General features: G+C 45.2%; 1 protein-coding gene and 1 long non-coding RNA gene across 7 annotated transcripts; both read right to left on the reverse strand.

Annotated features, from left to right (window-relative positions):
• Positions 1-2,645: 2,645 nt before the first annotated feature.
• Positions 2,646-46,226, reverse strand: ONECUT1 (one cut homeobox 1). Of its 6 annotated transcripts, XM_059372858.1 has the most exons (3): positions 44,656-46,226; positions 31,492-31,575; positions 23,618-25,364 (listed from the first exon to the last, which is right to left on the reverse strand). In XM_059372858.1, exons 1-2 carry the CDS (start codon positions 45,758-45,760, stop codon positions 31,508-31,510), a joined length of 1,173 nt encoding a protein of 390 aa, XP_059228841.1. In that variant the 5' UTR covers positions 45,761-46,226; the 3' UTR covers positions 23,618-25,364; positions 31,492-31,507. The 6 variants fall into 6 exon arrangements, with proteins under 6 accessions (XP_059228839.1, XP_059228841.1, XP_059228844.1 ...); XM_059372856.1 differs by lacking the exons at positions 23,618-25,364; positions 31,492-31,575 and adding an exon at positions 2,646-9,380; XM_059372861.1 differs by lacking the exon at positions 31,492-31,575 and having other exon boundaries at positions 23,619-25,364.
• A 9,618-nt stretch (positions 46,227-55,844) lies between these two features.
• On the reverse strand, positions 55,845-60,645 carry LOC131998740 (uncharacterized). Its single transcript, XR_009398845.1, has 3 exons — positions 60,208-60,645; positions 59,936-60,024; positions 55,845-58,307 (listed from the first exon to the last, which is right to left on the reverse strand). It is a non-coding gene; the product is annotated as an uncharacterized LOC131998740 (long non-coding RNA).
• Between the last annotated feature and the right edge of the window lie 10,726 nt (positions 60,646-71,371).

Here is a 71,371-nt window from a genome sequence, read left to right on the forward strand (position 1 = left end):
AATGAAAAATCTTAAAGAAGAAGCCAAAGACAAAAATACTCCTGCTTAATGTTTTCTAAGGAATTGGCTGATGTCATAAACACTATGTGGTCCCGACCATGGCAGCTTAACTAAAATTCAAGGAGGGGGAAGTCAATGACCTCGGTGTGGAGACTTCTAGTGGTAATATATTTAGGGGGTTGGTGGTGGGAGTAAAGTTTTAAACACCCGAAAGGAGAATAAGATGAATCCTTTCCCATCACCTCCTTCATGTTCATGAACATACAGAATGCATCATGTTTCCATGAATGGAGTCCCTGAAAGTAAGGGCCCTGCCTAGTAGGGTGGAAATACAGAAAACTTTGGAAATAACTGAAACTGATTATATTTTATAGATATTTATTTGCCACCTGCACTCAGTATGTACACTATTTTCAGCATTTTAATGAAATAGAAGAAAAACACTGACCCCATCTGGAAGACTTCCAATTTCCTTCTGGCTTCCCTTCCCCTGGGCTTCATTTACAAGATCTTCCACAGGTGCTCCTAGTCCCTCTAGGTCCTCCCTGTGAAGCTTTCCAAATCTACCCAAACTAGCTCCACTCTGCCAAAGACTCTTAATAGTTGAATTTCAGGAGATACTGTTTGGGATGCCTCTTAAGGAGTCTCTTCCTCTTTGTCAGGGTCAGCGCCCATTTGCCATTCAAAAATTTCTTCTAGACCGGTGCACTCTAAACAGTAGTTGTTTTTCTTTCCTTTCTGGTGTCCTGGTACTTAGGTGTTAAACTGGATATCTTTTCAGGGTCAACCCACTGGACCACTTGGCAAAGCCCATTTTACATTTTATTCTACATCTTTGTTGCATAGCCCCTAATTTTAGAGAACATAAAGTAATTGCTAAAACATGCCAAGAAAACAGTCCTACTCTTATACTGAAAAAACCGGAAAACCTAACTTAGAAGTTCAGTTTATTTAACTAGAAAAAAATCTGCATTTTAAGATATTTAGCAATAATAAAAATAACTTAGATATATTAAGGATTTGACATATGCCAGACACTATACTAAGCTTTATTTACTTTTAATTTCCTATCCTCACAGCAACCCTGTAATATAGATACTTATCTCCATTTGTTAGATGAGGAAACTGAAATTTAGGAAAGTTAAATCCTTAAAGAATGTGCCCAAGGTCACAGATCTAGTGATCAGCACAGCAGGAATTCCAGAACTAGTTTCCTTTTTCCCTGAACCGGTCCTCTTGATCAATCACTACACTCTATTAAAGAAAAAAGATCCTAATTTCTCAGTCTTCCCCTAGCTCCTGAGCGACACACACACACACACACACACACACACACACACACACAGTATTTTACTGGTGAGGACTTTTAAAGGCCATTCTCTCTAATAACAATTTTTATTTCTTCTGAAAGTCAATCAGGTTAATATAAATGGCTAACATCTACAAATAGAATGTCCCACTTCCATTTAAAAACAGCCTCCTGCGGCACCTGGCCGGCTTAGTCAGTGGGGCATGGGACTCTTGATCTCGGCGTTATAAGTTTGGGCTCCACAGTGGGTGTAGAGATTACTTAGAAATGAAATATTAAAATAAATAAATAAATAAATAAATAAATAAATAAGCAGCTTCCTGTTCCACTGAGGAACATCATTTTCTTTTTTCTCTTGTGATGAATCCTTTAAACCAGGACACTGGCTTGAGTTCTCAAACACGCCCCACTCTCAGCTTCATCCTTCCTCCAGAGAAAATCCATCAGCTACTTGCTGATAATTGCGGAGAATAAAAACAAAAGAAGGCAAGAATTGTCTAAATTTAAAGTGCTGGAAAATCCAACATTTTATTTTACTACATTTTGGTGACTACATAAATGCTGAAACATTTTAACACTGAAAAGCATGATGGCGTCATCACTTGCTTTTTTTTCTTTTTTTCTTTTTTGCTTAGCAAACACAGCAGATGATATTGCACGGCATAAAGTGAGAACAGTAGCGAAGCTTAAAAAAAAAAATGAAAGAAACCTTAATGCAGTACAGGAGATACTCATAAACCAGAATAATGCCTAATGCATTACACTTTTTTGTTGCTACACACAAAAATACAGAAGAAGCATTGGACAGAGAGAAGGAGAGAGAGAGAGAGACAAAATATTAGCGAACAACCATAACTGGGTACAATAATCATTTAGTCTGAAATGTAGATGCAACGTAGAAACTACCACTGCTTTCTAATTGACAAAGAAAATGACAGCAACATTTGTCTTTTATCAAAAATCTTCTAAGCCCCTCATGGTTAGGTTTTAAAATTAATTATTTAATTATGTATTTACTTTTTTTTTTTTTTTTTTTTTTTATTGTTAATGAAGAACTACCTCTGCTCTTGGAAGATTTTCTACTCTACTGATCTTTTTAAAATTTAATTTTTAATTTTTTTTTTTACCTGATGATTGTCTTAGGCACCCTCCTTACATAATAAACCATCAAGCTAACTTGAACAGGGAAACTGAGTCACACTCAAAGGATAGCTAAGGTCAAAAATGTACTAAAAATAGAAGGGGAGGAAGGGACAGGTCTAAGTGAGTGACAGATGGGCTACGTTCTGAAGGGACAAGAAACACAGGAAGATATGAAGACAACTACCCAAGCAAGTGGAAGACAATGTTTGAAAGTTTATTTTGTTAAAAAATACTTGTCACTTGGTTCAGATGGCAAATCTAAAATGAGCCCACAATGATTATGTAATAAATGCAGAACATACCACAAAAAAAAAAAACCAAAAACCAAAACTAACACAGAAACAGAAAATATGACCTTGTGAATCCAACTCTGTTCAGCGTTTCATTGCTGATGGTAAAAGTCTACTTCCTCAACCATTTTCCTGGGCTTTCCGTAACTCGCTGCTCAGCATTTGTATTAAAAACAATAACTAGTCAATGCTCGCCAATCATCCTGCAGCTCAGAGCAGATTTATTGCCCTACTAACATACGTAACAAGTATAAAAATGGAACATTTGACCCAAAGTCTAAGCCCTCCCTTTCTTTCCCCACCCCTAAGACCCCTGCAAAAGAAAATAAGATAAAATCCTTGTATTGAGAGGAAAAGTATTTACATCTGTGGATTTATGCCATGGAGTTGAAGCAACTTATTTCAGCAATGTAAAACAAAGCAGTGGTCACCGGCATTTCTGAGGATGCCCCTAGCTGGCTGAGAATTATGTCTGTGTGCTGACCTAAAGCAGGACCGAGTATCTGAACAGGCTCGATTCTGGGAGCCTGGGGTAGGGCCCATCTCTGGTGTGGACAAGAGAAGTAGTGGGAAGACGAAGAGTGATAAGAGACCAACTCTAACAGGGCTAGGGGACATTCACTTGGGACTCTTGCCCTTTTGGTTGGGGCGGGGGTGGGGGGAGGCGGTGTTGGGGGAAATTTTAGGTAGCACATTACAAGAAACATATGTGGAGAGGAACATGTAACTGTGAAGCATTTTCCTTGATAACTGGGGCCCAGCAATCAAATGTTGCTTCTTCTATGGGTTGCCAGCCAGGTGGGGAGATGGGCCAGCTGCCTCTCAGCCTTGACTTTCTCTTAGGGCACGAAGCCATTATACTTTCCTTGGCTCTGCAGGAGGAACTGCCCCTCTGACCTGCCTTGAAGCAGTTCAGAAACCTGGTGAAACTTCAGAGGATTTCCAAATTCAAGTTAGCTTGCCTCTTTTGAGTTTTTTTTTCACACCCTTTACTTCTCATACCCGTGTGAATGATTAAAGAAAAAAAAAAAAAGTAGCAAAGTATCTCACAAATGCCGGTGCTTTGAAACATGAAACAACTCTTAAATTCTTTGGAATTTCAGGTCTAACCTGCAAAATAATCTTTTCTTAAAAAAATTAATAAATTAAAAGAACACAAATAAATGCCTTTCTCCTTTCTAAGGGACAAAAAGGTCTACCTTGAAACACTCATTTTGGCATGTACAAGTTTTGTAAGGGGGGATCCTGGCAGTGTTCACAACACACACTGAAGTGCGTGCTAAGAAAAAGCTAAAGATACACCCTGCAGTTAAGAGAAGCTCTTGCCTTCAGCTTATCTTAGCATCAAGAACAAAAAGATTGTAACGTAAAGCTTTGGCCATTTCAATTCTACTATATACACCATAAAAACTACACAGTCATAAATTAAAGCAGTGATTAAATAAGCTCATATAAAGTGTAATTAAATTAAAAAAATCACAGCACATTATAGAGAAAAATAGGAACCAGTTTCACAAAAAGGAGATTATATATATATATTTTTTTTACCCTGTGGAAACAAATTTACTACGAAACACAAAAACTTCATAAGTAACCATCAAAATGAGAATCATTTCTTATTCCATTCTTGCATTTTTACACAACCCTTAACCCACCTGGGGGAACATTTATGGAAATTAAGTCTTCCTTGAGCAACAGAGCAGTTCTGCCAAGAAAATAAACCCCAAACCGAAGGGGGGGGGGCGGGGGACATCCCAAACATACAAACTACAAAATAAATAAGAATTATAAAGTTTTTTTAAAAGTAACCTTAACAATTATCAAACTAGTAAGTTCTGCCTTATCACATAGACTCTCTATACAACATAACCCTAAAACTTTATTACTATGAGGTATTTGGAGGAATTGGTAAAAGTGATGCACGGCCTGCCTGGTGAAGGGACTCGGTGAAGTTGGGGAACCTCGAGAGGGAACGAGGAGGAGGAGCTTTGGTTTATCAGCAAGAAATTGGGGGGGGTAAAGTCATCCTTTGGTATCAAAGAAAGTTTCATTGCATGGTTGCACGGAAAAAGCACCACGGTGAATAATTATTCCTTTTTTTTTTTTTTTCATTAGTGGCCTTTCTAAGAGGCTGAGGTATTCCAAGAGTATAAGGTGAGAGGTCAACAGCGGTTTAACACTTTGGTTCAAGCAAGGCACTCGTCCTAGGAGTTTACAAAGTTTGCAACATGTTTGCCTAGAGATTTACAAGTAGAACTAGCAGTAGTAAGAGTAGTATTTCCTAATATTGTTGTTATCATTTCGTATCATTATTATTAAGAATGAAGACAAGTTTACACACTGAGTGAAGACTGAGAAAGGGAGGGGAGGTGGGGAGGGGGAAAAGGTGGAGTTCCCTCTGCAGACCAAGGCCGTGCATGAACATATCTTTGGTATTCTTTGGTATCATCAATGTGATTAAAATCACCAATGGAAATCGAGTGAGGTAGCGTCTTTGGTTCACACTATAAATAGTAGATTTTTACACTTTTTTTTCTTTTTTTTTCCTTTTTTTCCTTTTTTTTTCCTTTTTTTTTAACACGTGGAAGTAGCTATTTCTTACCTTCTGCTTTTTTGTCCTTACTATTTAGGAAATAGTTACCAAATGTACTGTAAAGCTAACCACACCACAAGAATAATCCAGAAGGCCAATCGCATCTCAAAATGGCCTCTGGTGTTTGAATGCACCCTAAACAACTAGATAGGAAAGGGAGAAGTGCTTTCTCTTTGTTTGCTAAATGCATAGTTTTCATCCTTTATGTACAAAGAAGGGAGGACCTTTCTTAGGGAAAATGCCTTTAGAGTTCATGTGAAAATGTCCTAGGACTCTTTGGTATAGCGAAGTTTGCATTTAACCTGCAAAGACGGATCATTCACCTGGGGTAGCAATGGGAGTGGCAGGAGTCCAAAAGTAGCGCAGTACTTTCATTTTTGTCCTGGAAAAGTAATTATGCTTTTTTGGGGGGGCAGAGTGAGTGACATGTTCAGTTGGAATGTCTGAATTCCTCCACATGCTCTCTGTGTTTGGGGATCTATGCCAGCTGCTTCCATTAGTTCCTGACATCCAGACCTCATTTACCTGAAGACTTACTGAAATCTGGGCTCTTGGGAGTGTCCAGACTTCACATCTCCCACTCTCTCTCTCTCTCATGCTTCTGGTCATGAGAGGACCTGAATGATGGATGGTCAAAAATAGTCTAACTTCCTCTACCAAAAAACCCCCAAAACATGTGAGTGTAGCACTGGAATCAACAAACATACAAATGAAAGACTGAGGTACCTTTTTGGGTGAATTTTGCGAAAGGACTGAGAAATAATGGGTGAGCAAATGGCACGTGATCTGCTCCACTGAATGTGGTAGGTTACGAAACCTGAGCCGTAAATCAATGCTACATGCCAAGTTAGAAGCAATCATCGGTTATGTACGACGTAACTAGTGTATTGCTCATGAGAAGCGGAGTTTGTCTATTATGATTTTGAAAAGCAAAGTTTGTGAGTATGCTTGAACAGTCTAGTAAAAAAATTGCTTTTCAGGCTCTGATTTGTGCATCTGCTTATGAGAAAATATATCTCTAGGCCCTGAAATTGTGTAATGGGTGCAAATTCAATGCTGGTATGAAAATTATCTTTGGTGTTAGCAAATAGGATCACTGGATTATTTTTCAAAAAACCATAATGATGGGAATATTATAAATGTAGCAATATTCTTTGAGGCTGTGTCTACACAGTACCAACATAATTGGTCAGAAATGTAAAATGCAATTAGATTAATCAGAAGGGGCAATATAGCAAAAACAAAACAAAAAAACATGGTGTTATAATTCAACTTTTGTTTTTTCTGGGGTGCTGAATTTGGTAAGATTGTGTGTAGACACAGCTTGAGTTTCCCTGAATTTAAAATTCTCGTGTTTTAAATAAATAAGGCTTTCCTCCCTCCTAAATTATAAATATATAGCTGTACTCCTGGCCCCCTCCATTCCGGAGTGAGGCAAAAAGTTAATCATTTTTCTCCTTTTGGTTTATGTCATTGACAAGATTATATGTTAAGCAAATCTCTAGGGAAGGCCATTGAAATGGTCTCTTTTAATAGCTGAAGTGTAATTGTGCCATGTTTGGAAGGGAAAATTTTAAGCTGGAATTTGGTGTGAGATTAAAACAAATACTAAGACAAAATGTGTCAAGGCAAATGCGCTGTTTCATTAAAAGAGAAGCATGTGTTGGCTTGCTTTTCTCATTCTATAGCAGATATGAAGGACAGCCAGATGGCTTGTAGGTATAGCTTTATCTTTCCAGGTGTCTGTCTCTTCTAGACCTAGACAAGATGCTCAGATTTGACCTTAGGGGGTTAGGTTTTTGTGTCAAGATGGTTCAAATTCTTTTTAACATTTTAATGACTCTCAATCAACAACTTGTTGTGGAGATTACATTTCATTTTATATTTCTAATTAGGTGTGGTAATTAACCAAGAGCACCCAATTCTTTACCTAATAGTACAAAGGGATCCTCTGCTATGAAAAGTTATAATTCATTGGCATTCAGAGAGAATTTTTCTGGGAAGCAAGTGATTCACTTGGGTACTACTACTACAACTGTGTCAGCTTTTTTTCTTCCCCCTTGATTTCTCCAGCTGCGGTTAAGTGATTTGGAATAATAGAAATTGAAAATTTTGTATTTAGAAGCTCAGGTCTAGGGTTCTATCTGTCTCCGTTAGAGAGTGAACTCCATGTCATAAAATTTCCAGCTTAATGCAGTAGCAAGAAAGAATGTAGTACACTTTGGAGGCTATGCTTAGTGAAATAAATAGCTTTGTGCCTAGACAACCTAAAATCTTCCACTAGAACTCTGGTGTTTTCTATGCTGTTCCACCATTTCTCAGTTGGATCTGCTATTTCTAGTGATGTCCAAGTCACACGTTATCTGTGATTGGCAATGAAATCAATTTGGCTACAAATACTGGATAGTTCGTTTTAATAATAATGTTGGTCTGCTCACTTTGTGTGTTTGCAGAGTATTTTAAAAAGGTATTTGGTGTCAAATGCAAAAAGCAACTTTAAGTCAAATTAATCTAAATGTGATATCCTTTATTCAGTGGTCTCTTACTAAAAAAGCATTACTTAGAACAAATTTTCTAATTTAATTACTTGCTCTGCTAAACTTAGTTTTCTAATTTACAAATGGGGTCCTACTATGGAAGAATCCCCAGGTTTTCTCAGCTATAAACAGATTATGGCATCATGTCTACGTGTCTACTTAAGTGTCATTTACGGATCCCGCAAGGGAGTGTGCCATCTGGCTGTACCTGTCCACTACACTGACCTCTCTCTTATGATATTAATTGCTTCCCTGAAGCTACATTCTTTCTTGCCAGTTCTGAAAACTAATATTTCAAATGCGTCAAGAGTCATAAATAATAGTCATGATCCTATGTGGCATGTGTATTACAGCTAGATCAGTTCATACGTATAACTTTACATAGTATCTTGTGTAAAAATAGCTTTGGTTATTAAAATCATTGCAATAAAATACCTGCACTATAATATTAAGTGTGTTCTTTGGTACCTAGGTGATTTTTTTTTTTAATGGATGGACTCTTGTTTCATTTCTTAAAAAATATCTGAACATTCCTTAACAAACAAAGAGAATGCACTGGTTTAGGTGTCATTCAAATTTTCTTTGCTGGGTTTGAATCTGCATTTAGGTTGTGGGCCTGGCAGGTTCAAACGCTAGGCTAGATGAGCGAAATCACACTCCTATCCAATTAACTCAGACAACCCCACACTATGTTGGTTGCACCCCTATAGCACAACCCTTCCTGAAGACCAGCCCTGCCTAAGTCCCTAACCACTGGTGGTGTGTGCATGTGTGTATGTGTGTGTGTGTGTGTGTGTATGTATGCACTCACGTACCCACACACAGTACTGAGACACCATACACCTTCGAGGCATGGTGGAACAGATGAGAAAGTCTGGTCTTAAGAGAGGTCCACTCAATGGCTCAAAATCACTATGCTCCAAACCACGAAACAGCCAAGCACAGCGAGAATGATCATGGATTGAAGATGTGAGATCCAGTGGTGCTTTCCTGCTCATGGTTTTTCTTGCCAAGTCGTTGCCCCGCTGAAGTGTGTGTCTCCGAACAAAGTCAGAATGCAGGTGAGCTAAGTCTTTGGTTTCTTTGGACTATAAATAACACTTTTTTTTTCTTCAAATATTTCTAAGTATAAACCTGCTATCTTGAGGTCCTGGTCTTTTAAAAATTTTTTTTATTTAAAGCTTTTCCACCGAGGTTTAGTTTGTGGTTATTCCTTCATGCTTTGGTACAAGTGCTTGATGAAGAAGATGAGTTGCCTGAATTGGAGCTGCCCTCGTCCTGCCACTTGTCCAGACTCCTCCTCCTTGCGTTCATGAAGAAATTGCTGACGGTGCTCAGCTCCAACCCCAGCTGCTGGGAAATAGTGATTTGCAATTCTTTGGATGGGCGCTTATTTTCCTTGAATATTGCATGTAGAGTTCGACGCTGGACATCTGTGAAGACCAACCTGGGCTTTTTGGGTGTGTTGCCTCTATCCTTCCCATGTTCTTGTTCTTTCCTTTTGCATGCTGTAAAAAAAATCACAGTGGATGTTAGAACAAATTGCCCAGGAGATTCAAGAGTAGAAAGGCAGAGCCAGTAACATTTGTTTGCCATTACTCACGGACCACTTTGTGGTTGCTGAGCTCTAATATTAGTACCATGGTAGGATGAGAGGCAAGCGTGATATAAAGATGGAGAGTCCGGAGGAGAGGGGGTTCTGTGAGTCTTGGGTGTGGGTCCTGGCTTTGTAAGCATCTGCTGTTTGTCCGTCATGAGTGATAAACCAATGAACTCCACCTTGGCCTCAGATACTTCGTCTGCAGAAGATAGAGTTCTGGCAAAACAAACTTGCTGCTTGAATTTTTATATCACCTTCTGCAAAATGGTTATAAGAATAATGGGCCACCTGGGTGGCTTAGTTGGTTAAGTTTCTGCTTTCAGCTCAGGTCATGGTCCTAGCATCAGGGTCCTTGTTCAGCAGGAAGCCTGCTTCTCCCTCTGCCTGCCACTCCCCCTGCTATGCTCTCTCTGTCTCTGACAAAAAAAATAAAAACAAATAAAAAATTTAAAAAACAACCCTTCCTTGCTGGGTTGTGGTAAGGATGTATGAAATAGTGCACGCAAAATTTATGTTAACTGAAATGCTTTACACATGCAAAATCTTTTTTTTTTTAAAGATTTTATTTATTTATTTGATAGAGAGAGATCACAAGTAGATGGAGAGGCAGGCAGAGAGAGAGAGAGAGGGAAGCAGGCTCCCCGCTGAGCAGAGAGCCCAATGCGGGACTCGATCCCAGGACCCTGAGATCATGACCCGAGCCGAAGGCAGCGGCTTAACCCACTTGAGCCACCCAGGCGCCCCTACATGCAAAATCTAATTAGCCAGAAGTGGCTGTATGCTTCAAAGGGTTTATAGTCTGCTCCTGGTAGAATACTAAGAGCCTAAGAGTCTGAAAACAATATAAAAAGGAATCGCATTTGTTCTCCTTCTGATCTTTTTTGTTTCGCAGGCAACTCCGTATGTAAGGAAACTGTAGATAGCATGCTGTCATACCGGTACATCAAACAGTCTCCAATGTTAGGGAGTGTACACTTGGGGCTTGGAGACCAGAGACCACTCCCAATTCCCCCATCAATCAATCTCTATGGCCATCCTGAAATAACCATATAATCTAAGTAAAAATGATGCTCTGGTTATGCTAATGCAACTTAAGACAAAGCGCCTGTGTCCTGACTCCAATCAGATTGCTGCCTTTCATCATCCTACACAGGCACTGTGGAGCAGCCAGTACTATCTTCATTTCTGGCCGGCTATACTCTGATGTGAGCTCCAGTCCCAGTGAGAGGCAGATGGGGCATCTTCTTGGTTGAGGTAGAGACTGTTACTCTTCCTTCCATCCATCTTCCACCTCCCTCTCTCTTCCTCCCACTCTTTCTTCCTTCTTTCCTCTCTCCCTCTTTCTCCCCCCCCTTCCCTTCTTCCTCTCTCTCGCCCTTCCCCGCCTCCCCCTTCCTTCCTTCTTTCCCTTCCTTCCTTCTCTTCCTTTCTTGGCCTGAGTGATAAAACAGCCTTTACTGTAGTAGTAACACTGATACAGATGTTCTATTCTGGATCAGGACTACCCCCACCTTGCCCCACCCTACCCCTTGGTCCTCATCAATGTGAAACTTTGGAGAGGAGGGGCAGAATCCCTAAACAGAGCTGGAGAGGGGCAAGTGGGAATGGTGAATGCAGGGGTCACCTGGAACCAAAGGTTCAGCAGGGTCAAGATGCTTGAATCCTCTGTCCTGATGGAGGCTGGGAATATTTGCGTCCTGGGTTCAAGATTTGACAATGCCCTGACCTGCGTTCAAAGCTGGGGTGGGGTGTGGAAAAGCCTTAGTCCAGGGTTCAAGAGAATGCCTTGGTCCCAGATTCCAGCTTTGGGGCTGAGCATGGGAGATGGATCGGTCCCAGGTTAGGGGTGGGGGAATATCCCTGGGTCCAGAGTTTGAGGTTGACCCTGGATGCTCTGGTCTCCAAACCCCAAGTTCAGGACTGGGCTAGAGTTTGGTCCCTTATGTAATGGGGGTCAGGTAGGAGGGATATCCTCTGCTCCACCTCCAGCCTCTTTGTATTCCAGGCTTTCAGTGTCTTACTAGACGGTGGTTCATTGGCTCTGCGTAGATGCAGTCTCTGTGCTCTCCTCACCTAGCCGTGCTCTCCTGTAGGCCCCTATCTTTCATTCTTAATTGTTCCTGGATTTTAGAGTTTCCCTAGGGCCTTGGCTCAGTAGTCAGATCAGCTGAAAAGCTAATGAAAGAAGGCTGAAGAAGACTCCAGGCTTTGGAGTCCAATCTAGGGGTCTCCAATTTTTTTTTTTTTAACCATGTGCTACTTAGTAAAAAAATGTTTTTAGTGTACACTTCCTAACATTATTTATTTATAAATTAAATATATGTGCTACCCTACAACTATATGATGTACATTACAAAATATAAAAATTTTGGAAAGGAGAAAAATAAAAATAGACACAGAAATTCTCTTCTACAGATGAATTCCTTTGCCTAGGCCCTAGCATGCATTTACCCCAACCAAAGTATCACTGGTCCAATTCCAATCACAGGGAACTATGAGGGCAAGAATTTCAGAATGGAAACGAAGGGAAAGCTCAGTCGTAAAAGAGAGATCTTGAGGCCAGTCATACCATATGGTACCTTTTATAACAAATCCTGTAGGTCACTGGCTATCTCCCTTTTCAACATGAGACACAGCATCAACATAATGGGAAGTATTGTATTAAATGCTCAATCCCTCAGAGCATTGAGCTACCTGTATGGAACCAGCTGAATTTCCCCAAACAGAATCCCTGCCCGTGGGGACTGAGAGTCCTCAATGGGCAACTAGATTAAGTCTCCGAAAGAACAGCTGAGTAGATGAAAGGCACCTCTAGTTAGTCTGAATTGGCCCATGTAGACCAGCTTTATACAATACTGATGTACATGGCTGATGGATTCATTCCTTTGTCTTCACAAGTGAATATGACATAGGCTTTGCTCTAAAGGAAGTCAGTCTAATGATCAGAGAATTAAATGACTGTATCTATATAAAGAATATACAGGATTATTACTCCTGCATGAGGATATTAAAGAAGGTATCATAGAGGAGGGGGTGCTTACAGGGGGCCTGAAAGGGTGAGTAGGAGTTTGCTAACGAGAGACATGGGACAAACTCATGCCCAGCATGGGGAGCAGTGCTCATGAAGGACTGATAAATGTTAGTAGACAAAGATCACAACTAAATTATCTTGTTGGTAAGGAGCATTACTGAAAGATTTTGAGAAAGGGTAGAGTGTGATTAAATTTGGGTCTAGAAAGACCCCTCTGGTGGTGGTGTGGAGATAAAATGGAAAGCAGTAAGATTAGGGACAAGGATGCTGTTACCATCCCAATTCCCTCAGGAGTGAGGCACTCATTCCTCCACTTGCTGCAAGAGTTGGTGGCTGGTGGCCCTCAGCTGAGGGCCATTCTGGGAATTGCCCTGGAGGTGGGGTGGGAGGCTGCCTATATCCAGTGGGGGGTGAGGGGAGTAGGGGAATGCACCCCTCCCCAACCCCTTGCATCATGTTGGGACAATTCTGAGGGATCACCCAGTTCTATAGCACCCCACAGAATTAGTTGAGCTTATTATGGCCACTATCAAAGTTCCACTTCTTCAGCCTGGTCTTTCATCCTCTACTCCCTCAAAAGGGACTATTGTCCATAGCTCCCTCGGATACTCTGGCTACATGCAAGTCTCAGAAACCCAGAGTCTGTTTCCCAGAAAATCTGACCTAAGAAAACCAGCATAGTGAGGACCTCAAATTAGACAATGACAGTTGGGGGTGGAATATGGGATCAAATTCAAGAGCTCCTTAGAAGACAGAATCAGGAGGACTTAATGACAACTTGGCTGAGAGGGTAGAATTCTGAACGAGTCCCAGGTTTCTGATTGGAAGGTGGTAATGAGGCCATCAGCGAATGCAGATGGAGAAAAGAATTTTATGAGGACAGTAATCACTTCTATGTGGGACAAATTGCATTTGAAGTGCTTGTTGGACATTCTGTTAAAGATCTTCAATAGGTGGTTGTCTAGCAGACAGCACAATATATGGGCCCTAGAGCTCTTGGGTTAGGGGGAAGGGAGGTCTGGGCTAGGACTATAGACTGGGAAGTCATTAGAGCTCTAGATGGTAAATTACACAATATACTTATGGAAATGTAAGTAATTGAGCAATAGATGCAGACTGAACTTATTTGTTATTCAAAAGACAGAGCTAAGGGAAATCACCAAGAGATGTCCGTTTTCCACCTAACCAGGCTGTATATTGGAATCACTTCAGTCTGGTCCTTGGCATTTGGCAGGACTGAGTGGGCTATAGCTACTTCCAAACCAGCATTTCCTCTGACACCAGCATGGTGTCAGAGGAATGATACTGTCTCCAATGGGTTCCTGGAAAAGATGGTTTCCTTTGGCAAAACCCACTATATATAATAGCTTCTTCTTCAAAATTCACAATATGTGTTAGCACATATAATTATGTTTCCCAAATATTATTTAGCCCTAGAACTGTGTTTAGCAGGAGCTTTAGGAGCTTTTTTTTTTTTTTTTTTTTTTAAGATTTTATTTATTTATCGGAGAGAGCGAGCACAGGCACACAGAATGGCAGGCAGAGGCAGAGGGAGAAGCAGGCTCCCTGCTGAGCAAGGAGCCCAATGTGGGACTCAATCCCAGGACGCTGGGATCATGACCTGAGCCGAAGGCAGCTGCTTAACCAACTGAGCCACCCAGGCGTCCCTAGCAGGAGCTTTCTATTAATGTCTCATGCAATACTAATATTGGGGAAATGCAGTTTGGAAGTTTTTGCCCCGAGATCTCAACAGTTGTTCTTACACATGTCATGATGTCAGAGCCTGGGAATTGAGATTCTCCAGCAGCAGGAAGCCTGGGTGACTCACTTCATATCTCCAGGGCATCCTAGCATAGTGCCTGGCTATAAGGGGAGCTCACTACCTGGTGGTGACTATAGAGAGGTGGGTGTGACTCAGTATCTGGGGTCTATCTGGATGCAGCTCTATGCAGACGTTGGAGTTGCTGAGGAAGAATGCAGAGCTATCAGTAGGATGAAGAGTAGATTAGAGCTTGTTGAAGGTCACTGGGTGACCGTAACAAAGAGGTTAGGAGGAACAACCCACAGCTTACACAGAATGACAGTGGTTAGAACTGTCAAGAGAATATGAACGAGAGCAATGCTTTGGAAATTCCATGGGATACATTTCAGGGTTGAGATTACCCATTAGAAGGTAGGAGACCACCCACCGGAGGTCATGAGAGCCCACGAAGTGTGCAAGGTCGCAGGCGAGAATTCTACCGCTGAACCACCCATGCCGTAGTGTGCAAGGTAGAAAGCAGGAGTAGGGCAGTGGAGTGAGGCATCACATGAGGTACCACTGCTCACAGGAACAACACTGCTTGTGTTTTATGTCAAAGTTATACATTCTGTTTAGGTGTACAGTTACCATTACAAATAGAGGAATATTTATCATACAATGAGAATATAAGGAGGAGGATTTTTTTTTTTTAAAGATTTATTTATTTATTTATTTGACAGAGAGAAATCACAAGTAGATGGAGAGGCAGGCAGCGAGAGAGAGAGAGGGAAGCAGGCTCCCTGCTGAGCAGAGAGCCCGATGCGGGACTCGATCCCAGGACCCTGAGATCATGACCTGAGCCGAAGGCAGCGGCTTAACCCACTGAGCCACCCAGGCGCCCCAAGGAGGAGGATTTTTATTGTTTGTGGAAGGTAGGGCTGAAAAGGATGGCGGCCTGTCATGAGTCACCTTTATGAAGATAGGCCAGAGATACATTTGCAATATGCAGTGGCAGAGTGTAGTGGGTGATCTCGGACACAAGACTTTGATCTTCTCTGTGGACAAGGTCACCCACAGTGAGTGAGTGCTAAGCAAGAGGTAGAAATAGGCATGGGAGACAGTAAAAGGCAGCTAGGACTTTGTGTATCAAAAGAATAAAGATTGTAAAGAATTATTATTTATTTTTAAAAGGAAGCACATGAGGAGATGGGTAAAAGACAAAAGGCTTTCCTTTTAGGCATGCCTGGGACCCATGCTTTGCGCATAGCTGGCAAGACTGAGCCAACTGTATTTCCAGAAATACGAATTCTGCAGGATATTGAAAGGTATTGCATGAACAATGAGTTTTGAGGTCAGTTTGGGAAATGCTGAGTTAATTAATGATGAAACTGCAGGACTTCTCAAGCCTTTAATATGTTAAGGTGCTCTGATACTAACACGGTCTCCCAAATTTAATATACTAATGTGCACTGATACTTATGGGGTCTCCCAAACTTCTTTGATTAAGGAGCTCTCTTCAGGGAATTTCTCAAAGGAATGGCGTTGCTTAGAATAGTGTTTCTCAAAATGTGGTTGGCCGACCCATGCTGGTCTGTGAACTGTTAACTGACCTGCAGTAAGATCAGTACAGAAAACTGCGAATAAGCAATTAGAAATGTTTATGGCAGTGAGATACTTCTGTAATAATCAAGTGTGTGATTATTGTTCTAATAATACATTTTTTACTGCATTATCAAAACTATTGTTCTAGGGGTGCCTGGTGGCTCAGTCGGTTGAGCCTCTGACTCTTGGTTTTGGCCCTGGTCATGATCTTGGGGTCATGAGTTCCCGTTGAGATCAAGCCCCCATTGGGCTCCGCACTCAGCGTGGAATCTGCTTGTCCCTCTCCTTCTGTTCCTTCCCCCACTTGTGTTCTTTCTCTAAAATAAGTAAATAAATAAAATCTTTTTTTTTCTAAATTTTAAAAAAAGATTTTATTTATTTATTTGACAGAGAGTGGGAGATCACAAGTAGGCAGAGAGAGAGTGGGAAGCAGGCTCCCTGCTGAGCAGAGAGCCTGATGTGAGGCTCGATCCCAGGACCCTGAGATCATGACCTGAGCTGAAGGCAGAGGCTTACCCCACTGAGCCACCCAGGTGCCCCTTTTTTTCTAAATTTTTGAAAAAGATTTTATTTATTTATTTGACATAGAGAGAGAGAGGGAACACAAGCAGGGGGAGTAGGAGTGGGAGAAGCAGTCTCCCTACTAAGCAGAGAGCCTGATACAGGACTCAATTCCAGGACCCTGGGATCATGACTTGAGCTGAAGGCAGACGCTTAAGGACTGAGCCACCCAGGTGCCTAATAAATAAAATCTTTAAAAAAAAACCCTACTCTTCCAGGACAGATGAAAATTAGAAACAAACAGCTAGTCCTTTTGTACCTAGGGTTTAAGAAAATCCTAGAACATACTTTATAAAACATAGCATACAGTAACATCCAAGAATCAGCTGTCAGCCAAAGATTCCTTCATCAGCTTGTATCCATTTTCCTGATTTCATGACACAAAGGACTTTATAACATCTAAAATACTGATTGATTTAGGCAAAAGTCTGCCAAGACTTGGTCTAGGAACATGTGGGTACAGACATATTGGCTTGGGGGACATTTATAAAGCCAGATAGATTGATAAGACAACTTTATAGATGAACCTGGGCTAAGAGTTCAAGTCCCAGCTCTGTGGCCCCTAATAGATGTGTGATCTTGAGCAAGTCCCCCACTTTATTTGAGCCTTAGTTCATCCAGCCGCAAAATAGAGGACAATGGTCTTCTTTCATCACAGGATTATAATAAGCATTAAGAAGATAATATCTGGGGGCTCCTGGATGGCTCAGTTGGTTAAGTGTCTGCCTTCAGCTCAGGTCATGATCCCAGAGTCCTGGGATGGAACCCCATGTCGGTCTCCCTGCTCACTGGGGAGTCTACTTCTCCCTCTACCCACTGTGTTCTCTCTCTCATATCTCTGTCTCTCTCTCACAAATAAATAAAAATTTTTAAAAAAGAAAAATAAAAAGAAGATCATATATATTGAAGTGATTATTAAAACTACAAGGGATTATTAAAAAGGCTTTATATTAAAATTATAAATGATTATAAAAACTACAGAGTAATGGCTCTGCAGGAATATTTTATTATTAAAACTATTGAAGTGATCATATATATTGAAGTGATTAATATTCCCTTAAGGGAATATTCCAGATGTTGGCAAATTAATTTTTTTACTCCTCCCCCCCCTTCTTTGATCACAATGCAAGTATAGACACTGGATTCGCAGAGTAGGCTGGAATAATCTTTGCTCTGACTCTAGCCTGTGGCATGAACTTGGACACACCGTTTGACATTCCTTTCTGCCTTCTTTAAATGAGCAGACTATGTTTCAAGGCCCCTATGGATGCAAAGTCCTGTGAGTCAATGAATAACACACAGTTGCAGTGTCCCTCCTGGTTTCCAAAGTCTATGATCACCTCAAAAAACTTCCAACATAACCTTACTCTCATTTAGGGTATATAGCCTTGATGTTGACTTTCCTTCTTTTTTTAAACATTTTTTAAAGGATCTTATTTATTTATTTGAGACAGAGAGATACAGAGAGAGAGAGAGAGGCAGAGGGAGAAGCAGGCTCCCTGCCAAGCCAGGAGCCTGATATGGGACTCGATCCCAGGACACCAGGATCATGACCTGAGCTGAAGGCAGACCCTCAACCAGTTGAGCTACCCAAATGCCCCCATGTTGGCTTCCCTTTTCTCCCACTTTATGGCATCTCAAAACAGGTGAGTAATGGCTCTGCAGGAATATCAGCCAGCGCCGCCAATAATCTTGATCCCGATCAGGATACACATAAAATTACATTCCTCATAGTTGTTTCAACTTCTAAAGTTCAGGAGCTCTGGAGATTAAAGCGTTTACAACAACCAGTACTGCAGACGCTGAGAACAGTTAAGCATTTGCCACCTAGGATTCTGAGCCATTAAACAATTGTAGTTTATATTTTTACTGAGTTGCTACCTTTTCATTAAAATTGTAGGGTGATTTATTTAACTTGCTTCCTGACTTTCTGGATCATTTGTCCTAGAGTTGGCTGCTTCACATAAAATGGAAATGTGGAGGAGAGTAAGGCTGTCTTCTTGGGGGCAGTGAAGCTGGGTATGTTTCACTGTGTGCTTGCTGAGAGTACACCGAGGATCCGGGAGACTCAGAGTGTACTCGATATTCCCAGTCTATCAGTGAAGAAGGCATTGTAAAAAGCACTGCACTGGTCGTCAGAAGTTTTGGGTTATGTTTCCTACTCTGTCATTGATTAGTTGAAGGACTGGGTTAAATTCCTTAACTAAGCCATACCCAGGTTCCTTTAGTGTATATGTATAATGAAGGAACTGGACTAAATAGCTTATAGTCCCTTCAAGGTGTAGCCGTATGACTTGATATGCGTAAACAGATATCTACATCACTCCAGGAAGAAGTGGCAGGCAGTACAGACCCTGTTCAGGACTACTGGTTTCTACGTCATTCATGGGCACCTGGACAAGTGTGAGGGTTGGACTGTTTACTTTAGGGAACAGCTGGGCAATCCTTCCAGGACACATCCCATCTTTAAAAATTTTTATTTATTTATTTAAAGATTTTATTTATTTATTTGACAGACAGAGATCACAAGTAGGCAGGCAGAGAGAGGGGGGAAGCAGGCTCCCTGTTGAGCAGAGAGCCCGATTCAGGGCTCAATCCCAGGACCTGGGATCATGAACTGAGCCGAAGGCAGAGGCTTTAACCCACTGAGCCACACAGGGGCTCCAGAACATACCCATCTTTTGTCAGATTGTCCAAGGACCACTACTACCTCCATCTCACTCCTAGGAGATGGTTGGGGGGGGGATTAGAGAGAGAAGATCTTTGGGGCAGGGCACCTTTCAATGAAGTAGGAAGGGGAAAAACACCTGTGTGTACAGTAGACAGTATTATTAGGTAGGAACAGAAAGCTGGACTCCATAAATTGTGTTATTCTTAGTCATAATTTATAAAGATCTTTTAGAAAATTCTAGCTTAACTTCCTTGCCCTAAGAAGGACTATGGAGACTATATGATTTTTGGGGGTGGGGGTGAAGGGGACTAGTGGATGCATATGTAGACAAGTGAAAATCAGGGAAACGGGCTCACTTCTAGGCAGTCATACTATCTGATAGAATAAGACAGTTTGGGGGCCAAATGAAGGGTAAAACTTGTGTCTGTCACTCGAGAGGCATTACTGAATCCAGCAACTGCTCTGTGAGGACCACATTTAATGGGCTGAAGGAAATTTAGGGACATATCCTGTGGGGTGGGCAAGTTTGGGCCTTGATGTCTGGAGGGAGAACCCCAGAGAGGCAGGGTAAAATGACTGAGGGATGCAGGGAAGAACCAGACCTAGGTGATTCAAATCAGATTCATCTGGTGGTTTGAACGTAATGGATTGAGAGAGGACTGTACAAACCTATACCTTCCCCCTTCATAGGTGGCTTGTGCCCTGTGAGTCCCCATGCTATGGCCAAGTATTTTCTTCCTCCAAACAACTGCCTAAGTGTCTGCTGCCTCAACATGATTCCAGGGGAGGTGGTTCAGAAAGAAGTAAAGGGGAAAGCTGAGATTTCCAGAGGGCCATGAAACTATGGCATTTTAAATAGGGCCAGCTAGAGACCCAGTGTCTTCGCCCTACAGGCCAGTCCTGGTGGGACGCCTGGGTGGCTCAGTCAGTTAAATGTCTGCCTTTGGCTCAGGTCATGATCTCAGGGTTGTGGGATCAAGCCCTACCTCGGGATCCCTGCTCAGTGAGGAGCCTGCTTCTCTGTCCCTCTGCCCCTCCCCCTGCTCGTTCTCTTTTCAAATAAATAAAATCTTGGGGAGGGGGGAAGGCCAATGCTGGTGCTGAAATCTTCTTGAGTTGGTAAGCCGGTGATGTCCCATGTCATTCAGGGAAGGTCCAGCCTGGAGTGGGAGAAAGAGAGTCCAGGCAGCTGCTGAGGCTCTCAGGTCCTCTACTGTTCCAATGCCTTCAAGGTCAGGTGGGGTGCACTGGTAACATAAAGGCACACCCTAAAATCCTACCCAGATTCCTGATGGGCTTGCCAGAGAGATCCCTGCACACTCTGCTCAGGGTAGTTCGCTTCAGGAGTAGGGAAGAAAGGATAAAAAGGCAGCTGGGCCAGAATAGGTAAATCCACAGGGACAGAGAACAGGTTGGTGGTTACCTATGACTGAGTGGGCAGTGGGAGGAAATGCCAGTGACTCCTTGTGGCTACATGGTTTCTTTTGGGATGAGGTGATGAAACGGTTCTAAAATTGGTTGTGGTGCAGGTTGCACAGCCCTGTGAGTCTACTAAAACCAGTGAATGATACACTTTAAATGGGAGAATTGTATAAGAGGTAAATTATATCTTAATAAAATTGTTTACTGAAGAAGTTGCTGGGCATGCACACAGGGTGAGTCCCCAGTGATCGCTCAGTCTGTCACTGAGAAGAAACCTCTTCTAAACTGTGCCAAGGAAAAGCAAGGGTCGGCTGGTCATGTCTACTGAGCCCCCAAAGACCCCCTCTTGACAGCTGAAGCTTCTTTTCTTTTCTTCTTAAAAAAAGATTTTATTTATTTGAGAGAGCATAGGAGGGAAGAGCAGAGGGAGAGGGAGAAGCAGACTCCCCACTGAACAGGGAGTTCCATCACAAGACCCTAGATCATGACCTTAGCCAAAGGCAGGTACTTAACTGACAGAGCCACCCAGGGGCCCCAAAGCTGTCTTTCAAAACAAACTCTTTGTGGAGGAGCAAGAATGCAAATAAAACACATTTCAGTAAAAAAGATAGTAGTTGAGAGAGACGTAAAAAGCAAGACCCTGGAAGTGACCATGGCAGGCTCCTGAGCCCATTCTACAGGCCAACCCCTGCACCATGGGGATCAGACAGCTACTGAGTGTGTTGCAACAGTTTCTGGATTCTAGCTGTGACTCTGGGAGTGCTGGGTCCATGTCACCTGCTTGGCCTTGCGTTCTTTTGCTACACTGTGGTTTATCTGCCAGGCCCCCGGTTGCTTCTGGAATGAGGCAGTTGCTGAGTGGCAGCTTTAGAGGGCACAGTAGAACACACAATGTACCATTTGAACAGCAACTCCAGTGAGTTTCCCGTGATACGGTCAAGGGCAGCCTCTGCATTGGGAGTGCACCCCTGCACAGATTGTCTGGAAACCTCGAAGCCCAGCAGAGGGAGGTGGAGCGAGTACAACCTGCTGGCCACAAGCTAGCGTCGTGCACATCTGTGAGTTTGTGGATAGCCAGAGCCCCCGTGGAGACTCTCCTGGGCATGCATGGGGCAGGCCTGCTAGAAACCTCCCAACAAACATTCCCAGCCAGAAATGATCCCTACAACTCACCCCTGTATCTTGCTCTACAGTGCTTAAAGCATCCCCCTTGAACCTTCCTATGGGGTCTCCACAAAACTCAGGTGAGGTAGAAATGGGTATTCCTTCTTTCTCTGTAGATGAGGAAACAATGTCAGGGAGGTTAGGTGACTTGCCTATGGGTATACAGCTGATTGGGTGGGGACCTCCAACCCGCTGTGCCTGGAGGCAGGTGTCAGCAAAGTGGACACACGTTCATGACACACATCCTCAAAATGGTTAAATGGGCAGGAGCAGTGGAGGGAAGGGAGCCCAGGGGACCTGCAGCCCCAGTGAGCAGGGCAGGAACAAGGGCCAGTGGGCAGCAGGCTTGTTGTCAGCCGTGATTCTCTGTGGCTGAAAGGGTTACAAGAGACTGTCTAGCAGAGTGGGCACATGGAAATTGAACCGGAGAGAGTTTGGGCAGTGGGGGGACAGCACACACCCCAACTGACCTGGGAGAGGGAAGCTAGTTCCATAGGGATGCCAAGGAGCAGGAGACAGATATCTCATGGGGATGTGTGCTGAGGAGAGGAAGCTACACAAAACTGAGCTGATCAAGTGGAAAAAGAAAGACAGGAGCAGCTAAAGCTGGGAGAGTGTGCTCCATCAAATTCTGGTGGGAAAAGTCACCCGAACCCCTCACCACCCTGCCTTGTGGGTTTGTTCAACAGAGCCGTCCAGAGAGACCTGCCTTCCCATGCATCTGCTGCCCGGACTCCTTCTGGAGTCAGCATATAAAATATTGCCATCAACCTCTCTTCTCTAATGCCTGTTTGAGAAGGAGCTCAACAGTCTGTAGCCCAAGAGGTAAGGCTGTCGGACTTTATGATCCAGAGGGCGGAGGCTGCCTGTGCTTGGGAGGACGGGAACAGGAGCGGTTGAAACGTGTAGCTGCTCCCCCTGTGCTATGCTCCATATGCCTATCACCTTTCAGAGCCTCTCAACAAGTATGGGAGCTAGATATGACTGTTACCTCTAGTTTGCAGATGGGCAGGCTGGGGTTCCAAGGTCTAGGGCCTGGCCCAATGTCACCCTGACAGTAAATGGTGGACCTGGGATGATACCCTGGATGATACCCTGGGATGATACCTGCTGATGGTTCTGGAGAAGATGACAAGGGTGGCGCAGGTATTCCTTGGGCACAAACCAGAGGGACACCAGAGAATCCTATGTTATTCTCTGTGACCCTAGACTGTCTTAGTTCTTCTCCCCACAAACTTTGTCTTCTCTCATTTGTTCTGCGTTCCTTCTCATATAGGCTGAACTTGGGCTAGAATGGTGAGCTGAGAATCCTCGTTGAATGAATACATTTTCCTATCCCTAGGATACTTGCATTGTCCTCTTGCTGGCCATTCGCACTCACAGACACACATTTTCCTGAGCACAAGCTCAAGCTTTTTGAGGCTCATGGGAAGAAACACCCACTACCAGAACCACCCTTCCATGAAGCTCTTTCCCTGCACTGCAGCTTCAGAGGAACCAGTGGGAAGAGATGCCACTGCCTTGCACCTGCTTGTTTAGTTAGTAACAAAAGGTAATGTGGCTGTCCTCGAAAGCCTGGCACAGAAAATCTGATTTTTAAAATCCTACATTTCTCTTAATGCCTGATCCTTTGGAGTTTTATCATATCAGTATCCCTCATCTTAAAGAGCCTTTCAATAGTTTAGACCCCAGTAATTGGAAGTGTGATATTGATTTTGATGTTGATTCATCAAAAAATCAAAACAAATGGTAGACCTGATGAATTACATGCTTTTGATGTGTTATTACCTCATTTGGGCCTACTGTGTATTGCAAGTCTTAGTTTGTTGATCCTATTTCTTGAATTATAACGCCATGTATAATAGCCATGTATAATACTTTATAATATTTGTAGCAATTGAAAATTATAAAATATAATTCCTTTATTTTATTTTTTTAAAGATTTTATTTATTTATTTGACAGAGAGAGAGAGAACACAAGGAGGCAGAGAGGCAGGCAGAGAGAGTGGGGGGGAAGCAGGCTCCCTGCTGAGCAGAGAGCCTGCTGCGGGCTTCAACCACAGGACCCTGAGCAGAGGCTTAACCCACTGAGCCGTGCAGGTGCCCAGAATAGAATTCCTTTAAAAATAACCTACAATTTTGACTTTTCACAAAATTACCAGAAATTTTCCATAATTAATTACAAATTTCAAATTAGTGGTTTTCCTTATTTGCACTTCTGGAAGGTTGTCCATAGAGTCGAATTGTAAATGTTATTCTCCCAATGGCATGTATAATCAGTCTCACAAGGGCCTCTCAAGAGCCTGAAAGGAAAGCAGCTGGTGGCTATTCTAGGACCCTGACTCTGACTGCAACTGCCTTTCCCATCTTACCACCTACTACTGCCTGTCCACCACCCCTGCTGAGCCACACTGCTCAGAAGTCAGTCCTAGATCCACCATGAATTTTCACACCTCTATTTCCTTCGCTCAAGTTGTTTCCTCACCCAGAATGTCCTTCCTTGTCTTTCTTTTCTTAAAAAATATTTATTTATTTATTTATTTGACAGAGAGAGAGAGAGAGAGAGAGAGCACACAAGTAAGCAGAGTGGCAGGCAGAGAAAGAGGGAGAAGCAGGCTCCCCACCGAGCAAGCAGGGACCCCGCTGCAGAACTCGATCCCAGGACCCTGGGATCATGACCTAAGCCAAAGGCAGCTGCTTGACCAACTGAGCCACCCAGGTGCCTCTGTCTTTCTTTTCTATACAAAACTTTCCCCGTGTGTTCAAAGCCCAGCTCAAATATCTCATTTTCTGGTAAGGCTTCTCTACCCCCTCTCCCATCCAAACAGAACTGTTTTCTCCTTTGATCAGGTCACCTCCCCACCATTTCCCCAGACAATTATTTACCTGCTCATCTCTCTCACTAGACCCAGAGTTCCGTAACAGTAGGCTGTGGACTATTTCTTTGGCATATTCAGCATCCTTGCTGGAAAAATAATTTGGATGTGGCCCAGAAAATAATTTGGATGTGGCCCATTTTCTGTATCACAGAAAATGGATACACCCAAGACAGAAGACTAAACTTTGAGTGGGTACAGAGAATGAAATTCCATGAGATTTCTTTAATCCTTTCCACGGGATAACTGTTTTGAAGCAGTTTAATGGTACTGTAGGGGGTGTTTCTGAATTGTAACTGTGAAGTCGGTGAAAGGGGGGTGCTGAGCCCCTGGTAAAGGAAACTGGTGCAGCCACCGCTCCTCTGGTTGAGATGGAAGGGGGTTCGGGGAGGAGGCTGAAGTAACAGAGTGGAAAAGAAGATGCCGAGGGGCTGAATTTGGGCGGGGACACTGAAACAAGCTGGAGGCAGGGCAGTCAGCCTCACCCAGATGAAGTACGTAGGTGGGGTCGCTGGGTTTCAGAGGACAGAAAGATGCTGTGTTTGTCCTTGCTAAGTCTGGGTGGTGACTGGTCCATACATGCTCAGTCAAATACAGGGATGCTATCAAATCAAGGGACACAAATCAAGGCTGGGTGAGAACAGAAAGGAACAGATTCAGGGCTGTGAGTTTTTCAGCACAGATGACACCTCCTCCATCTTGAGGGTACTGGTAACCGTCCAATGCAGAGGGGGGCAGGGGAGGGGCAGATGTGGAGCTGCAGGCCGCCCCCTCTGGCAAGTGATGGTCCTTCACGCTCGCCCACTCTGCTCCTGATTATCCTCCTGGCACCAGGAAGAGAAAATAGAACTGGGGTGTTTATTTGCTTTTACTTTACACCTCCATACCCATGCTGTGACAGAAAAATCCCTATTAGTTTGCACTGGACCAGCTTCATGGCTGTTAGGGTTAGAATACGTTTAAAGCGCCACTTTACCTGGGAATAGCCTGTTCTGTGTACACACACATACACATATCATAAACCCATGTTGCAAATTTCCGGCTATGCTTCTCAAACTTCAGCTTTAGAATCACTTCCAGAGCTTGTAAAAATACAGATTCCTGGGCTCCACCTCAGAGTTTCTGAATCAGTAGGACTTCTAACAGGTTCCCAAGTGATATTGGGCATAGGTATGGGGGGAAGAATTGCAAATGAACCTTACCTAAAAATTTTTATAACAGGTTTGTTTATTTTTTGGGTATGGGTGAAGCAATTTTGAAATTATTTTAGATATAAGATTGAGTAAAAGTAAGTATGGGTGGTGGAGAAAGAAAGAAAGAGAGAGATGTTACGGATGCCAGGGTTCTTACTGTAGAGCAAAGGGGATACAAATACTGCAATAAAGTTAGACAAATGAACGAGTAGTAGGAGCAGCAGAGGGAAAAGCAGGCTCCCTGCTGAGCAAGGACCCCCCCCCACCCCAATGCGGGACTGGATTCCAGGACCCTGGGATCATGACCAGAGCCAAAGGCAGACGCTTAACCAACTGAGCCACACAGGCGCCTAGCAATAAAGTATTTTTAATTAAGGTATGCACCTTTCATAGACATAATGGTATTCCACACTTAATAGTGTAGTATAAACATAACTTTTATATGCACTGAAACCAAATAATTCATTTGACTCACTTTATTGCTATATTTGTCTTATTGCAGTGGTCTGGGTCTGAACTCACAATAACTCCAAGGTATGCCTGTGCAAATATGGAATAGGAGAAGGCAAGAAAAAATTCAGTGGGTATAGTTTGCAATTGGATAGAGGTATTCGTGTGAACTCATGATTTTAAAAATATGTACACAAGCATGTTTATGTATATATTATATATATATATGTGAATATATATGTATATTTGTATGTATGTGTATAAATAAGCACACATATATTTCCTGGATTTTTCTGGGGGATCCCAAAACAAAGTCACCCTGGCAGCTACCCCTAGTGCCCAGGACTTCTTGGTCTCTAACAACATTCCCCACCATAATACATCAGGGCTCATTAAAGTGGTAGATTGAAGAGTTGGACAGAGCAGGTAACAGATGAGCTTGGTACATCTTATTATAACACCAGAAAGTAAAAAAAAAAAAAATGTCCCAAGAACACAGGAGCCAGATTAAAGGGGCCCCCACTGGTCAAATCCCCACTGGGATCATTTGAGCACTGAAGAAGGTGAGTACAGTAATGAATTATAAAGCATTGGGGGGAAAAAGTAATGTCTGAGTTTATACTGATAATAAGTGGAAGAATCAATGAAAGGGAAGGGAGGTCTTGCCAATGAAGAAAGCTGAGAGCTATCTGCTAAACCTGGCAGGACTGCTTGAGATGGAGACTCATTTTGAAACCATGGTGATAAAGACTAGATCAGGTAAGAATCAGTAGATTCTTAATCTAAATCTAAATCCATGGGGAATTTTGAAAAGAAATAGGGTTTTGCAGCACCTTAAAGTATCTCCCCACAAATTGCTTATTAGTTGTAAGAAAGGGAAAAAAAATACCAACTCACAAGTGATTATACAGCGGAGAAACTTAGCAACAGCTTGACTGGGTGATCGAAATGAACTCACCAGTCAAGGGAGGGACAGACAGACATTGGGCCTCTAGATGTGATCCTTGAGAAGGACACACCTCACCCATGCAGCTTTCTGGGTAAGAAAGCATCACCTCAATCCTTTCATGTGGAAACATCCATCAAACACAAAATGAGAGGGGCGCCTGGGTGGCCAGTGGGTCAAAGCCTCTGCCTTTGTCTTGGATCATGATCCCAGGGTCCTGGGATCAAGCCCTGGATCGAGCCTTGCATCGGACTCTCTGCTCAGCAGGGAGCCTACTTCTTCCTCTCTCTCTGCCTGCCTCTCTGCCTACTTGAGATCTCTCTCTGTCAAATAAATAAATAAAATATAACAAAACAAAACAAAAACACAAAATGAGAAATATCTTTTCTTCAAAAAGTGGGGATTGGGGACATGTGGGTGGTTTTTGGTTAAGCATCTGCCTTCGGGTCAAGTCATATCTCAGGGTCCTTGGGATGGAGGCCCCAGTCGGGCTTCCTGCTCAGCGGGAAGCCTGCTTCTCTCCCTTTGCCTGCTGATCCCCCTACTGGTGTGCTCTCTTTCTCTCTCTCTCTGGTAAATAAATAAAAATTTTAAAAAGTAGGGATCTGATTCACAGACCTGTACCCCTGGGGCTAATAATACAATATATGTTAATAAAAAAATAAAAATAAACAGTGGGGATCATATGCTGCCAACATGTTGGTATTATAAAAGGTAAAGAAAGACTGTGGAATTGTTTCAGATCAAAGAAGAAAGGAGATATGACAGCTCACCTCAGGACAGGATCCTGTCTTGGAGGAGAATAATGCTATATAGGACATTACTGGGTAAACTAATGAAAGTGAACTTTAGTTGCATAAGGGAATAGCCTTACTCCTGGAAATACACAAAGGGACCAGATGGATGTAGCTTACCCTCAAATGGTCCATGACAAAAATTTCTCTGTGTGTATGTGTATGTACATGAGAAAGAGACAGAGAGCAAGCATGAACAGATGACCATGTGTGCGCGTATGATAAAGCAAATGGGGTAAAATGCTAACAGCTGGTCAACCAGTCCTGTTAACAGTTGGGAAAATGGTATACGGATGTTCTTTGGATTATTTTTTTTAAAAAACTTGAAATAATTTCCAAAAAAAAATTTTTTTTAAATCAAGCTTTTGGATAATAATTAATGACACTGTCAGGCACCTGGGTGGCTCACTCGGTTAAGCCTCTGCCTTTGGCTCAGGTCATGATCTCAGGGTCCTGGGATCAAGCCCCGAATCGGGCTCTCTGCTCAGCAGGGAGCACCTTCCCTTCCTCTCTCTCTGCCTGCCTCTCTGCCTACTTGTGATCTCTCTCTCTCTGTCAAAGAAGTAAATAATAAAATTTTAAAAAATATTTAATGACACCGTCAATTATAAATTCTCTATGAGCTCAATTTTGTGAAAAATAAAAATTTCATGTATCTCTATCTTTGTACTTTTATGTATTTATTTAAAAGATTTTATTTATTTGGTGTGTCCACGAGAGAGAGAACACACAAGCAGGAGGAGGGGCAGAAAGAGAGGGGGAAGCAGACTCCCCGCTGTGCAGGGAGCCCAACACAGGGCTCTATCCCAGGACCCTGGGATCATGACCCCAGTGGAAGGCAGATGCCTAACTGACTGAACCACCCAGACACTCCCCTATTTTTTTTTTCTTTAAACATCTTTATTTTAGAGAGGGATAGTGTGTGTGTGTGTGTGTGTGTGTGCGCACGCGTATGCGTGTGTGTGAGCAGCTGGGGCAGGGAGTGGGGCATGTGGCAAAGGTAAAGGGTGAGAGAAACTCAAGCAGGCTCCACCCTGAGTGCACAGTCCCCCCTGGGACTTGATCTGAAGATCCTGAGATCAGGACCTGAGCTGAAACCAAGAGCCAGGTGCTTAACCAACTGTACCACCAGGTGCCCCTATCTTTGTACTTTTAAAAAGCTAGAAGGAAACAAGCCAGAAAATCACAGGTACCATCTCTGGTTTATGGAGTGGATAATTTGAGTTTGTTGTATGGTTTATAATGTTTCAGATTTTCCAAAGCTTCTACATCTAGCATGTATTACTTTAATAACTAGAGAAAAATTATTTTTAAAGTAGTAAAACAAATAATCAGTAATGTTTTTTGTATGATGCTTCTGACTGCTGTGTCATTCATTAGAGCAGAGGGAACTGTCTTTGTCCTTCTTTGTCCATCTCTTCTGTCCTGCAAATCACCAACATCTTGTCTATTCGTATCTGCTAAATGAATGCATGCTGGTCCTGAGCTGTTTGGGAGGGAGAGGGATGACAGAATTATCAGGGATTTTTATTGTCTCCATTATTCTTTTATGCATTTTCAAATGTTCTACCATAAATTTAATAATATGGGATTTTTAATTTAAAAGTTATAAATTAGTATGTATGTATCATCCCATTGAGGAAAGATTAGAAGGATATTCACGAAAAGGGGGGGTTATCTCTGAGTGGGGGTTTTATGGGTGATTCTTGTCATCCTTTTCCTTGATTAACATTAATACTTTATTTTTTAAAAGATTTTATTTATTTACTTGACAAAAAGGGGGAGAGAGAGCACAAACAGGGGGAGTGGCAGGCAGAGGGAGAAGCAGGCTTCCCACTGAGCTGAGAGCCCAACTCAGGGCTCAATCCCAGGACCCTGGGATCACAACTTGAGCTGAAGGCAGATGCTTAACTGACTCAGCCACCCAGGTGCTCAAACATTAATACTTTACAAAGGAGTTTTGTTTTATTTTGTTTTTTTGAGATAATTGGAATTAAAAAGCATAAGATACAGAGCGCCTGGGTGGCTCAGTCGTGTCTGTCTTTAGCTCAAGTCATGATCCCAGGATCCTGGGATTGAGCTGCATCAGGCTTCTGCTTACCAGGGAGTCTGCTCCTCCCTCTGACCCTCTTCCTGCTTGTGTTTGTTGTCTCTCTCAAATAAATAAATAACATAAAATCTTTTAAATAAAATAAGACACAGAGTGATTGGACACAGTAGGAAGGCACCACATCGTAAAAAACATATTTACTGGGGTACCTGAGTGGCTCAGTGGGTTAAAGCGTCTGCCTTCAGCTCGGGTCATGATCTCAGGGTCCTGGGATCAAGCCCCACATCCAGCTCTCTGCTCAGCAGGGAGCCTGCTTCCTTTTCCTCCTCTCTCTTTCTCTCTCTCTGCCTGCCTCTCTGCCTACTTGTGATCTCTATCTGTCAAATAAATAAATAAAATCTTTAAAAAAACATATTTACTAAAGCTATGTCAGGACAAATGCAGGATCTAAGAATATATATATATATATATTCTTATATATATATGTGTGTGTGTGTGTGTGTGTGTATACACACATATATAGTACAATAACTAACTCACTGAAAAAAAATTTATTGTGTTGAAGGTAGTGTTTTAAAATGATACAATAGTTGTATTGGGGTATTGTATTTTTTTTTTTAAGATCTTTTATATATTTGAGAGAGAGAGAGAGAGAAGTCAGCGGGAGAAGCAGACTCCCTGCCAAGCAGGGAGCCCCATGTAGGACTCGATCCTAGGACTCCAGGATCATGACCCAAGCCGAAGGCAGACATTTAACCAACTGAGCCACCCAGGCGCCCAGGTATTGTATTATTTTAAAGTAGGGAGGCAAGGTGGTAGATAAGCTTAAATTTTGAACAACTTTCCTACATTAAGTTGTCTTTCATGAAAGAGCTAGATTAAAGGAACCTCCACTGAAGCACTTGAGACCACGTTCAACATACCCGGAAGGGTAGTCACCCTGTGCTACTCCTTAATTGCAATATTCAGATAATTTCACTGGGCAGCACCTTGCCGAGTATGTAAATACGTTTCTAGGAAAGCAACTGTCGGTAAACAGAGCAGAATAAAGGAAACAAGAAGCATTCACTCTTCTTCCTAGAAGTTCTTATTTGGAAAAAAAAAATACCTAAGAAACTGGTAAGAAGGGTTGCCTCTAGAAAGGGGGGCTGGGTACTGAGGAATAGATGATGAGAACTTCATTTTCTCTATCTACCATTCTATGTTGTTTAACTTTCAAAACATGATGTGCACATAGCACATACTCAAAAATAAACATTAATTTAAAATAATTCTTTGAAAAATTGGGGTTCATGGGGCAACAACTATGTAAACTAGATTAGAGAAAAACAAAATTTGACATTGGAGGGGTTCCTTCTTATCCCAAACTAATGTGAAGTGACAAAATCCAAGACTTGGCAACACCTGCCCGCCCTCCAACATATTTGTGCTTCCATCCCCTGCGTATTGGCTTTGCTGCCCTCCTGTTACAGGGGACTGCTTTTGTTTTTCTGCTAGCAGGAACAGATTTGGGCTAACCTTGGACACTGGTTCTTCAAGGCTCATGTGGGCCCAATGCAGGCAGCTGGCTGGAATGAAAGCACTCATCTCTATCCACCGGCACTGGGAATTAAAAACAAGACCCAATGGACTGAACCCACAATCGTCACCTCATTAGCATGATGCTGACATCATGTCTCCCCCACATATACCTTTATGGCTAAAGGTATATCCAAGCACCCAGCTTTCTAAATCAAAACCACAGGAGTCTGTTCCTCTCTCATTTTTGTTCTCCACAATGTCTTCCCAATTTTACTTTAGATAGATCTCTCAAATTTTGCCCACCCATTTTCTCCACCTTTTCTGATAATGACACGCAATCAGACTCTCATAATCTATTTCCACCCCATCCTAGCTAGTTTCTTGTTATTGCTCTTCTATTATCTCACTCAAGTTTTCTTTCAAAAGCATACATCATCTGACAACTTCATTCCACTATATATTATATCAGGATCTATCTATATGTATCTATTTTTCTACCTATAAAGTTATGGAACTATAGATTACTCCAGAAAAATGGTAAAATAACTAAAATAAAATAAAGGTCACCTGCCCTTAAATTCTCAATATCAATGTCCTAATTCTCAACTTGGAGTAATATTAGAATCACCTGGGAATTTGTTTATGTGAGAGAAAGAGCAAGAGCTTGCAGGTGCTTATGCTTATTGGGGGTGGGATAGGGGAAGGGCGGGAGAGAATCCTCAGCAGACTCCCCCAGGAACAAGAAGCCAGGAGCTGAAGGTGGGGTTCCATGTGGGGGGATGGTTGGGGGTACTGGGGGGCTTGATGCTGGGCTTTACTTGGGGCTTGTCAATCTCATGCTCCGTGAGAGCATGGCTTGGGTTGAAACCAAGAATTGGACACTCAATTGACTGAGCCATGCAGGCACCCCTCATCTGGCAAGCTTTTTAACCAACACATAATCTTCTTCCCACCCTTCCTCCACCAATCTGATTTGCACTCTTAGAGGAATAGAAAACCCTCTTCCCTCTCCTCCCCAGCACTGAAACCCTGGAGAACACTTTTGCTGTTGTTGTTTTTAAGATTTTATTTATTTTCGAGAGAAAGAGAGCATGCTCATGAGCCAGGGGAAGGGGCAGAGGGAGAAGCAGACTCTCCACTGAGCAGGGAGCCTAATGAGGGACTTGATCCCAGGACCCTGGGATCAGGGACAGAGCCGAAGGCAGACACTTAACCCACTGAGCCACCCAGGTGCCTGAGAACACCTTTGTTATTGACGGAAAAGTATTATGTCACTTAGCTATGCTAGGGAAGAAACAAGCTTTCAGCTATATAGTAATTCAGATTCTAGAAATCTTCAGCAGAACATATTTCAACCAGGGCCTCCACACATACTGCTGTTCCTTCTGTCTGTGGACCTCTTCTTCCATTTCTGACTCAAGTCCTATTCATTTTCCAGATCTTCAAAACTGTCCTTTCGTCACACCCCATTCTCTTTATTGGCACACACACACATACACACACAAAACAATCAAGAAGGAAACGAACAGCTATTTGTCTCTCTTCCCCACTAGACAGTGAATCTTAAGGGACAAGTCGGCTGTATATACCTTCTCCAGTACTGAGCACATCAGTGTTGTAGCTGGAACTCGAATGAAAAACAAACCTCTCTTTCCATATCTAATGAAATTTCTTCTCTCACTTCTTTTTCAAAGTTTTTATTTAAATTCCAATTAGTTACATACAGTGTAATACTAGTTTCAGGTATACAATAGAGTGATTGAACACTTGCATACATCACCCTGTGCTCATCACGGCAAGTGCACTCCTCCATCCCCATCGCCTACTTCATCCTTTCCTGGCTCGCTCCCCTCCGATAACCAGCAGTTCGTTCTCTATAGTTAAGGGTCTGTTTCTTGATTTGTCCCTCTTTTTTCCCCGTTGCTCATTTGTTTTGTTTCTTAAATTCCACATAGGAGTGAAATCATATGGTATTTGTGTTTCTCTGACTGACTTATCTCACTTAGCATAATATGCTCTGGCTCCAACCAGGTCATTGCAAATGGCAAGATTTCATTCTTTTTTATGGCTGAGTAATATTCCATTGTATGTGCGTACCACATCTTCCTTTAAAAAATATTTTATTATTTATTTTTAGAAAGAGATAAAGAGTGTGCAAGTGGGTGGGGGATAGGTAGAGGGAGAGAGAGTATGCTAAGCAGGTTCCATGCCCAGTGTGGAGCCTGATGCAGGGCTCAATCTCGTGATCCTGAGATCATGGACCTGAGATGAAATCAAGAGTCAGATGCTTAACTAACTGAGCCACCCAGGCGCCCTCATGTCGCTTCTTTGTTGTCCATTCATCAGTTGATGGACACTTGGGTTGTTTCCATAATTTGGCTCTTGTAGAAAGTGCTGTGACAAACTCTTCTTTTCACTTCTTATGTCCTGTCCACAACTGGCAGAACATAATTTCTAGGAGGGCTGATGTTTAGTATGTGGCTAGGAACTGTGTACAAATGCTGCTGGGTTTGTCTGGTCCAAGCTGTTTGGGTTGGAGAGCCAAGAAAAAAAATCTTTTCCTCCCCAATGTTAAAATTAAAAATATTTACCTCCAGGAACAATACTGGATATTTAAGATAGGAAGCCTAGTAACAAAATGAACATTTGTGAGGGCAGCATCCAACAAAAGAACAGCAACATCACTGGCTTTTCAAGCTACTTATCTTCTAACCTTCCCCAACCGGGAATAACTCTGGAATCTGAGTTTATTATTCATTTGTTTTTTGAAAATAGCTTTACCACATTTTTAAGTATCTCCAAACAATAAATTGTTCAGCACTGTTTGCTTTTGAGCTTTGGAAAAGTGGTATTGTTTTGATGTGTGACGGTCCATGGCTTTTCTTTTAATTCAACTATGTTCCTAAGACTTGTATATAGCTGTGGTCCATTCATTTGCATTGCAGTATACTACTGCATTACACGAATATATCACAATTTATATGTCCTTGTCAGTGAATGCTTGGGATGTTTCTGGCTTCTTTGCTCTTATGACCAATTCTGCTACAGTCTTGTACACATCTCCAGCAGCATCTGTGAGTTTACCTAGGGTATATGCCAAAGAGTAAAACCACTGAATAGGTGTAGGTTCAGGGTTATGAAACAATGTCGAATTATCTTTTGAAGCAATGGTCCAAATTTACATTCCCAACCAGCCAGCAGTGTACAAATTCCTGTTGATTCAAATCCTCACCAATAGCTTGTATTATTAGGACATGGGAATTGGAATGTCAGACTGTAGCATTTTTTGTGCCAGAAGGTGGCACTCCTGACGGGACGGGCTGCTTTCTCTTGACCATGTGACAGTAGAGCCTGACCTGAGACCTTGCCTAAGAGATGAGCCCCTGAAGCTTACACTTCATTGAATCCTGACTTTGGGACAGTGCACTAAATAGAGACAAAAGACTTTGCGGTGGATACACAGGCATCCCAGAAGGCAATCAATCATAGAATGTGGGACCTGGAAGGGCCCTAAGGCCAAATCCTTCATTCTATATTTAAGGAGACTAAGGGCCCAGACAGGGTAAATGACAAGTTCTCTGAGCTAATTAGTCTGAGAACTTGTCTCTGGGGCTTTTGGTTCTTAGTCCAGGGTTTTTAACTTTAATTTGTTTGTTTATTTTAGTAATATAAAATGCCATAACCTGATTAAATTAATAATAACTGTAAGTATCCAAGTAATTGCCAATTTATTTATTTATTTAAAAATATTTTATTTATTTGACAGACAAAGGTCACAAGCAGGCAGAGAGGCAGGCAGAGAGAGAGGGGATGCAGGCTCTTTACTGAGCAGAGAGCCAGGTGTGGGACTCGATCCCAGGACTCTGAGATCATGACCTAAGCTGAAGTCAGAGGGTTAACCCACTGAGCCACCCAGGCGCCCCGCCAATTTATTTTTTAAACGTAGTGGTTTGACTTGTGTAACTGATGAATATAGTAACTTTAAAGTCTTTGCTTATGAGGCAAACAGGGATAATATTTAAGTCCAATGAGATAAATAGGGGAAAGATGTAATCTCCACAATTATGATTTTCAGTATGCAAATTTAACAGGGCTAAAAGACACCTATCTCCTGGTGAAAATAATCTTCAGTTTTATGACTGACCATCTTCATCCTTGATCATCCTCCGCACCCTGGACAAATGCTGAGCACCACCTTAGGAAGCCATTTTTATGAGGAAGGCAAGCTTCAGATCCAGTTGTTTCAATTCATCTCTCTCTAATGAGCTCTCATAATCAAGCTACCATAAGAGGCTGGGAATTATTTGTGGACGTTATGGTAAAATAGCCTTAGTAACTTGAGGGTTTATAATCTTAGATGACTTTACGTGAGAATGTAGAAAAATACTGAAAAAAGGCCGATTTGCATCTGAGGTATACTTAGCAATCTTCAGAGTGTGCATAACAATCAAACGTGGCAGGATTCCATGCAGAGGAATTTGTCCTCTGGAGTCAAAGGCAGTAAAAGTGGATTTAGGGAAGGGGAGAAGGACTGCTTACTTGGAAGGGAGCTTCTGTGAAGGGATGTGGCCTCAGAATCCTTCAGAAGACATTTTCATTCTGGAGCTGCTGACTTCAGGAATTCCCTCCCCAGCCCCACCCTGCCTAGCTCCTCCTCATGCTGAGACTCCATTTACCACGTAAAAATATCTTTTGGTTTAACAATGTCTGTAGGCTGGCAATAAAGGCTTTCTGTGAGGTGTCCTTTTTAAATGGGGGAGCTGCTTACTATTTTGGGGTGGGGGGCTTAGAAGGAAAGAAGACCAAGAAATTTTGCTGGGACTGCAGACCGAACTACTGAGGTGATCTTGGTTCCGGTTTTCCTCCTAGCAGTCATTTTAATCAGCACTTCCCCTACTTAATGAGCTTGCAATGCCATTACATAATCACCCGGCTCGCTGGATTAATGATGAAAAGAGGAACTGATTTTTCCAGTTGCATCATTTGAAGTAAATGTTAACTTTCTTTCTGAGTCCTTAGTTAACCGCATTAGTGTGACAAATATGTCTTTGTCTAGCATAAGTAATTAGAATTTAATCACTTTAACTGCATCTTAATTATCCTAAATGAATTGGAAGGACATTTAATAGCAAAGATTAAATTGCCTTAATGAACGATTTTTGTGACTCCATCAATACTTGAATCCCGTTAGCCACTCCTCTCACGAACTTCACCTGCAGTGAGCATGGAGGTCACTAGGTGGCGCGCTTCGCTCGTTTATTTATTTAATTTCCAGGGCCATTGATCTGTTTCAGGAGACAACAGGAAAGAAAGCGAAAATCTCATAGTTTATTGTGTTCTTTTGATAACCTCTCTTTGGGACTATGAGATCATCACCAGATGCAAAAACGAAAGTAGTGATTTCAGAAACTGTCCACTCTGAGTACCCTATGGCATATGCAAAGGAAGATGAGAGACACCGGATAACTGGAAACACCTAGTGTTTGAGGGAAATTCTAAGTTGGATGACTGCCAATTTATACACAGAGTTTTAGTTAATTTATTATTTTTTGTGTACAAAGTCCTAAAACGTGAGTAGCAGGCAAGCTTGGGATAGCAAGACAGGCAATGATCTGAAGCAAAGAAATCTAACTGCTGTGCAAATGAAGATCTCAGAACACCAATGCCTGAAAATATGGGAGGTTTGGGTCTTTGGGCCCTCCTCCAGGCAGGAGTTCCAATGGGCCAGTCCTACCCAGAGAACACATCCAATGATTGGGTCTTGCCCACCAATAATTGTTTAAGTGAACAAATGGACAGGGAGACCTCGGTTGCATGTCTAGCTCTCATACTGCCCTACATTGCCTCTGGCTGCTTCTTCAAAAGACAGCAATAAAAGTTCTCTCTTATGAGTCTTGAGTAAAAAACAAATAAGTTTCCATAAGTAACCTTCCTTGTGAGTCGCAAAGGAATATACACACTCTCCACTAGCAAGACCTTTACTATGCAGACACTTTCTAGATCAGGTGTTTATGACAATAAATCGGACACCTCCACATTCTAGGTCCACTGACCTGGTGGACCTGTACTAGTAGGCACAGGGTGGAAAGTAAGAGCGTTCTGTGCTTTGAGCTGGGCAAGCTGACTTCAGGATATCACTGCTTTCCAGTTGTGTTACCAGAGATAAGTTATGTAACCTTAATGAACATAGAAAGAGGGAAAATAATAGTAACTACCACATAAACTAGTGGTTCCCCAACTTTGCTGCTCAATTAAATCACCTCAGAGCTTTTAAAAATCCCAATGCCTAGGTCAGGCCCTGGATTTTAGCTAGAAATCATATTTGTAAAGGTCCCTAAGTGATTCAAAAGTGGAGCAAGATTTGGGAGCCACTGAAATAGAATATTAAATTAGATCATATATGTCCCAGTACAGTACCCGACTAATAGGATGTACAGAACAGATATAAGTTCTTTCCTTATCAATTGCCATGACAAACTGGATGGGTAGTATTTCAGGGACTGGTTCCATTCAGCTGGGAGGTTTACCAGATTGTCTCATCTAAAGGAGAAGAAAGATTCTAGAAGCTAGTATTTTTCCAACTTTATGATAATGTAACACTTTTTGGGAGAAACACAAAGTAGATGATTCTATAGCAAGACTCAGTAATAAAACATAAGTTCCTATGTTTGCATCAAATCATTAGACTGCCTTGTGATTGGTCTAGTCACATAATCCAATCCTATCACTTCAGGAGGAAATTAAACCTCTTAGTATTAAGTTATTTGTCACAAAATAAAAACCTGTGAAAATCTATTGATAGAAGACAGGAATTTATGATTGTGCAATAAATTCACAAACATAAGAAATCAGTTTTTTTGTTTTACTGAACATTATGAGGCTGACACTTCTCATGTAGAAATAATGTGGTTTTCTTCTCCCAAAAGTGCTTATTCATCTTATTTAAATAGAGACATAAAGAAAATAGCATTTAATGAATACTTGTTGAATGCTTTTGTCAGAATTATGAGAAATCTATCCTAACTACCATGAGTTCTATAAGACCCTTCTTCTATTGCTACCATAGGCTGGGGACCATTCCATTTTATCAAGAGTGTGGAAATTCTGCTGTTTTAACTGAAATGAAACTAGTCATTTCTCATCAAGGCTTCTTGGCTGAATTAAAGCATTAATCTGGTGTTTATTCTAATATGCAGAGTTTACAAAGAGCACTGAGCACTTAATTGAAGGGCAAGGCTTCTAACAATGGATTTTGAGGAGCAAGACAGAGAGAACCATTTTTTAAATTACCCAACTCCATCAGATTTGAGGATTTTCTTTTGTACAGGAAATCAAGAATAAATTTTACCAATACACCCTGTAAGAACTATTTTTTCTGAGAACTTTGAGTAGCAATGTCCTTTTGATTAGCTGAATTTGCCACGAAGGTGGAAATGATGACATCAAAACAGCTCATGTAACAACCTTCTTAAAGACCTCATAGATTAGAGATGACTATAGATTTTCCCCAGCACGGATCAAAGGGACTGAATTGAACGTTTTAGCTTAATGATCCAACCCCTGTCACACCCATAGGGACTCAAATTCCGATTTTATAAGCAGGTGTGCACGTGTACTCAGACATACACAGAAAAGCTGCCGGGGAGGGAGGAAAAGATCAATTATCGACAAAGATAGGTTTGATCTTTTTGATTACTTGACTGTGCTGGTGAATGTTCCTGGCGGGGCCTCGAGATTTCTCATGAACTTCAGAATATTAGCTATTAGTTCTCGCTTCCTTACTACAACTCTTCAAAGGCATTCTACCCACTTTCCAGCAGGAAAACGGGGCCAGCCTGGGGCTGGTGGGGTCCTGTCCAGGGTCCTGACGCTGCACCAGAGCTCCAGGCCAGTCGGCCTCCGCAGGCCCTTTCACCCACCCCACTCAAGAGGAAACAAAGCCCTCGGAGCTCAAAGCCTCAGGGCTGCCTCCTGACTCCTGTCAGTTAGCTAGAAGGGGAAACAACAAAACAAAGGAACCACTAATCCACGCTCCTAGGACTATATCCTCCAGCCCCAACCTCCTACTTGAGTCCCACCAGGGTCACCTTCTCTACTCTGACCCTGCTTTCCTCAAATAAAAACGTGCCAGCAAAAGTATAATTATACTTTGGATAGAAAGTCCAAACACGTATCTTGTTTAGAGAAGTCAGAGCTGGGGTGTAATGTGGGGGTTGGCAATTTTGTCTCATCACTGGGGTAATAACCAGACATTGTTGGAGACCAAGATATATTCCTCCTCCACACCCCTTTCGTACCAGAAAATAATTGTTGTTTTTAAATCAGCAGTAGAGCGACGTAAAAACAAAGCCACAGCAAGCATCCCTTTCCTCTCCACAGCTCACTGAACCAAGGGCTTCTCTGGTGGCAGGCGGCAGCCTGCAGGGGGCGTGCGAAGCTATCGCACCACACAGCCCATCAGGCTTCCCCATGGAGGGAATCTGGGAGGGCAGGATGCCAGCTCCCTGAAGGGCACTGAGGATCAAAGCATGAAGATGAAGTAAGATGCAGCCTGGGCTTTCAGTTATTTTGTTGCTAAAATTGGTATGTTTGGCACAGTCTGTCCCAAGTGCCAGTTGTCAAATAGCTATGGCAGCGCCTGGGTCTTTAGTGACCACTACAACCCTGGGGCCAGCAGGTTGCTCTGACTGACCCTAATCACCCTTTGGTTATTTCCAAGGGGCCTGTAGCTTGGGGCTGCACCCACTGGTGGGACCATCAGAATGGGGTTATTTGTCTCAGGTGGCCAGCCTGCTTGTGCTGACAATAGGGTCACCACACAATAACTACAAGACGACCTCAAGTTGTCAAACAGTGGGCTCCAATCTTCACCATATGCACACTTCTTAACACTAGGCATTCCTTTCCTCCCTTCCCTGGGGTTTGAGCTCGTGGGGAGTGCAAGAAGGAACAATTATCCCCAAACCCTCAAGGGATCAGGCGCAGGTGCAAAGGTCCATGGGGAACATTTTGGTGACTGGGGTGAGAAATTTTGGTTTCCTGCTGTGCTGCTGTGTGTGTGTTTGGTGGGGGGGTCCCCAGCCGACTCCCTGGGCACATGGCCACCATTCACCCTGAGGGGGTGGGGGTTCTTTTTGACTTCTCCTGACAACTGGCCACCCCCACCACAGCGTGTTGGGAGAAGGCCACACCAAGCCTTTTGGAGGCACCCCCTTCCCTCTGTTCTAACCCCCTCCCAGTCAGTCCCACTGGCTCAGGGGCTGTGAGGCTGGCTGCAGTTGGCCGCGCCCCACAGGCCCTTTGTTTGAACCAGAGCCGCTGGGAGCAGCTGCACCGTGTGAGAAGTGGGGCGAGAGGCAACCAGTCTGCTTGGGGCCTTCTCTTGGGCCCAGGAACCCTTCCAGTTTCTGAGTCCCAGTCCCAGTTTTCCTCCTGGCCCAGGAGTCTTTGAGATTTGGGAAAATGAGGTTCCCAATGCCCAACACTGCACTGCTACTTCTTGGCTAACTTGGCCCAGGGAATTGGGGGGGGGGGGCAGTTGAAATGTCACCCGCCGGGATAAATATTAACAAAAAGCAAATGGACTTGCGTGGAGGCCAGTTATCAATCAACCAGACCGCAAGGCCACTTATGGCAAACACAACCCAGGTTGGTCCCTGTGAGACTTTCTCATGGCCACCTCCTGGCCGAACATCCCTCCTCTACCCCCACTCTCTCCCAGGCTCCAGTTCTCCTCCAGGTCTTTCCGGGGCAAATTCTAGATGGGAAAGGGGTGAAGTCCCGGGTGTGGGAGACTGGGCAGTCTCCCCAGGGCTGTTTGGAGGTACCCTTCCTTCAGGTACCTCAGAGTCGGAGGGGCCCAGCACCCACCTCTGCCCAACCCTCTGGGCCTTGCCTCCTCCGTATGCGGTGCTCTGCCCTCTGGTGGGTGCGTGTTGCAGCCTCTTCAGATGCTGACAGCTCCCCTACTGGGGCCAAAGCCTTCTGAAATCTTTAATTGGAAACTAATCTCTTCAAGTCTTAATAGGCGCCCACGTCAGAGGCGGAGGAGCCCACCCACCCATAGAGTGCGGCCCGCCCACCCCACCTCAGATGAGATGCGGCCCCCAGCCTAGCTGCACTGTACTTTAATGGGGCAGCAGCAAGATTACATTGAGGGAACACGTATTGATTTTTTTAAAGGTAGTTAATTTGATGAGAATTTCCTCCCATCTCCCACCAAGCCGATGTAATTTTGTAAGGAGAAGGCGCCTCCCCAAACATGCTGCCAAGTGTGGAGGTTTTGACTCTCCGCAACAGACTTCATGGAATCTCGGGTACAGGGAAGGGCATGGAGAAGCCACTCTGCCAGTGAGCGAAGGAGCCACCTGGAGGGGTAAGGACAAGGTGGAGGGGTCTTTAGAGCAGCAGCAAACCAAACTGCAAGGGACACCTCTGTGCATGGAGGCTGGTGGTGGGAATCCCCCTCCTCCAAGCAACGTCCCACAGCCTTGGCAAAAGTGCCCTGCAATGCGTTTGTTTAAGTCTGCGATCGAGCCTCCTCGGATCATCTGGAGAGTCTGGAAATGGCCTGATTCCCTCTTTACCCCATCTCCGAAATGAAAATATTAAAGGGACAGCTCATGGTTTTTCAGTGATTTTAAAATAGGTTGTGGTTCCTGAAGTGTAATGGGATTGATTCCAGTTGGGCTTGCTCTGCAAGTGCCCCCAACCCAGCCTTTCCCACCCGTTTAATTAATTAAAGAGAAGAAAATTAAACACTCGAAGCTCCATCTGGGTCCTAGGATGCAACTCCACCTGGGGGTGGGTGCCAAGTTTTGTGCTGCCAGAGTCTCCGATTTTCCTTTTATTATTATTTTCTTTTTTCCAAAGAAAAAGGCCGAGTGCCTCAGGCAAGCATGACTAGTCTTAGGCGGCTGGGTGCCAGACTTGTCACCCCTTCCATAGCCTCCTGGCTAGGGTGAGCACTGGCTGGCATGCCCACGCCTCCCACAGGAGGGTCACAGTGCTAGTGCTCCCACTTCAACAGCACCAAGGTGCCCACTCGTGTAGGTCAGACTGCAAGGCCGAGTTTCCAGGGTTGGGGGTCATCTCTGAACAGAACCTGTCAGTCTGATTTTCCAGGGAGCGACAGGGGCACTGGGGAGAGGCGGTCATTGAAGTCTCCAGCAAGCACCTTCGGGGTGCGGGGGGTGGGTCATGCTTCCCTGGGGGGATCGCTTTTCATTTCCAATCCTTTCCTCCATTTCTCCACACCCCACTGACAGGCCTATGTGAGCACTGCCTGGGTACAAGATTCTGAAGCTGGGCATGAGGCTGACATGGGCTTGTAAAAAGCCGCTAGTTTGGGGCTGGCAGAGGCTGAGCAGTCAGGGAGAAGGGTATCCCTTTCTTCCACCCCTTCCTGAACCTGAGCTGCCCTCTGGTCTCTGTCAGCTTACGGGGGTGGGAGGCGATATGGTGGATGCACACAGGGCAGGGAATGGATTTGTGGGAGCCCCAGAGGACACCTTGTCAATCTCTCCCTTGCCTTCCTGTCCTCCTATCTCCACCTCGCCTAACTTCAGGCACAAGCTACAATAGCCTGCTGGGGATTTTGCTTGGAACCAGTGAGCACAGGGCTGGGCTGGAAAACCCTGGCCGGGCAGAGGCTCATGAACTCGACCCGCGGGAGGGAGGCCACCAGTGCCCAGACCCAAAGAGTGCTTTGGGCTTGGTTCCAGATCCAGCGGCAGGCTCCCTGGCACGCTGGCACCTGCCTCCCTCTAGCTTCTCATTGGCCCGCATGAGGTGGGGGAGGGGGTTTCGGCCTTTCGCTTTGATTTTAGACTGTGAAACGGCTCAGTGCCCCCGGCTCTGATCGGATTGACTGTCTCTCATTCTCCAGGGACGAATTAATGGAGAACGATCAGTTAATTAACAAACCCTCATTCCGGCTTTTACCTTTCTCTTGGCCAGGACTCAGGCCAGGGCACCAGGCTGAGACTGGGGCGGGGGGTGGGGGGGGAGTAGCACGGACCCAGGAGTCAATCAAGTCGGCAGGGTCTCATCAAACCGTGTCCGCCCTCAGCTGCCCTTGGCTCTACCTCCCCGTGTGTCCTTTGCCCTCAGGGGTCGCGGAATCAGCTTGAAATATCTGGTATGATTCAGACTGGGCTAAGCTGTCCCCTAGACCAGCTTCCCGGAGCCTTCCACGCACCTTGGCTTAGAGAGGCTAAGAAGGATAGGCGCTGTCTGTGCCGAGCCGCGGAGACCTTCCAGCTTAACTCCCGGGTTTTGGGGCCAGAAGACCTCTGCTCCAAGACTTGGGGGTCATGTTCACACTCCCACCCCCATACATGGAGATACATTCAAAACATAATGCAGAGAAATAAAACGAAATATGAAGTCGTAAATGAGTCGGCAGCAAAAGCGGTCCTTGGGCTCAGCTGTAAGCTCCCTCGCTGCCTCTCCGCCCTCACCCTTACCTCGGCACCATCTGCCTTCCTCTCTTTTCCACAGCCGGTTACCAGGGCAGATTGCTTGCTAACTCTTAAACAGCTTCGCTGCCAAACACACACCTTCCCGGGGGCTTCAGAACCTTCTGACGGAACTCTCAGAGAGGTTCCCTATCCCTCCCATTATTGCCTCGCGCCAAAAAAGTGTGTGTGTGTGTGAGGGGGGGGGGGGGTCACCGCACCAAGTTCAGCCAAACATAGGCGTGCAGCTCCAGCACGCTCCAAACCAACTCCCGGGAATGTGCCGGGGGTAGGAGCGGGCAGTATCTGCGCACAGTTCCATGCAAGAATCGCCTCCCTCTTCCCAAACCGGGAGTGCCCAACTGAGAAGCGATGCACAGACCGTGTCCGGCCAGGTGCGGGGGTTTCTCTTAGTCTCTGGTGGCAACCGCTTCCAACACAGTCTCCGAGCACAAATGCGTCCCGCATTCGCTCAGGCAGTACCGGCGAGCTCCCGGAGCCTACCACAGCCCAATGTACAGAATCCTGGAGGAGACGGTCTGCTCCCAGGAGCCGACGCTAGGTCTACCAGGCCCAGGGAACTAGCCACCTCCCCTTGGGGAAAGGAGGATGGGATGATGCGTGCCCAGCCCTCTCTTTTTCCTTCTCTCTTGCAGTCTCTTTAGCCTCCCCAATCCCTTATCTCCCCACGCGCCCAGCTCACCTGCTAAGCGGAGTGCAGACATCCGCTGGAACTCCGGCTCTTGCAGCCACTTCCACATCCTCCGGAAGGTCTCCCGGCCGGACTTGAGTTTGCTCCAAGGTTTGGGGTTGCGCAGCAGGTCCGAGAGGGTCCCTTGGGAGCGGCAGAGCACCCTTTGCGCGAAGATGGCCTGTGGGATGCTGTAGCGCTTGAGCTCGGTGGTGATACGCTGCGCCACCTCTTTGGTATTGATCTCTTCCATCTGCCCTGAATTACTTCCATTGCTGACCTGTGCGCCGGTCACCGAAGGGTTGGGCTCCCGGGCTGTGCCCAGGAGCTGCCCGTGGCCTTGGGCGTTCAGGTGGGCGTGGGGATGGTGCGGAGGAAGGCCGTTGATGGGTACCATGCCGGCCGAGGTGGGCGTGAGGTGCTGCTCGCCGTGGCGGCCGAGCATGGCCGGATGGTGGGCTTCAAAGCCGTTCGGGGTGAGCATCTTGTCAGTGGGCATGGCGGCGCCCGGGTGGGCATAGTGAGGGAGCCCTTGCTGGGAGTTGTGGATGCCGCCGAGACCGGAGCTGGAGAGGGGCGAGAGGCTCTGGCCCATGCCGGCCACGTCCTTGTGGTAGGGGGTATACAGGTTATTCATGGAGGCCAACCCGCGCTCGTCCCGCATGAGCGTGAAGCTACCGCTCACATTGCCCGCCAGGCGCTGGTGGTGGTGCGGGTGGTGGTGGTGATGGTGGTGGTGGTGATGGTGAGGGAACTTGTCCGAGACGGTGGAGATGGGCGGCAGCGGCTGCAGAGGGGTTAAGGTGGTGTAGGTGGTGGGCATGCTCATACCTGGGGGAGTCTCGCAGGCCATGGTCATGGTCGGGTGCAGGGGGCCGGCCAGGCTGTGCTCGGGGGCCCGGTGGTGGTGGTGGTAATCGCCGCCGCCGCCACCGCCGTCCAGCAAGGACGCCATGCCCATGGAACGCGGGTGCGCGGGGGGCAGGTGGCTGCCACGGTGCGCCACGGAGCTTCGCGCGTGGGGGCTGCCGCCCAGGAGGTCGGCAGGAGCGGGCACCGGCTCATGGCTCACCCCGTGCAGCTCGCCGATCGCCTCCATGGTCAGCTGCGCGTTCATCGTGATCCGGGCGAGCGGGCGACGGACACAACATCGATGAGGCCGGGCAGAGGCGGCGAAGGGCGCACGCAGTCCGGTCTTCACATCGGCTGCCGGCGACTGTTGCCTGCCTTCCTTCCTTCCTCTCTCTGTGGGGTTCTGTCTCCCTCTCTGTGTGTCTCGCCTTCCCTCTTGCCCCCACCTTCCCCTCTGCGTCCTCGGCTTTTTTTAAAATATTAATTTCCAAAAAGGATCCGTGCCGTTGGGCGAGCGCGGAGCCCCCAGCCCGCCCGCCCCTGGGCCCCTCTCGCCCTTCTCCTTCTTAGAATTCTGAGGCCCCCGGCTCCCCTGACGCAGTCCGCGCGTCTTCCGCGGCTGCTGCTTGCCTGCGCCGCTGGCCAGCTCCAGCCATGGCTCGTTTACTGTTGCAGACTCTGTGGCCGCGGTTCCGCCGCCGCCGCCGCCGCCGATGCCGCCGCTGCCGCCGCCGCCGCCGCCGCCGCCGCGGCCCGCCCTCACTCCCGCCGGGCTCAGCGCGCAAGCGCGCGGCTCGGCCCCGCCCCCTCCGCCCCCGCGCGCGCGGCCCGTGACGTCCCTGTACAAATGATGAAGGGGGGTGCCGCGCCTTAACAGCGGCGCCGGATGGCCCTGGAGCGGCGCGCACGTGCGAAGGCCTGGCGTGGAGCGCGACCTGGGGCAGCCAACGCAGCCCCAGGAGACTTGGCGCACCTCTCGGCTCTAAGGCTCGGGTGGGCTCTCACCCAGTAGCACTTGTCGGGCTCCCGTCCCGGGTGGTGCGCCAAGACTGGAAAGTCCTCACCTTTCTCTCCAGCTGCTACCTCTTGGTGTAGATTGCCCTCAGAGCCTCAGCCTGTGTCGTTACTCCTTCCACTTTGACCCACCGAGCTGTATTTCCCAGAGGGCTTCTGGGAGCCCGCCTTCTCCCCATCCTCAGGTGCTTGGCAGTTTTGGAGGGAGGAGGAATAATTATCTTAAATGCCTTGGTCAGCTTGGTGACTGTTGACCCTCTGCCCACCCTTCCTCTTCCTCGGGCCAGAGAAGGGAACGCTCAAGCCAAGAATTCTGGCCCTGGCCATACCTCGTTGTCCCCCGCCGCCTGGGTCCTTCTTGATCTCAGCTGATAATAAGACGGGGTGCTGCTCCGCGAATGACTCTGTGTGTGTGTGTGTGTGTGTGTGTGTGTGTGTGTGTGTTGGGGGGTGGGGAGTGCCCTGGTGGGTTCCCACTTCAATTTCTGGGTGCTGGTGGGGTTGCCGAGTCTTGGGCTCTTCCTGCGATTCCTCTACGGCCCTCCTGGTAAAGCACCTGGAGGCCGCTGCTTGCGGGAAGGACTGACGCCGGCAGAGTGGAACAGGCGCGCCGGTCTCCGCTTGGCCCTTAGGGACGCCCTCTTCCCGGCGTCCCCGCGAGAAGCCTCCAGATTTGAAAATCAATTCAGCTTCGGGCATAATTGTCCGCTTCCTACAATCACGCTCCAATCTGGAATCGAACCCGGTCCTTGGGCTCGGCGGGGACGCGTGGGGAGGCCCCCAGTGTGGGACGTACACCCGGCTACCACATGCCGAGGCTTTCTTTCATTTACAAAAGAAAGGGGAAAAAAATCCGTAACAAAAGGCAGAGCCTTGTCTGCTTAGGTGCTTTCATCCCTCAGAGAAAGGACAGATGTGCCCATTGTCCAGCCCTTGGCAGTTACGACCGGGTCAGCGCAGAGCCTCAGCCCGGGGCGAGCTGTGGTCACAATGGGGGACAGCCTCTCAGAGCCTGGGTATCTGGATCTGATGTGGAACAAAGTGTGTGCGGCCTTTGCTGGGCCAAACTTAAGACTGTATGTTCCTTTCCTGGGGCACGTACTGAATCAGAGCCCACCAACAGTGTCTCTGCTAAAAATGTTCTTAGATCCTAGGAAAGGCCAACGCTGGGGTGGTGGGAGTAGTGGTGACTGTGTACCCTAGGCAGACACTTGGGCCAACCAATCCTTGGGGGAAATTTCCCACCAGCTAAAGCATGAGCAGGCTCATCTCTTTATCCAGTTCCCTGGCACAATCAGGGCAACATCATGATCCAAGTAGGTCAAGGCCAGTGAGTACAGTCCAACCTGACTTCCTTGAAAGCGGTGGCCATGTGCTGGGATTGGCTAATCTGGCTGGCTTCATCACCAGAGGCACTCCTATCTTGTCCAAATAATGCCCACAGAGGCCCAGGAAATGGGAATCCATCTCTGTAGACTTGGTGTCTACCTGCACAGTGAACATTCAGGAATTTAAGGCCCCCAGAGAAGAAAAATTGTGTGTGTGTGTGTGTGTGTGTGTGTGTGGAATACACTGACACAAAGGAGCTCAGAAAACAAAATTACTCTATTGAACTTATATCTACATCTAACTATTCATACACATAGACACAAAAGCATAGAACATATTTTCTGCCTAGTGGATTACAGTATACTGGTGGGAAGCTGCATCCTTGGTTCCTTCTTATTTTTTGGTTCTCTTTTCTTGTTAACACAGAGCATGTAGCTCTCATATAAGACCGAACAGTGGGTTTCAGTAGCAGGCTACCTTGAGCTAAACTGTCGCGTCTCCCCCACATGCCCCATTTTAATCACATCTGAAAGGATTGATTTGCCCTTATGACAACTCTCTTTCCAAAAGACAGTTTGTTAAAAGAAAGAAGTAAATACCACTAAGTGCACAAATTGTTCATGGTTTTCTCTTTGTGTAAGTTATTAGGGACTTGATTCTGGAAACCTCCTTCATGTATGGTTCCCAGCAGGGCCCCTGGAGCCTACCTAAAGACGGCTGAGTTCAGGTGAGTTCAACACTGCCCCCACAAGCCCCATGAAAAGAGGGTCTGGTTCAGTGTTGATCCCTAAAGGAGAAGCCAAAGGAAAGATCTATGTTAAGTTAATATATGTGCAGGACTTGCTTTGGTTTGTAAATCTCCCTAATCTTTCTTGGCTTTTCATGCCTTTCATTACCATTGTTTACCTGTAGTTGACTAAATTGCAGTGATTTTTAAGTAAACATTGTATTCTTATTTGACCTTTTGGAAAATTTTCCCTTTACTAAGGCTGTGCCTTGAGTGGGGAGGATGCTCTTAGGCCTACTTAAAGGTGAATGTACTTGTGTGTATGTGTGGGAAGGAGAGTAGGTGGATTGCCAACTGCTGGAGGTGTGGGATAGCTTTTCATCATTTTGTCCCTCCCTTCCTTTCCTCTTTCCAGTGCCAGCACAATGCCTGGTATCCAGTAGGTGCATTATGAGGAATTAGAGAATTAGAGCCCAAGGAGGAGTCCTTTAAAACTACTTGGTTGGTCAGTGTCTGCAATTACAGGATGCTGTTCAATTTTTTAAAAAAGCCAAGATGTCTGAGGGGAGGGCTTACTCTCAGCTGGTTAGATTTTGAGTAGCTGCAGGAAAATTAAAGAAAGAAAAATAGGGTCAATCACCACCACAAAATTACATTTGTGTATATATTTAAGAAAAAAGGAAATATGACTATGGACTGGATGCTTGTTACTGGCAATATTTTTAATGTGGAAACAAGGATTTCAGACCGCTTATTTTGTAAATGTCAGGTGGTGGTGCCTGGGCAGGTATAATCCTTCCTCTACTGAGTGGACCAGAGCTTGCCAAGCAACTCCACCATATTTAGAATAGAGACTGAGAACAAGGCCATTTTTTTCCAAATGCTAGCCACACAAGTTTCTCTCAGAATCTTCAGTCAGTTTCAGAGTTCCTGCCTTAGTTTTTTTGGTAATAGAGGTGTAATATACCCCCCAGTCCCAGTTTTCAGGACTATTCCAAAGAAATGAGCCATGAAATGTTTACTTCCCATTTGTTGACCGCACAAACAGCAAACCTGGTGTCAGGGCAGAGTCCCCCATCCAGGGCTCTAAAGGGAGACTGACTCCTCGGCCAGAGTCTCAGAATGGAACTCACCAGAATTTCTGATGCCTGTAGCATGTCTAGAACTAACCTCCTGGTGAGGAATCATTTCTTTGGTGTCTGGCAATGGTAGGGAACTTGATAACTGTGAGATGAAGGATTTGATCCTGGGTGCTTCCTGCCAGCTTCTCCTGTCCTTCTTCATACTTCTGCAAAAATTTTATTCAGAAAATTGTTGTTAGCTTAGAATAGAACACCCATAAAATTCAAAGTGCCCTGGTGATTCACTATTGAAAAAAAAATTTTTTTTTTAAATTAGTCAATGGCTTCTTCCTACTCTCTGGGGGCCGAGGAAGTGGTAACCAATTATTCTAGCTCTCTTTGGTAATCTCTTTGGTAATCTCTGATCTTCTATTTAGCGTGTAGTTTTTATTCATCTGTTAGGTTAAGCTTTTATGGCTTTTGCCCATGACATAAGTATGTATGTATATGAAAAATATATACATATATATAACTCTGTACTTTTGCACTCTCTTTGTTTCATTTCTTACCCACCCTCTCTAAATCCCAAAGAGATGATGGCTGGTGAAGGGCTCTCTGGGTTTCTTACCCAACCCCTCCTGACTCTGGGTTCTAGAGGATTCTCGAAGATTGCCTTCTGGGAGATGTAAGAGGCAGCAGTCTCAGGATGTTAGACCATTCCTTGAGCGTCTCTGATTACTTCTTCTCCTGGGCCATTTTATAAACTAGAGGTGGCTTCTTTCGGGCTTAAATCCATTTCACATTGGTGAGGGTTTTTTAAGGCCTCAGGCTCAGATCGCTGAAGAGATGGTGTGTTCTGAGGATATTGTCCAAAGCTTCCGGGAGGTGCTCCAGCCAGAGGACCCCGCGTTGGACGCAGTCAGCTCTATTCTGGGAGAGTTGGCCTTCTCTCACTAACCCTTCAGTGGATTTTCTTTCCTGATCTTATCTCTATACGGTTGAAGTATATTACAAAGGAGACCTATAATGGCTGTGGAGGAGCGATGAATTTTTTCAGTTCTGGGGCGATGGTTGAGGCTTCTCTTCGGTCTCACCCGTCTGGGGCTCCGTTCTGGATTAGCCACACCAGGGTAGAAGGTACAAGGGCCAGTGGCTAGGGAGGACGAGAGCAAGGGAGAAGGATCCCTTACGGTGCAGATAGATCAAAGCAGCCCGAAGTGGGCAAAACTCGGAGCAAAGAGAGGCAGGCAGAGGGCAAAGTCGGTTCACGAGAGCCTCGGGGCGCTCCATCCTCCAGCCCTGAAGAACAGAAAAGGCAAAAGTTGCGGGTCTCGGCCCAGCCACACATCTGAGGCAGGAGAGGCTTGGACCAGCCACCCCTACCCCGTGTAGATTGCGGGTTCTGCGGTCAGGCATACAGCCTGCTTGGCGGGCTTTTCCGCAGCCTCACAGGATAACCTCCACCAGGGCCCGAGAACAGCTGCACTTGGGAAGGAAAACTCTTTAAACAAATCATTTTGGTGTCTAATCAATTAGTGTTTGCGCAGTCAAGTACCATAGATTTAACAGAATAATCGTTACTGCCCTTGTCTTTATTTGACCCGCAGACACCTAGAAGATTTAAAAATGAAACGCCGGTATTCTGGGCTCCCCACCCCTTGCCTGTGCTTCTCTCCACTGTCTGCTGGGCCCCCCGACGAGTCCTTTGTTTTCTCTAGTCTCCTCTTTTCCTCCCTTCCTGCGTCTCTCTTTTCCCCTTTATACTTTCCACGTTCTTTCTTTTCTTGCCCATCTGGCCCTGTCGGCCTTGCTGGTCTCGGCTTCCTGATCCCATCACTCCGTGACTGGCATGGGAACCCATCTTCAGAGTATGGGAATTCTTGTGCTGTGGGCGAGCGCGTCTGCCTTTGGCCCGAGTGTCATCCAGGCACAGAATTATGAAGTCTCAGGTGCCCGGAAATATTTCCCTCGGAACTTTGCCCTTTAATCCTGAAGCTCACTTTCTCGTCCCCCTTTGATCCTCCCTGCCCTTTAGCTTCACTGGAGTTCCACAAAGACCTTCACCTGTGCGTCGGGGGCCTGCGTGCCTCTCAAGATCTTGCCACATCAATGTGGTGACCCAGGGCCTGGGAGAGGCATTGAGAAGGAAAGCTGAGAACACAGCCCTGGGTCCCAACCTACCAAAGCCGGGCGAGGAAGCAGGTCCTTCGAGGGGTGGCTTCCCAAGGGATTGTGTGTGTGTGTGTGTGTGTGTGTGTGTGTATGCGTCCTCTCTCTGAGGTGTGCTTCTCTGAGCCTGTGGACACTCAAGGTCCAGGGGTCCGTGTTGGGAAGGTCTGTAGGTGCTTGTCAATAGCTGCTCCTGTGTCTCCCTCTCCACCTCATGTGTCTTTCTAACCTGTGTGTGCCTGCATGTATTTGTGCAGGGACCTCCCTCCCACCCCCCACCACCCAGCCTGCCAGACCTCAGGCTGCCAGGTGCTGGGATGTGGGAACCCATAGCCCTGGGTCAAGACCTGAGAGTGTTGTACCCATGGGTACCAGGCTGAGACACCTGGAGGTGGGGCTAGGAGGCTGTGGGGAAGATATGAGGGGGAGGTGAGGAATTTGGGGGGACCCGGGTGGCCAAGAATACCTCCACCTCTCATCTTCTCTAATCATCATTTAACCCAGCAGAGAGGTCAAGCCTGACACATCTGGGTAGTGGGTTTGTTAAATACAAAGCTGTAATTCTAAAAGGGAGAGAAGAGTGGGCTGGAGGTAAAGCTGCCTCCTTCTCCCCACACTGCCAGCCCCTGGTGGCTCTGGCTGCCCCAACCTAAGCCTCAGTGTCTTGAGGTCCCTACAACTGCCTCTCAAGTCTCTGGCACTCACCTGGGGAAGAAATTTTGCTCTCAACAATAGATGATTATAATGTACTTGACTAATGCCTGTATTTTTCTGTTTAACATACATTAATCCAAGAAACAAAAAAAATCAATATTGCTAACAATATTGCAAACAAATCCTAGTCTCTCTCACACAAGAACTGTGTCCAATTTTCAGTCATTTCTACCCATTTGTATTTTGTAGATTCTCCTCACATTTTGTAGTTCCTGGCTAACCTGCAACCCAGTCCTGTATTTCAATAATCTTTCCCTAGAAATCCCGATATTATTATTGTTATTATTATCATTTTACACTGGGGGAGAACCAGGAACATTCCAAATCCCAGCCTCCTCCCTTCCATAGGCTCTTTGAGGACTGAGTTTACTTAAAACTCTGTCCCTATGGGCACCAGCAGATGCCCAAAGTCGCTGCTCAGTACTTTGGATTTTGTTACCTTCCCTAACAAATCCCCTATATGGCAACTCCCAACTCCTTGGAGAACTAGAGTCCATACCTGACTCTCCAGGCCAATATGCCCCCACCCTTGACACTCGCAGCTAATCGCAGCCAGCGGTTTTTGTTGGGAGATTTTTTAAATGATTCTTACAGTGCTTATTATTATTATTTTTTAAGGGTGTTTTCTACCTGGAAGGAACAAACCGGAGGGACTAGCTAATGAAGGAACTTAGGTTTGCAAAACACTGTAAATAATTTAGTATTGTATTTCAAGGAAAAAAAATAGCTTTCTTAAATCATCCCCATAATATAAATTGCAGACTTACAGTATGGTCCTGGTAAGTCTAAATTTTTAAAGGAGCAATATTCAAAGAGACATAGATGTCTGTATTAATTATTTATTCGCCAGTGCCTTCCTTCGTTTCTAACTTATTATTAATTAGGCGCCTCTAGTCTTTCGCAGAGCGCTCCACCGAGCCGGTTGCAGCTTTAAATATGAATTAAAAGCAAATCCAAGCTACTGTAATGCGAAAATTATTCCGTGTCTTGCATGGCAGAGATGAATAGCTGCGTGGATCAATACCGTGAAACTCGGCTCCGAACGACAGGGTTATTGATAGCGTATATTAATGATGTTAATGATGGAAAAAGGAAAACAACGGCCCACACGACTTAGAAACTTTTTAGCCGCTGAAACCCCGCAATAAAAATGGGAAGGGGGCAGGAATCGGGCTTAAGTGTAATAAGAAAATTATTTATGAAACCGGATAAATGACTTCAGAGTCTTGATGCATTTGAACCTAACGCTCTGGCTCCTGGCGGCCCCGGCTCCAGCTGGGGAGACCGCGAAAACCCCAAGCCTCGGGGAGGTGAGGGTGGGGAGCTCTCCGCTGGCCTCTGTAGCCTCCGGTTTGCTGCCCACCTTCCCCCATCCTCGCCGGGAGAGCCCTCTGGGGCTCTGGTTGCGGGCGCTTTTGGAAGTTAGTGGAATGGAGCAGGAGCTAGGCTGACGTCTGCTTTCCCAGAGGGGACAGTGAAGCTTTCGTTGGAGCCCGGCAGCCCAGACTTTGGCCGATTTCTTCACTGATCTTCTTGGCACCCACTGCCAGAGAGGAGGCTTGAGGGGGCTCAGAAGTCTGATTCCGCATTGTCGCCTCCAGTACAACCGGCTAAGTGTCTCCGGATCCCCAAAATGCGAACAGGGGCTCTTGTCTGAGAGGGAAGTAGGTTGGATAAAGAGAAACTGCTTAAACAGGGAAAGAAAACTGGGAATGACGCCCATTCTCCTCCTCCGTGCCTCAGCAGGCTCTTTACCAGGCACCGGGTGTAACTGGGCCTTGGCATTCAGCGCCCGGCAAGCGCGGGATCCTGCAGGCTCGTTCATAAGCGTTGGGAGAGGAGCTAGCGCTCTGGTTTGGGCCTCATCCACGAGTAATTCGGCCTAGGCGCCGCCCCCCTCCTCCCCGCTGGTCCCAAATATCGACCCACTTTCCCTTTCTCCCCAGCCGAGGGCCAGGAACCCGGGAGCGAAAGGTTAAATACTGACCCGGGAGGACGGCGGGAAAGGTCAAAGCCCGAGAGTCACTCGCAGGCCCGAGGTTCCACCCCCTGTGGGGGGCATAGGGCCGCCAGGTTCCCTCCCACTGGCTGGGTCTGAGGCCCTTGAAGCGGAGGCGGAGGAGGGGCGGGGTGGGGATTTGGGAGGAAAGGACGACCCCTCCCAGCAGATTATAGGGGTCTCCTTATAGCAGAAGATGCTAGGGTAGTGGGTGGGTCGCCCCTCACATCGCGGTCCTGAGTTTAGTCTTTTGGGTTCGAGTAGGAAGTTGGGGGGCTTTTAATCTATGCTTGAGACTGTAATTTGTTCTCCATTTCAGGAGGGGGTAGGAGCCACCTGGAGCTGACTATATGTTCCAGGTCAATGATAGTTTCCCTTTGAAGGATGGGGTAATTTTTTTTTCTTTGTTCTTTTAAATTGTTTTTCCTCCTTTTTTCTTCCTTCCTGCCCTTCACCATCTTTTCTACTTCTCCCATTTCCTTTATTTCTTTTCCCTTTTCCTTCTTCTATTCTTTTCTCTCCACCTTTTAAAAATTTTTCTCCTCCCTTCCTTTTCTTTTTTCTTCCCTCTCCACTTCTTATTATTTTCTTCTCTGCAGCTTTCTCCCCTCATTTCCTTCCTTCTCCTTCTTCTATAGTTAGGCGGAGGCCTGGCTCACCTCTCTGTGCCTTAAGACTTTCCCAAAAAGGTGCCAACTGCTCTGACATCAAATAATCTTGTTTTTGAAAAAGGAAAAAGGCAAGTGAGCTCAGGATGCGGAGGGAACACTCTCTAGGCCCTTTAGGTGTAACTGGCATGCCCTGACACTTTCAGCTGAGTCTTTGCAGTGGTCCAAAGCTCAGGTGGCATTCCTTTCCCAGACTTGAAACTTCGCAAATAGGGAGAGTATGTTCCCCTTGCCAATGCTCCTCACAGTGCCTTCTGGGCCCCTGACAGTAGTAAGAATCTTGGGTTGTTGTTTTTACTTTTATTTATTTGACTTTTTTTTTTTTTGAAAAAACAAAAACAACCACCACCACTAACAAAGTGAATCTCTGAGGCCAAAACTCCGGAAAGCACAGATGAGAACCTTAAATCTATCCCAGGGCTCTAGGGGCAGCCCAGTTGAAACCATTATCTAGATAATTAGACAAAAACCAAACTTCCTGCCATCCAGGAAGAGATGCTTCTCAGCTACCCAGCTTTAAAGTCCACAATCAACTGCATGTTTCAGATAATCGCCAGGAGGGCTGCGTAGACTTAGCGTTATACCCACACAATCTACCAGCAAGCAAGCGGCCATTCCTTGGAAAGGAAACACAACAGACACTGCACAAAATCACTTGATTCTGGAAAAAAAATCAATAACGAAATTAGGTTTATTGTCTGCTTATATGATTAAAAATGACAAAGTGTTGCCTTTTATTTTCATAAAAAGACAGAGAGCTGAACAAAATAATTTACTATGGAGTTCTGCGCATTTCATTTGCCTGGCAAAACCTGGAAGAGGCCGAAAGGGCAGCTGTGACGCTCAGTGACGGTGCCAGAGACCCCCCCTGCTCAGGGATGAGTTCGTCATCGGAGAAGATATGTGCAGCTGTATGTGCAAGGATAATATATTTCCTAATCGCCAGTTTGCAGCAATGCCCTGGGCTTCCTCAGTTCTCAGTTCCACTTGAATCCAAAGAAATGCTGGGCCAAGTGTCCCATGCCCCTAACTTCTTTAACTCAAATCCAGGTCCCAGGTCTTGTTTTCTTAAATAACTCTAAGGATGACACTGCTTTCACTCAGTCACAGCCTCCCAGATCACCATCCAGCCACCCTGGATCTTCCATCCCAGTAAGCGCAGCCTCTGGTCCTGTGTGCATGTATAGGTTGGAGAGTGTGTGTGCCTGACCCTCTGCTTGGCCGGAATCAGGCTCCCTTCCGATGAAGGCTTGTGGGTTTCCAGAGTCTGGGCTGCAATCAGGAAAATGGGGTTTTGGAAACTCTGTGGGCTGGATTCTCCAAATGTGGCCGGCGGTGCTGTGTGCGCATACGAGGAACACGATTCTGTTGGGCGTGTTTTGGTTATACCAACGCGGGAGGGTTATTTAGCTACGTTAAAAACAAAAAGAAAATGCAAAAAAAAAAAAAATCCACTATGTGAATCTCGGCTTAAACTTCCCTCCCCCAGCCCCTCATCCCCGGTAGCCGAGTTAGAATCTACCCTCGTCTCTCAGCTGCTGCTGGGTCAGAGACCAGCGTGCCCAGAGCACGCTCCCACTCGTTCACTGCCTTGTTCTAGAACAAAGTGGCTCCCAACTGCGCTAGGGTTCATGGAGCGCCGCCTGCGAGAGAGTGCGAATAGCTTCACGCGCACTTAGCACCATTAGGAAAATACCAAGCCTGGTCCCTTAGAGTTCCATGCGCCTTCGGATTTGGAGCTGGCGCTGTTTCATCGGCTGCACAGACCGCGGATGCGTTTGTTAAAGTCTTTAATTGGCTCTCCTTTGTTCTGGAACCGAGAGGACTTATCTCCTAGAGGTTGCGGAAATGAAACACAACCCAACCATCTCTTCTACGAAGTCCTCGGGAACATGGCTTCTCCAAGGTCTTCTGGCCTCTTCTTGGGGTCGAGGGCTTAAGGTGAAGCGGATGTGGATTGCGTGTTCCTTGGAAATCTGACAGTCCGGGCTGGGCGCTGTCACCGGGCTAGAAGTCGAGCCCCACCCGCTCAGCCTTCTCCCGGTGTCCGGCTCGATGTCGCTTTCTGCTCCTGCCCCGCCCGGCCAGCGCACCCTTAAGTAGGGCACCTTTCCCGGAGACGTCCAAAGGGAAGAGGCGAGGGCGCGTGGGTCCTGACCGGGCGGGGTCTGAGGAGCAGCGTTACGGAGGAGGAAAGCGTACCGAGGGTTGGGGCGTCGGGTGGCCTCTGCTGTGTGGTAGCTCCAGCTCCTTCCTGTGTCAAGGCAGAATCAGCCACCAACAAACTCGACTTCTTTCCCTTCCCCGTCCTTCTCTCCAACCTCTTTTCGCGACTGGGCTCCCTCTCCAGCATTGAGAGCCCCAGAGCTGCGGGTTTGAGGGTCAAAGGTCAGACCTTCACTAGGCACCAGCTTCCACTTGTACCGCTGCTGGCGTGAGAGCAGGATTTGCCTTCTCTTTACATTCTCCTCTAGACGCCCATTGCCAACAGTAAAAGAGAACAGAGGCTGATCTCAGAGCTCCCACCTCCCTGACTTGGCCCTCTCTGATGAGGTGGGGTCTTGGTGTGTGTGTGTGGGGGTCAGTTTAATTTAGGAAATAATATCCAGACCACAAAGTCACTCATCCAGATATTTTTATGAGGCTTCTTTTTTTTTGGCGGGGGGGAACGGGGAGGTTTAATGATTTCTGTAGGTGTCCAAATTGGGCTGATTTTGAGCACAGGATCGACCAGGGGAGCATGCTTCCTCTGCATCATTTCCATCACCCCAACCCTGGTCAGAGATGGAAGGAAGTTGCCAGAAGGGATCCAGGAGAGGCAAACGAATGCCTAGCTCTCCAAGTCGGCAGATCAGTTCCAAAGGGGCCGACCTTTTGCATGAATGGGGGCAAGGTCGGCAGAGTAAAAAGCAGATTTCTATGCATGTTCACGTGGCCCAATGTAATGAACACATCTCCATCAATTCCTGGAGGCAGAGGGCTCAATTTACTTCAGTTTTAGCAGAGGAACGTCCTCAGCCTTAGCTCTGACTGACTATAAAGCGGCGGAGTAGTTAGAATTCTCTCCAATGAAAGCGATGGTCAATAGAATTCTCGGTATCAAATGAGCAATAATTTGCTGTGGCTACATGCTGGATAATGAAAGATGTTAGCAGGATCAATAAAAAATGAAAACACTTTTACTTACATCTTGAGTTACTGTTTTAAGAGAGGGAGAGGGATGCAACAAACCCAAAGCTAGGTTCAGAGCCTCCTCACACTCCCCTCAGACACACAAAGCTCCATCACCACCAGAGAGGTTTCCTGTAGCCAAGGCCTTTAAGTTCCTCCCTCTGTGCTCACTGAAGATTAGGTTATTTATATCAAATTAACTCCTTAGAAACATGTAATTTATTAACTATCAGGGCATTAAAATTTTCACTTTTTTTCTACAGACAGAAATAAATTTTAAATTGTTTTCCACCAGAACTAAAGGTCGCCTAATTGGTTATAGTTTGCTGAAAAACTGGGAAACATCCCCAAACTGACCTGTCCCTTGAAATGTCTCAAAATAAACCTGCACTTGACCAAGATACCCAGGAGGACCTGTGTTCTTTGGTGGTGCACACACAGGCAAAGGCATAGATTTAATTCTTTTTGATTTGTTACCTATGGTCATTAAATCTGGACACTTCAGACCCCAAACTCGCTCTTTCCAGACTAGTTAATTCCCTCATCTTCTTTCATAATCATTTCATCTGTTCAATTTGTTTTCAATTTGCACTGGGTTTATTTGTATCTTCCAGTCTGCTTTTCTTCACCATTCAATTCCAAACACTCCCCCTACCTATCTGGTCTTTAAGAAACCTATTGTGAAACGATCAGGAAAGCATTCTATATATTTTTTTAAGAAACAAAGACTTTAAAAATGAGAAAAATATCCCTAGTGCTCTGCGTAAAACAAGTACAACGAAAAAGCTCATAGACAGAGGGCTTCCAGCAGCAGAACCAATATAAGCAGAGAACATTGGCAAATGTGTGTTTGGCTGCTTCTGTGGGTTTAAGAAGCCTACATTTTCTCATCACTTAAAAATAGAGAGAGAGAGAGAGACGGAGAGACAGAGAGAAAGAAAGCGAAAGAAAGAAAAGACACAAATTTAGCTGCCGTTTTTTGCTCTCTGACCAGAGGAGCTGGTTCTGCCACGGAGATAATGGTCAGTGCTGCAAGAACAGTGGCCTGTGATCATCTTTAGCAGGTTTGGACTGGTTTTGGAGGGACAACCGAGCAACCTGGGAGATCCAGAAAGCGGGAAGCAGTCTAGGGAAGTGTAGACAAGTTCCATTCGGGGGATTTGCCCCCGGTTTGTGAATTCCACTGGCCGCAGTTCCATAACGCGCACCAGTGCAGGTGCGGTTCTGCAGCCGTTCGCTGCTTCGCAGAACCGCGCACAAGCCGCAGACACGCGCTCGCTTACCGGCCACCCAGCTGGGCACGCCGGGATATTTACACCCTGCTTGGGAGGCCTCCTCCCAGCCCTCATTTGCTACTTTAAACTCGCCAGGAGGACCCGTTAGCGGCAGTGGCTGGGATGGCAGGCGGGAGGGGGGCGCCCCCGCTTGGCTCCCGGGCCGTGACGCGGCTTCTGCCCTCCGCCCTCGGCTCCCACCCTGTTTGTGTGGCTACAAGCTCAGCAGCCGACCGGCACGGCCCGGCCCCTGGAGCCCCAGCTCCGGCCTACCCAGCCCCCTCCCCCCGCACGCGCCTGTGAGACTGGCTTACCCCGGTGGGCGAGTCGCGGCGCATTAGCGGATTTCATGGCAAGTTGCTTCTGTGACAAGCGATCAGGTTCGTGTTGGAGGATTTGCCCCCTAGGAGGGAGGGAAGCGAGAGTCAATCTGCATAATTTCAAATGTGAAAGAAACCGGGAAACTGGGAAGCCTAATTTCAGGCCCCCTGATTCCCCCCTCCGCGAGAACTATAAGCCGCCCCATCCCGCTCCCGCGTCAGTGAACACCAAGAAAAAAATAATCCGCACATGTCGCAGGTGATACCTTTTATTGTGCTCATTTTAAAGACGGGGACGTGTTGGCCCCCTCCATGAAGCCTTTCTTGACAGCCTGGCCCGGGGCAGGTGGGTCAGCCAGGCTGCTCCTGGGCCCGCGGATTCCTGCAGGGTCGCGAGGTGAGGGGTGCCAGAAAGAAAGACCTCGGGCTCGTGCCAAGCGGCCCCCTTTGGCGCGCAGGGTCTGAGTCAGACGCACAAACCCAAATTCCCTCCAGCGCCTTCGGCTCCATCTTTAAATCCAGGCAAAGATCAATTCTCCCTCTCCCTCGCACACACACATTTGCAGCCATAAATAAACAGCTCCCAGCTAAATCAGGAACCGGAGAAGAGGAAGAAAAAGGAAGAACAGAGAAGGATAAGAACCAGAGCACAGGTCTCGCTTCTCCCAGCAGCCGGATGGCTCTTTTAGGTCAGGCCAGCCTCGCATTTGGGGTTGCAACTTGCATTTGAATAGCTGCCTGGGCTTGTTATGGACCTGGGAAAGCTCTGAAAGGGAATCACTATGCAAATTGTCCCAGTTACAATCGAAAGGTTCGATCTTCAGGAGCTGCCTGACGGAAGTTGATGTCAGCTATCTGTGCATTAGGGTTGCATTACCGCCTTCGCTGGCCTCCTCACCACCCCCTCTCGCGCCTGCCGGGGAGGCCTTTTTTTTTTTTTTTTTTTTTGCTTATGTGTATATTTCCCTTCAGTAATTAAAAGAAAAGAAAAGAAAGAAAGAAAGAAAGAAAAAAAAGGGCTGAGGTTGGCAGCGTAGCTGGCTCCGGGCTCGGAGGCCCACGGGTGGAGGGGAGGAGGTGTGGCCGCTCCGGCGGGTAGGAGAAGGGGGGAAGGTCATTCTTTTGCAGCAGGTGTTGTTGGTGCGTCTGAAATCAAACATTTAGAAACGTTTTTTTAGCGCTTTGCAGGACTAGGTGGCTGCGAGGGGTGGGGGCGGAGATGTCTGCCTCCGCCCGCCTGCTTGATCCTACAATGCCGGCTGCAGATCAATACCCGCTCACTGTAATCCTAGTAATTGTAGGACTCGCAGCTTTTATTTAAAAAAAAAAAAAAAAAGACACTACGGCGCGGGCAGGCTGCTGAGGCAGCGCGGCTAGACGTGGTGCCTCCGGGCGCCTTTTTGGGTGCCCGTCTTTTACCCTGGAGTCCTGAAAGCCCCCGCAGTGGGGTGATTTTGAGATTCCAGGGCGCAGGTATTAGCTTGGGAGGCTGGGGGACAGCAGACACAGCGAGGCTCCGGTGGTTTCCTGCTAGGAACGGCTCTAGCGCGAAGGTGCTCCTGGCGGCTCAGGGCAGGCAGGTTGCGGCAGGGCTGGCTGCGCGGGATCTGGCCTTTTCCTCGTCTCCTTGCGGGCCCTGGAGGGCGGGTCAGGCCTAGAGATGAGCGTCCTGCGTTTGGACACTGGTTTGTTGGCCTTAGGCCTCACAGGCTCCAGACCTTGACGCTCGGGGCCCCTAGGATGTTGGAACCTGGGCCTTCCCGCATAGAAAACGGTGTTGTCCCCGTGGTCGCTTCCCAGGGCCCTAAGCTGGACCAGCCTTCCGTCTGCGGGCGGGAGCGCCCTGCTGTAGGCCTAGCGTGGGCGTTCGGCCTGCAAGGCTGGCTGAGCCTCGGGCGATTTACTCCCTGCCCCGCGCGGGCCTTTGAGGCCTTGGTTTCCTCCCGGAGCGCGGCCAGTCCCACCTATCCCGCCGTGCCCGTGGGCAGGGTTTGTGTTCCGCAAGGCGCCTGCTGCTTCTGCCGCCCGCCCCTTGCTGGCAGAGTCGGGGCAGGACCGCTGGGGCCTGGGGCCGCAGCCCCCGCGCGGCTGGCAGCACGCAGCTTCTGGCGACCTCGAAGATGACCATCTGTCATTCAATTAAGGTTTCAGGGCAGCTGATGGGGGAGTCAGGGTCAGCGACCCCAGGACAAAAGGGCCTGCTGCCTTGCATAGGAGAAGTTCAAATGTTAAATGCAGAACATTGTGCCCTCTCTCAGCCCTGGCCCCCGCCCGGCCGCAGGTCCGGCCGGTGGACAGCAGCGGGGTGAAGGGCAGCGGTCATTAGCACTTAGATTTCAGCTCTGGGCCGGGCTCCTTCTGTTGGGTCATTTTGACCAGAGAACCTTTAACCCTTTCACGCCAGCTCTCCCTCTAGGGAATGCCAGCTTGTCTGAAGGAGGAAAGAAAAGAGAGGGATCAGATGCACCCATATAAAGAGCGGTCAAACTGTATTTCTGGTCGCTTCTCTATGGGAAAAGAAAACCTACAAGATAGAAGGGAAAACAGATTCTTACAGCCAAGACAAACTAAAACATCTTTATAAAGATTTATTTTAAAATTTTTAGTTTTGGGTAAAAAATACATTCTTTAAGTGTGATCATGAAACCGCTGGTCTGGTGTGGGGAGAACATGTTTGTAAAAACTCCAGACTTTTCTCCCATAATAATGTTTATCCAAACGTGTGAATGGTGATGAGCTTTACACAACGACAGACAACTCCATTTAAAGTGTTGGTGATGAAAAGTCTCCAATCCAGTCAGTCTCATCTACAGTTGAAAATAGGCTGGACAGTTGGCCTTTCCCTTTTGGGACTTTCCCATAATAAGATGTGGCAAAAAAAATTTTTTTTTAAAGCTAATGGAATTCAGAAAATACATTCATTAAGCATTCACAGGCTGTGGGCATTTGGGTGTTAATATTATTGGCTTCCTGACACTAGGCAGAAGGAAAAGCAGCCACATACTTAACCATTCTCAGTGGAAGATCCAACTATTCCTCTCAATTATTAACCATGAAGCCTGAAAACAACTCTATTAGCAAGATATCATTTCAAAGCTTGGAAAACTAGGTCCTTCAGAAAGCTTGTTAGTAATGGAGGAAGGATCCAGGGCTTCTGGCTTCCAGCCCCAGTTCTCAATGTTAAACCCCAGCCCCTACTTTTTGGAAGTTACTATCAAGAAATCAATTAATCAATCAGACATTCAGCACTGAAGCACCTTAGCAAATTTTTCATTGGATAACAATGAATAATGCATGGCGCTCCAGCATATTGACTGTGGTAAATGGTCTTTAAGGTAAGGTGCTGCAACAAGTAACTTTAAATAAAATCAAAATAAAAAGTTTACCACAATCATAATAAATTGTTCAGTCATCTTCCTATTGACTCACAAAGCATCTTTCTTCAGGGGCATTTGGAGTTATTTTTTTCCCCTTACAAACAGACCAGAACAAATTGATGAATTGAGCTTTCACTATGCTAATTTAGACATTATAAATATTTAATTAACATCCCTAATAGCCAGTCATAGTGGGCCTCCGCTCTGCTTTACACTGTTCTTAATCTAAAGTAAATGCTTTTCCCATTAATAGCTTGATGCCATATTAGCAGCTTCCTCGGTAAAATGGCCCCATTTAGTTCAAAAGGAGGGAGCACTGAGTAGTCTGCATTAGACAGAGGTTTATTCCTGTTTGTAAAGGAACCTGGGAATAGTATCAAGTCTCTATAGATCCCACCTTTCTCAGTTGTTGCTTAAGTGAGATGATCCTAAGAATATGTACAACATCTCAATTTTATTTTTCTAGACAATATAATTTTTTGCGATTGTACTATAATAAAAACTTATTTTAGTAAGACTTACATTATAAGGTGGATCACAGACAATGGATGACAAATTTCAAACAAGAGAATATACTACTCTTTTCTACAGAGTAGTGCAGTGAAAAGAATTCTGAACCAGGAGTCAAATGATCTAAGTTCAAATCCTGTGATAGTTACTAGCAGTGGGACTCTTGGATTTAACCCTTCTGAGTCTCAGTTTTCTCTTTTAATGTGGATGTAATTAATGTCTATGACACAGGATTACTTTAAAGATTAAATGGAAGAATGTGAAATTTTGTGGCTTATAGTAGATAGTTGATATTGGTTAATTCATAAATGATTTCCAAATATTCATTAACCTTTCTGTCCCTTTTATTTATTATTGTCTTCTTTAAAATACCTTGTTATCATAATGTAACACAATATTTGCAAATGTTTGTCTCATCAGTTATTGGATCTAGTTTCTACAATGTGAAGTGGAGAGAAGCAGGAGGCGGAAACCCTGTCCAGCAGGCAGTGTAAAACAGATACCAGAATTCGGACTTTTAAAAGCTCTGAGTCATAAACTCTGATCACTGAAATGTCCTTACACAACAGTCCATGTGTGTTTAGAAAGACTCCAGAAGCAGCCTTGCATATCCCAAGGGGGCAGGAATCAAGCCAGACTAGAGAGTTCACGAAATTAGAAACTCTCTGGACTAATCTAACTCTGGGGTCTGATTCTGCAGATGCTGAACACTGAGGGTAAACAGCTGAAGAAAGGAAGAGAATCTTCAAACAATTTAAACTTGAAATGTTAGAAAGATAAGCCATCTTATTCTGATAATATTTCTCAAAGAGTCTGAGGAGAAAATGGAATTGGCTTGTTAAATGTTGCTGGTGGCAGAGACAATAGAAACCCTGAACTGTTATTTGCTAGCACAAAATAAATACTACCTATTGTAATATAGACATTTATTATTATTATTATTATTATTATAGGTATTTATTTTGATAAAGTAAATATCCTAGTAAAATCACATCATTTTGGCTTTTTGTACAAACCACATTTTCCTTTTTTTTTTTTAATATTTATTTATTTATTTATTTATTTGATAGAGAGAGATCACAAGTAGGCAGAGAGGCAGGCAGAGAGAGAGGGGGAAGCAGGCTCCCTGCTGAGCAGAGAACCCGATGTGGGGCTCCATCCCAGGACCCTGAGATCATGACCTGAGCTGAAGGCAGAGGCTTAAACCACTGAGCCACCCAGGCGCCCCCCAAATTTTCCTTTTTATTTTTGGTTAGGCTTAGAAAGATCAATGTAAAAGGACACAGACTGGCTGAAGATGACTCCCTAAGTACCAGGGTAGTACAAAGTATAACCCAGACAACATAGCAGTCTGACATTAGCTAACTCACTCTTTCCCCTTTGTGCTTCTTTTCCACTCCCTTGCTCTCTGGGTCTTCCTTTCTCATTTTTTCTTTCCACACTGTGTGAAGCTCCATAAAATAGAAAGGGAAATGTTTCTGCATATCTACCCCCCCTTCCCCAACATTTTATTATTATTTTTTGAAGATTTTATTTATTTATTTGAGAGAGTGAAAGAGAGAGAGTTGGGGGTGGGGGAGCAGAGAGAGAGAGAGAGCCAGAAGCAGAGTCCCATTGAGCAAAGAGCCTGCCACAGGCTCAATGCCAGAATCCTGAGATCATGACCTGAGCCCAAGGCAGATGCCCAACTACTGAGCCACCCAGACGCTCCTCCCCATTTAAAAATTTTATTTTATTTTATTTTGAGGTACCCATGGGGAATGTTTTTGACCAATGGTTCCCAGAGGTGTGTCCAAGAGTGTTAGTTCTTGAGGACATCATTCCTTCTAGGGGAGTGCTTGGTATGGGCTTAGAGTACTCTCATTATCCACTTCTTAGGCCTCCTGAGTCATGGCACTGGGCCTGCTGGAAGAAAGCTACAATGAATTGTGCGTGAAACTCTTAGAAATAGGGTAGAAAGTGATTGGCAGTTTCAAAAATGTAGTGTTTGCTCAGCCATCCACTGCCCACTGTGTGCCAGGCACCTTGCTGGGAATAGGAGTCAAGAGGAAACAAAGTGGTTGTTGTGATATCTAGATGCTATTTTAGAGATCTGAAGAAAGCAGTGAGAGTAGAGAGGATGGGTAGTTGCTTGGGGCAGGGAGTTTTGTCACTGAAGGCTTTACCCAAGGAGGCAAACTCTCAAGCTCAAGAGGAGATGGAGTTGAGCAGGTGAAGATGAGGATGTAGGGGACACAGAGGCAAAGAGAAATAATTTGTGCTAAGGTTGCACAGTCCAAATGCTCAGCCTGGTAGGCATAATGGTACACAGCTCAAGAAGAAAGACAGTAGGGGCCTGTGAGGGGCCCTGTTGCCAAGTTGGTCTTGGATTTTATAATTTACTCAACAGGGAACCAAATGAAATTTTTATTCAGGCAAATGAGATGATCCGATTTATTGCTTAGGAAAATAACTGGTGGCAGAATAAGGAGACTGGGGACAGGAAGGCCAATACAAAAATGACAAAAACAGGGGCACCTGGGTGGCTCAGTGGTTGAAATCCTCTGCCTTCAGCTCAGGTCATGATCCCAGGGTCCTGGGATTAAGCCCTATATGGGCTCTCTGCTCAGCAGGGAGCCTGCTTCCTCCTCTCTCTCTGCCCTCCTCTCTGCCTACTTGTGATCTCTGTCTGTCAAATAAATAAGTAAAAAAATCTTTAAAGAAAATGACAAAAACAGCAAACCAAGACAAAATTAATACTCATAATACTCATATAAAGTGTGTATAAAGCCTGAATTCATTAAATAATTTCCCAAATTTCCATTTCTTTTAACACAGAGAAATCTTAGTATCAAATTTATCTGAGGAGTGTAAATGTAACTATTTTTCTATTTCCTATTATTTTTGGTTAATTTTGTAAGTAATATTGTAAGTACCCCATAGCTTTACCTTTGAATCTTGTTTTCTATTGAACTTGATTTGCATGTTTTGGGGGGGATAACCATTGTTCCTGAACTGGAAGTTTGTCTTCATTGGCCATGGAGCTGGTCATATTCAAATAAAACACAAAGCAACTCAAAAAACCTTTGAGGAATAAAGTGGATCTTCATTATCTGTCTTCTTGGAAGCGTCTTAAAACCTGCACTGACCTTTTTTTATACAGCATTTCACATCTTAAATTTCCTGAAGTTCCTCTTTAGACATCTCTTTAGTCTTCCTCCCAAAGTTCTTCCTCTTTATTTTTTTACTTTTTAAGATTTTATTTATTTATTAAAGGGAGAACAAGTGAGACACACACACACACACACACACACACACACACACACACACAGAGAGAGAGAGAGAGAGAGAGGGTTCATGAACAGAGGGATGGGGCAGAAGGAGAGAAAGGAGCAGACCCCCACCCTCAGCAGGGAGCCTGAAGCCAGGCTTGATCCCAGGACTCTGGGATCATGACCTGAGCTGAAGGCAGATGCTTAACTAACTGAGCCACCCAGGAGCCTCCCTCCTCTTCTTTAGTAATGAAATTCCTATAACATCGGGTATAACAATGTACCCCTATATTCAACTGTACCTTCAGATCTCTCTTGCAGAAAAGGAAGAGCTAAGTGGGGAAGGTGTCTTATGGTAAGACTTTCAGAAAAGTACTTTAAAGGAAGCTGAATCACCTGGGATGTTTGACGTTTGATTTTGTGTCTTTTTCCTGATGTCTGGATCACAGACTTGATGGTTGGAGCTGCAGTGATCATCTTGAAACTATGAGGCATTTTTGAGGGTAAGAGCTATGTGTTAAAGATGCTGTGGCAAAAAGGTAGAAGGATCCTGGTTCCTGAGGATCATGGGGTCATCATTCCAGCCCTTAACTCTGTATCTCTGGATTTCTTTCATGAGAGAAATAGGCCTTTATCTTACTTAAGTCAAGGTTATTTCAGATGTGTTAATAGCAGCTGAATGTATTTCTAAGTGATACAACCTACACAGATTTAGAAAGTAGGTTCTAAAATCTGATAATCCTGGCATGAATTATTATTATTTGTCAATCGAAAAATATACTTCCTTATTTTCTTCACTATGATAATAGTGCTTATTTCCCCTTTTGTCCTATTGCTATGCAAATATGTTTTGATTTCTTTTTTATAATTTTTTAAAATATATTTTTTTAAAGATTTATTTATTGGACAGAGAGAGATCACAAGTAGGGAGAGAAGCAGGCAGAGAGAGAGAGGAGGAAGCAGTCTCCCTGCCAAGCAGAGAGCCCGATGCGGGGCTCTGTCTCAGGACCCTGAGATCATGACCCGAGCTGAAGGCAGAGGCTTGACCCACTGAGCCACCCAGGTGCCCCTCTTTTTTATAATTTTATTTATTTGAGAGAGAGAGAGAGAGAGAGAGAGACAGAGGTAGTGACACAGAGCATAAGCGGGGAAGAGAGGGAGAAGCAGGCTCCCCACTGAGCAAGGAACCAGATGCGGGACTCGATCCTATAACCCCAAGATCATGACCTGAGCCGAAGGCAGATTTTTAACAGACTGAGCCACCCAGGCACCCCTGTTTTTGATTTCTTATTACTTTTCCTAAGACTAGTATTTATTCTATGTTTTCCTATTCATATGTTTTCTCTTATTATTATTGTCTGTTTCTCATATGAAATGGCTTTCTTATATATATTAACTCAGACTTATTCATTATTGATAGTTTAAGTTTCCAATTATTTCATTAGTCTTCAAGGAACTCATCTCTGAGCATTTACATTATTTTTGTTGATTTATTTTCATTTATTTCATTATATAGAGGGGAGGGAGAGGGAGGGGCAGAGGTAGAGAGAGAAAGAGAATCTTTCTTTTCCACCTGGAAGTGTGGAATTTGCTGCAGGGCTCAAACTCACAACCCTAAGATAATGACCTGAGCCAAAATCAAGAGTCAGATGCTTAACTAAGCCACTGAGGTGCCCCTGAGCATTTATGTTTTGAAATATATATTCATTTAAAAAGTTTTTACTTATTTATTTGAGAGAGCAAGGGGGGTAGTGCAGAGGGAAAGGGAGAAGCAGACTCCCTGCTGAGCAGGAAGCCTGACTCGGGGGCTTGATTCCAGGACCCTGGGATCACTACCTGAGCTGAAGGCAGACACTTAACCCACTGAGCCACCCAGGAGCCCCACATTTTATTTTATTATTATTTTTTAAAAGATTTTATTTATTTATTTGAGAGAGAGAGACAGTGAGAGAGAGAATGAGCGAGGAGAAGGTCAGAGGGAGAAGCAGACTCCCCATGGAGCTGGGAGACCGATGTGGGATTCGATCCTGGGACTCTGGGATCATGACCTGAGCCGAAGGCAGTCGTCCAACCAACTGAGCCACCCAGGCATCCCAGCCCCACATTTTAAAATATATATTCTTAAATGGCAAATTGCCTTATTTTTATTTCTTTACATTACTATTGAAGCCTTATTAAATATGTAGATGAGTAAATTATATTAATTAATTTTACATCAGAATAGTGAAGGAAACATAACAAGATCTTTGTTCATTTAGGGGGTACTTGGTTTACTTGGATTGAGCAATACTTTCTTATACCCATGCTACACGAAATGTCTGCTTACCCAGGTTGACATGTACTGGTCCTGGAAGAAGGCCTGCATCCAGGTGGGGCTTAAAAGGATGGAGACTTATGCATCTACTGAAAAGAATGAAACATTGGTTAGTGAGAAGCTGTCCTAAATGACATTGTCTACAAGGCATGCAATTAAGAATTTCTCTTGTGCTTAAGTTTGATTTATCTATTCCTGTCTCCTTTGAAACTTAGAGATTTTTTCTGTTGTGATATACTCACTTCCATTCAGATTTATTGATACAAATAGCAAAATCCCTAGGTCTGTAGAAGTCTGTGTCCACATGCCTTTTCTGTTATTGTTTCTACTTCAGCACAGGAGCATTTGGCTTCAAACTACTGACTTTTCTTGGTATTACCGAGCCCATGTCTATTTTTTTTTAAAGATTTTATTTATTTGAGAGAGAGAGAGAGCACAAGCTGGGGCAGGAGCAGAGGCAGAGGGGGAAGCAGGCTCCCCACTGAACAGGGAGCCTAACACAGGTCTCGATCCCAGGACCTGAGATCATGACCTGAATCAAAGGCAGATGCTTAACTGTCTGAGCCTCCCAGGTACCCCACAATGGCTAGTGTCCTGTGGCTCACCTGACCTAAAGATCCTAAAAAAAAACTATTGATATATTGAGAATACTGAATCTATTCCTTAAAATATATGTTCCTTCCCCTTTGCTTTTAAAAAGTTCAAAACTCATAGTGACTGCAAGTGTAGTGTTTGGAAGCAGAATAAATACAGAGCGAAACATGAGAGAAAAAGCAATAGGCAATTTGAAATAGGAATAGAAATAGAAATAACACTTCAAGTCAGAAATAAAATCAAACTACGTGCTTCTTAAATTTGTGGTATAAAATCCATCATTTTCAATAGGACTAAAAGTAAAATTCCAGCAACTTCTGAGGGTTTAAAGCTGAAATCTATAAACTCTAGGTTCTTCTTAGGAAAACTGGCATAAAGGAGAGGCTCTGCAGGTAGAGCTATGGGTTTTTAACCCTACTCAAACTGGAGCATCTCCATTTTATAAAAAAATTTGGATATGAATTAGTGTGGGTAAAGAATTCATCTCTAAAAGCAATGGGAGGGGTCCCTGGGTGGCTCAGTGCATTAAGCCTCTGCCTTTGGCTCAGGTCATGATCTCAGGGTCCTGGGATAGAGCCACATCAAGCCTGCATCCCATCAGGCTCTCTGCTCAGTAGGGAGCCTGCTTCCCCCCTCCACCTGCCTCTCTGCCTACTTGTGATCTCTGCCTGTCAAATAAATAAATAAAATCTTAAAAAAAAATAGAAGCAATGGGAAAGCATTGTTTAGTACTCTTTGTGTTGACCTTAAGTAGGCATGCATAACCATAACCAGTATTTTCAGCTTCCCTAGGTAATTTAAGTCTCCTCATTCTTTTTTTTTAAATTAACATATTTTCTCCTCATTCTTAGGAAAATCTGTGATTACTAACAAGTGAGTACATATAATGAAAAACTCTCATTTAAAAATTTTCTCATTCAAAAAAAATAAATCTTGAACCATATTGATAAAGATATTCCATGTTTTTCTGAGTTTTTAGTTTTGTTTTGAAATATCAGAGATGCTGGGATGCCTGGGTGGCTCAGTCGGTTAAGCATATGCCTTCAGCTTGGGTCGTGGTTCTGGAGTTCCTAGGATCAAGCTTCACATCGGGCTCCCTGCTCAGTGGAGAGTCTGCTCCTCCCTCTGTCCTTCCCACTTCTCTCTCTCTCCCTCATTCTCTCTCAAATAAATAAATCCATAAAATCTTTAAAAAGAAAAGAAATATCAAAGATCCCTAACTAGATTTTTGACATTAGAAAATTAGTGATAATCCCTTATTAACACTATATACTTCAAGACTTTTTTCTTTTTGTCATAGTGACAATACAAATGCCATTTTGCTCTATAGAGATAATCTGAGTTGGAATCATAGCATAATTTTCAGAGACAGAAAATGATGCAG

Source organism: Mustela nigripes, chromosome 13, assembly GCF_022355385.1.
Source record: "Mustela nigripes isolate SB6536 chromosome 13, MUSNIG.SB6536, whole genome shotgun sequence".
In the NCBI taxonomy this organism is placed as follows: domain Eukaryota; kingdom Metazoa; phylum Chordata; class Mammalia; order Carnivora; family Mustelidae; genus Mustela; species Mustela nigripes.

Bases quoted from the DNA above. Each gene is read 5' to 3' on its own strand.
- ONECUT1 (XM_059372856.1), bottom strand. From the start codon at position 45,760: ATGAACGCGCAGCTGACCATGGAGGCGATCGGCGAGCTGCACGGGGTG. The intron at 9,381-44,655 runs GTGAGCTGGGCG...TTTTTTTTACAG, and splicing joins GTCTGCACTCCGCTTAGCAG to CATGCAAAAGGAAAGAACAA.